Genomic DNA, 72,089 nt, shown 5'->3' on the forward strand with positions numbered 1-72,089 from the left:
TTATTCATCGCAATATTTGAATTATTATTTTAGTAAAGTTCTATTTCAAGCATTTCATAAAAACTAAAATATTAATATTGGTAAAGATATAGGAAAGCTATTACTCTCAAGAATTACTAGTAAATTTTTAGATTAATATAACCTTTTTGGAAAACATTTTGATAATATACATCCAGGATGTTGAAAATGTCCATTTTTCTCTCTTTGGGCATAAATTTAAATCACAAGCTATGTCCTTAAAAAATCTAAACTAAGGAAACAATTATATGTGAAAATATATTTAACAATAAGCACTCTGCTGAATTTAAAAATAATTATCTACACTTCCCAAGTTAAAATAATGCAATTTTTATGGTACTTCTACTTAATGGGCATTATGTAATCATTAGAAATGACTGTTACAAAGACTACACAGCAACATGAACAATTAATCTAATCTGACTGTTAATTTCAAAGTGAAGATTAAAAAAGACAATTCTGCAAAATTGTGTATTGACAAAGGATCAAACCTACTAAATTTGTGTCCTAGAAAATTTATCACCCTATGCTTCAGTATTCATATCTATAAAATGAATGTAATAATTCATGTATCATAGATTTTTCACTAGAACTGAATGAGAAAATAACTACAGTACACACATTAGCTTAGTGCTCAATAAATATTACTTACTAGTATTATTATATAATATGCAAATGAATTTTAAATAGACAACCATGGAGATACAAATGACAGCGGAAGGAGCTAAACTAATAAATACAAATATGTTCCTTGTATGAAGAACACATGGACAATACCAAAGGGGGCAGGTTTGAGAGTGGGAGGCAGGGATGGATGAGGGGAGATGGGGGGAAATGGAAACAACTGTTTACTTGAACAACAATAAAAAAGTTATTTAAAATAAATCAATATAAATATGTTCTTTGATGATATCATTACAACTTTTTCCTTTTCAGCATTTTCTAGTTTTTTCATGGTGTGGATTACTGTGTTACCTTCATAATCTAAAAAGTAATCATACTGAATAATGCGGTCTGTTTTGTAACTGCACATTCTCTGTTTAGGACAGATCTGCTCAATCTGGAACTACTCTCCATGTCTGGGGCTTTCCTTCGGTGTCCTGTTAAATGCCTAACTTAGGGAGAGATAAAACTGTTTCCTATATTCTGCTTACACTTGAACTTTAGTTTCCTATAAAAGTGATTCTCTTAGATAAAAATTCTCTTTTGCTGGAATATGTCAGGCTTCTAGAAAAAAGCTCAAACTTCTGGAAAAACGATTCTCCCACAGTCTAGCCACTGACAGAAAGACTCCATCAGGTACTGCACTGGGCCCTGATCCGCGGGGGGACTGAGCTCCTGTTTCAGCCAAAGGCCTGGGAGCCATGAAACAGATCGCCGACGCGTGTGTGACTGATGACATTGCCCTAGATCTAGGAAGTGTGACTTTATTCAAATGTATCCCTGGACTGCTGACAACACCCAGATCCATGCCATTCCAAATGAGGGCTGGAAGAAGCAATTTTCAGGTGAACTGAAGAAGAAAATCATATGTTTGCACCAAGGGAGGTAGCAAATTTATGAAAACAATATGGGTGAAATGACAAGTTTTGGGGATGATTTTGGTACATCTGCATGTGAACTCTCACTCAGCAGAAACTGTCAGGACAAAGTAAGAACAGAAAAATAAAAATTCAATTCTTACTCATAACGCTGAAACTGTTGTAAATAGTTAGAAATTTGGAATAAAGGGTGTATGTACAATTTCCCCTCAGGAAAAAATCATTTTGTTTTTATTTGAGTTCAAAATTAACACTGAAGAAAGTGTTGCTAATCATGTGTGATTGCAGCTTTGAAAAAAACACCTATAAAATTCTTAACTTGATAAAAATATACTTTGTGTTGACAATGAAAATACGCAAGGAATTTCATCCAACAAATGAGTTGCTTTTAATTTTTACAAAAGTAAAATAATAGTAAAATAAAAGTAAACAAAAAAGGTAAAAAGAATAAAAGTGAAATAACAATATACTCTAGTATATATGCAGTCTGTCTCTTTGGGTCCTTATTATACTGATAAATGGACATTCAAAACGTTAGGTTTAGAACAAAAATAAAGCTACCCTAACTACAATTCTAGTCAGTGCTGTTTTTCTTGTCCCCTGCCACCGTCTCCTCCTTCCCTAAAATACCATTCCACAGATGTGCCACATATATTAAATCTTTTCATGATATTACATACAGCATTTCTTTGGGTGAATTTTTGCAATTGTGGCTACACTTTATAGCAAAAACTTACTCTACACATACATGCCACCCAGCAAACCTGAATGTACAGGAGAGTATTTGGTCCTGTAATCTTACAGAAGTTGTGGTTCGGCCAACATCCTAGTATGCAGTGTGGATGAAGTGGTAGGAAGCAGATTCTGTCATAATCTGCTGTACCACGTTAAGAGCAATTTAGCAATAACTTAAAATCCAGTACTAAAAATTTGTCCTACTGGGCTTTGCGTTTCAACATCTATTCATTCGCACAAAAGTTCACCCGTTGTATGAGGATGGGTATAGGAGGTTCAAAGCAGATACACTCAACACAGTAAGCCATATGTATTACCTGGGAAGCACAGAAGTTATCATTGTACAAATTGTTCTGCGAAACACTACACAGTCATTGAGAATAACAGGTTGATGGGTCTGACACTGGAAAATATTTAAGAAAGGATTTAACTTCAGAGCAGCAAACTGGGTGGTAAAGTATGAACATTATGATGCAGTTGTGTAAAATAACTACAGTATACATATGTTTGCATGCAAGTTTAAACGCATAAGAGATGTCAAGAAGAGTGCACACTAGGTTAAAAATGCAGGCATCGCCCCTGGGAAGTGGGCCCAGATAGCGTGTGTGTGCATGTGTGTGCGTGTGTGGCAACTTTTTATTCTCTATTTTTTCTATTTTTTGTTTGTTCAGTGGGGATGTGCTCATTTAATTATTAATATAATTGAAAGCAAAATTTTATGTCTCAAGGGAGAGATAATTTATATACAGAGGAAACTACTAAAAAGCAGCACATAAAGAATAACAGTATCGAAGGGATTGTGGACAATTACCCTGCATGAACATTCAGTAATGAATTTTCAGAGAAGAAAGAAACAATTTACAGTGGAAAAATACTTTCTAAGATCAAAACTCTGAAGAAATTGGAAATAATTTAAAACTAAATAAAAACAATAAAAATTCCTCATGTCTAGCATAGTGCCTGGCACACAGTAGCTATTCAATAATTATTTGTTAATTGCCAATAAATATCAGGAGATTTATGATGTTATTTGTTTGTCAAATAAACTGGTTTTCCTAAGTTACTTTAAAGATCCCATTAAAGTACAGAAATCTTCATTTAAGTCCTGGCTGGGAGTCTCAGTTAGTTGCATCATCGACCCATACACCAGGAAGGCTGTGGGTTCGATTCCCAGGCAGGGCGGTATGGAAGGCAGCCAATCAACATTTCCCTCCTCCATCCCTTGCTTTCTCTCTCTCACCTTCCTCTCTTTCTAAAAATCAATACACATATCCTTGGGTGAAGATTTTTAAAAATCTTTATTTAACAGATATCCTTAAGAGATTTTCTGGGACTTTTCAGTTTTCACAAAAATCTATCCCATGGTTTGTAGAAGTGGTAATAAGGTGTTTCATTTTTTTTATATTTAATTTAGAAAATATGACCATTATATGTATGCCTCCTAATGGCAACATGACTAATTTCACTAACGAGACATCCATTTCATGCCTACAAACTTGGAACACAATCCCTACAACTGCCACTACAACGGGACCCGGGAATCGCTATTTCGGAATTGAGTCTGGTTTTAATAAGGCAAACAACCACAGTAAGTCAGTAGAAAACTGGAAAACCTATTTGTCTACAATAAAGTGTTAAGAGAAAGGAAGAATTCCCAGAAGAAAAGTATTTCTTTGGAAACAGACAGGATAGGTTTTATTTTTTTATAATGGCCACAAATATAATGGAGGAAGGATTTTATGAGTCTACGAAAGTAAAGCAAAATGTTAAACAAGTAATTGCAAAATTTATGAGTTGTAACTGATATTTTCCAAATGTAAATAAGTTGTTGTAACTGCAAGAAAAGAAATACATGTACTTTGCTTTTTGAAAAATAATAAATCACAGAAAACCATATAAATGCAAGTAAAAATTACACATAAAGTGAATAATCCCACTAGTCACAGATAATCACTGCTAACATTTTGTTTATATCCTTCCAATCATTTTTCCCAAAGTACCTACAGATACTTTACATGACTGAATTCACAGTATTTTATAATCTGCTCTTTAACTTTAAAATACAGCATTATGTTTTATAAATATATCAAAATAAGTCATAATATCGTCTTCTATTGGTGAATGTTTAAATTCTCTCCAACTCTTCACTACTGAAATATGTTATAATGAAATGCCTAGAAAATACATGTTTTCATAATTGCTATAAATTCCCAGTTAAGATTCTAAAACATAAAATAGACATTACTGCTCTCGGGAGGAAACTGCTGAAATTTCCTATAGAAAGAAACTATAGGAAATAGCAACAAAGCAAAGCAGAAAGTGTCTGCAGAATATTCCATTTCAACATTCCAGAGGGAGATGGTATTTCTCCAGAAAAGAGGTGTAGAGAGATGCAAGGAGAGGCACATGTAATCCCCGCCTTATTGCAAAACACTCTTGCAATCAACACAGCTTTGGAGAAGGTGTATCTAGAGGCAGTAAGGATTTTAAGGAAGAAGGTAGAAAAGATAGGCAAGTCTCTATAGTTATAAAGAAACAGTTGATTAATTTAATTGTTAAACTTCTTTGAAGTATAATTGGTAAAATAATGCACAGATTCCATTTATAAATCTTGATGCATTTCAGTGTACTCATACACCTATGATACCATCACCAAGGTACTTACTAAACATATCCATCACCTCAAAAAATTTCTTGTGTGTGGGCTTTTTTTGTGTGTTTTGGTTTGGTTTTGTGGTAAGAAAACAACATAAAATCTATCCTCGACATACACTAAAGTGATTAGACTGCACTGTAAATTATAGACACCATGCTGTACAGCAGACCCATGGGAAGTATCCACCTTGCATGCACTGAAACTGTACACTCCTCAAGCAGCACCGCCCCCTCCCTCCTGCCTCTGACAGCCAGCATTCTGTTCTCTGCCTCTGCGTGTCTGACGGTTTTAGACAACATACGCAGGTGGAATCAGGCAGTAAGTGGAATCTCCTGGGATTGGTTTGTTTCACTTAGCATAACGCCCTCCCGGTTCACCCATGTTGTTACATACTGGGCAGGAATTCTTTCTTTTTCAGGCTGAATAATATTCCTCTGTGTGTATGTATCACATTTTCTTTATCTGTTCATCTGTTTACAGGCACGTGAGCTGTTTCTCTATCTTGGCCACTGTGAATAACACTGTGATGAACATGGAGGCACAGATACCCCTCTCAGACCCCGAGTTCAACCCTTTTGGGTACACACTCAGAAGTGGGGTTGCTGGACCGTCTGGTGGTTTTATTTTTAATTTTATAAAACAGAACAAAAAATAAAGAGTTTCAAGGGTAACTAAAATAAGAATGCTCTTGAACGTGTAAACAAGACATCCTCTCAGAAGAAAAACCACATCACAGAAGAGGGAAGTAAAGTTGAAAAAGGAAAAATAAAAATTTCAAAGCAATGAATTCATGGAAAATTGATTTGTAGCATATGAAGGATTATCTTTGCTTTCCTTGGTGAGAAAAAAAGATTGAAACCAAAACTATGTAATCATATTCTGTGATTAAAGAAATCAGTCAATGTCAAATGTGCCTGGGCGAAGGCATCCTGTGAAGTGTTAATAGTAAAGGTATCGCATTTTGTTTCTGTAGGAGGACCCATCCGCACACAGCGCTTCTTTCTCCAAGAATTAGGACTAAGGACACACAAAATAACTTGTGTCAGGATGAAATTCATAAGATTTAGAAAGCCATGAACACTTGTTTACACGTATAAACACCCCCAGCCACTTTCCAAACTTATCAAAATAAAACATCCTGTACTCTATCTGTAAACCTCATCAAAGAAAATACCCTCACAAGAAATCATTGATACCATCAGGCAGAGAAAATATACAAAGAATTTAGCGTAGAAAACCTTTACGTGTCTGACCTATAACATCTTTCACTGCATGTTTCTTCCACGATTCTTAGAAGAATAAAAACTTCCCGAACAACAGTTCAGAACACATATCTGAATTGTCTATAGAGTTGCAACTCTACCCATCATTTAGAAACAAAAAAGAGGTGGATACAAAAGCTCTGACAAGCAGTAACAGGACATAAATTGAAGCTTACTCTACACAGAGGGCTCCTGAAGTGTATTCCAGCGATTTTGAAGAAACAATGTTTCAATTGTCCTTGTGCCCAGAACTAATCTTATTGAAGGAGAAGTTTTCCCATGTCAGACAGCTCTTCACAAAAGTAAAACATTTTTCCTTTCGAGTACCTCCAAAGCAAGGTGGTAAGATTTAGGCTGGGCTGCCAGAGTGACTACAATAGACCTCAAAGAGAAAGCATCTCTTACAGTTTTCTTTCATCCAAATTCTTTATTATCCCAAATACTTTGTAAAGATTTTTTTGCAAACAATTTCAGCAATAAATAAATTTCTACTTTGCCAAATAAGCTTGAACAGTTATATTAAAACTATGCAGAAAAAAAAACAAGTAGCCCTGGCTGGTGTGGCTCAGTGGATTGAGTGCGGGCCTGTGAACCACAGGGCGGCTGGTTAAATTCCCAGTCAGAGCACATGCCTGGGTTGCAGGCCAGGTCCCTAGTAGGGGGCGTACGTGAGGCATTGATGTTTCTCCCCCTTGCTTTTTCCCTCTTTTTTTCTCTAAATAAATAAATAAATAATTTTTTAAAAACCTTTAAAAAATAAAGACATCTTCCCTTTAAAGAAAAGAAAGAAAAGAACCAGGTAGCTGGTAAGAGTCTGAACCCAGGGCAAAATGTCAGTATTTTTTAACATTATCAGTTTCATCCTCTTGTTACTTCATTTGTTACTATCATATTTCTCAGTGAAGAAAGTCCTTGTTATTTTTTTCTTTCTTTTTATTTTTTTCCTTATTACACAAAGAAAAGGTTTCCATGAAATAGAGACACCCACAGAAAGGAATTAAAACCATATACAAGCAGACTGATGCCATGCTTACTTCGCCATCTTTTACTTGGACTACAGAACATTTTTAGAAATCTGTGGTGGGGTAGAGAGGCACTCTTGCTGTTGTAGAGTAAAGCAGATCTGATTATATTATGTTCAGAAAAATAGAAATGGCTCCATTTTAAGTCCTTTAAATAAACTTACTTCCAAAAAATTGATTATGAACCAATTTTCCATTAGGCAATTAGTATCAAAAAGAAAGGGACCTGCAAAGACATGAATTTAGTTCATCAGTTAAATCTCTTTCTCAAGAATGTTTTCATCTCACCAAATCATTTAAACTTTGTACAAGATATTCTGGAAAAAGAAATAACATTTAGCAAATTTAAAGTCACCTCCGGTATAAGAATCTTCAAGTAAATTATCTGCATGTTAGTTTTATCATTACTAATTATTTCATTCCTTTCAACAATGTGTTTGTTTCCTATAGCTACTATAACCAACGACCACAAAATTAGTGGCTTAAAACAGTCTAAGTTTATTACCTTTGGCAGTGATTTCAATCCTTTTCATCTCACAGCACACATAAACTACTAAAATTCTGCAGCCCACCAAAAACTGTTTTATACTTTTTGTTGATCTCACCAAAAAATAGGTATAATTTTGATTCATTCACACCAGATGGCTATTGTTGTGTTAGCCATTGTCATTTTTTGACAATCCTAAGGGAAATTAAGTCAGTGCCCCTGACTAAATAGCCAGGTATTGCATGTTTTAACAATTCTTGCAGAACACAGGTGTGTCTTGGCACACAGACTGAAAATTGCTGTCTTATGGTTCTGGAGGCCGCAGATTTTAAACGGATTTCACAGAGCTAAAATCCAGGCTGCCTGCATTCCCTGGCTGGTGGTCTACTTCCTCTGTCTCAGAGCCAGCAGCATCTACTTGAGGTGGGTGTGAGGGCTCTGACAGATAACGCCTGGGCAGCAGACAGTGGGACCAGAGCTCAGAGGAGAACTTTGTAAGTCCTGTTTTGGTCTCCATTCACCTCCACTCACTCCCATACACGTGGGGCTTTGGAATGACCTTTGCCCAATATTGCTATCAAGCATCCCAGTGTTATCAGAACACCAGGAGAGAACACACACTCTTGCAGGGTTGAGGCTCTGATGAAAACAGATGTGGGCTATAGTGTTGCCATCTCCTATTGATTCTTCCATTCCCTAGCCCAAAATGCTAAACTCCAAACCTAAGCAACTCCTACCTACCCCTTATCTTGAGGGTTCACCTAGGGAAAGGAGCATTTAAAGTTAGGGAACAACAGTTCTGCGGTGCCTGCAGCTCTTCACCGTGTAGCTCACCGCTTCCCTATACCCAAACACACCCGGAGAGTCACAGGTCAGCACCTGCCCCTGGCTCTTCCTACCACACAGGGTGGCTAATAATCAGGGGAACACAGCAGCTTCCAGGCCATAAAACTGGAAAAAGAAGAGCAATATAAACACAATGAAGAATAAAAACTGAATACATACTGTGTCACTGAAAACATGGGCCAAGAATTTACAATTAATACAATAAATATCCTCAAAGACAAAATAAAAGAGGGCAGTAACCTGAAAGAGGAACAATAATACAAAGTCCCAAGTAAAGGTCAAACAGAGTTAAACTATCATAAAATAACTGCTTTCTTTTAGAAATATAAGAAGTACTCATTTAAAGTAAACTTTAACAAATCAAGAATAAAAACTGCAATCAACTGAATAAGTACTAAAAATGAGAAAGGAATGGGAACAAAAATACTCAGTACATACAAAGATATGCAAGCAAGGGGAGAAAAAGAAACAAATAACAAAAAGAAGAAAATAGAGAAAAAGCAAGAGAGTAGATTTAGTAGTAAGTAATTATAGTAATAACTAACTAAATTAAGTGTTAATAGAATAAACATTCTACAAAAGGCAACAGTTTTCAGATTGGAATAGAAATTTTAAAAACGGGCTATATACTATTGACAAGGTATGTTTTAAAAGACCAAAAAGTGTCTAAAATAAAGAAATGGGAAGGTTATATCAGAGGACCACTAACTAAAATATAGCTCATATGAATATATTAATATCAGACAAATAAGAATTTTAAGCAAGACATATCACCTAAATAAATAGAAAGACATCTCTTTATGACAGAAATGTCATAAGTTTAATTGAACTCAGTCATAGTAAGTTTATTTTTATACATTACATTACTAACTTCTAATATTCTCTTCAGAATTTGGTGTGTGATGAGGTACCACTTTACACCAGTCAGGATGGCTATAATAGACCAAGCAACAAACAACAAATGTTGGAGAGGGTGTGGGGAAAAGGGGACCTTAGTTCACTGTTGGTGGGATTGTAGACTGGTACAACCATTATGGAAAACAGTATGGAATTTTCTCAGAAAAATAAAAATTGACCTGCCTTTTGACCCAGCAATTCCACTGCTAGGATTATACCCCAAGAATCCTAAAACATCAATTTCAAAGAACCTATGCACCACAATGTTCATAGCAGCACAATTTACAATAGCCAAGAGTTGGAAACAACCTAGGTGCCCATCAGTAAATGAATGGATCCAAAAATTGTGGTACATATACACCATGGAATTTTATGCAGCAGAGAGAAAGAAGGAGCTACTACCTTTTGCAACAACATGGATGGAACTGGAAAGCATTATGCTGAGTGAAATAGGCCAGGCATTGAAGGACAAATACCATATGATCTCACCTTTGACAGGAAGCTAAAGAATAAAACAAACAAGCAAACAGAATAAAAACAAAGACGCTGAAATAGAGAACAAGTGGGCAGCGACCAGAGGGGGAGAGGGAAGGGAACTTAAGGGGAAAAAGGGGGAGGGATTTTGAGGAACAAGTATGAAAGACACAGAGATGAGGACTGGGGGGGGGAATGGGAGGGAGGGGGGAGACCGGGCGGGGGGGGGGGGAAGGGAAAAAAAAATGTACTTGAAAAGTAACTAAATAAAATTTAAAAAAAAAAATTCCTTGAAAAAAAAAAAAGAATTTGGGGTGTGTGTGTGTGTGTGTGTGTGTGTGTGTATCCATATGAGAAATTAAGGTGTTGAATGGAGTTCTTCTTCATATTTTTTCATTTCTTTATGCTTTGTTTTTGTCAACTGGCAAGCTTCATAAAAGATATAAATAGGAGGGCTTGCTTGGCATTGCAATGAATGTTACATGTTCTGTCTCACAGTGAGGGAAATACTGCTGTTCAGACCTGGAATGTGAGACTGAGTGGAGCTTCGTACTCTGTTCTTGACTAATGACTGCTACATTATTAATCCATGATTCTAAAGGATCTACAAGCATACCCTTCTGGTTTTCCTTAGAGATATTTAGCTGTTTAAGCCACACATCAGGCCATGTACAGTTTTGAAAAGTCAGTCAAACAGTAAAATGTAGTGGTTTTAATAACAATACACATATTTCCTGAGTTACCAATAAGTGGAATTATCAACATAGCAGGATATCTCATTGCCTTCATTAATGATCTTGAAAGGAGAAGGCAGAACTACTTACCTGGCCTGAAGAATTATTTCAAAGAATTTTATAGTATTAATTTTTAAAATGAATTAAAAATCTTCAAAATCTTTCTTTTGAAAAATATGTATTAAACCAGTGGTTTTTAAATTGGCACACTCACCAGAATCCCTAGATAGGCTGACGCAAACAGATTTCTGGCCCCTCCCAGAGTTTTGAGTCAGCAGGTCTGGAGTCCAGTGTGATAACTTGCATTTCTTACAAATTCCCAGGTGATGCTAATGCTGCTGGTCCCAGAACATGAGTGGTGGCTCTTTCAGAGTCACCTGAAAGAGCTACCACTTTCCACAAATGAGTAGGCCCACTTGGGAATTTTCTAGTCCCCAGTATCTGAGTAATTTTGTTTTTCTTTTTCTACTCTAAAACACTGAATTAGTTTAATGTGAATGAGATTTCTTCCACATGAAAAGCTAACAAACACTTAATTGGATATTTTCCATAAAACCATTCTTGGGACTGATTTAGTTTCCAAAAACCCTCCATGTGTCTCGAAATCATGCCTGCTCAGGGACCTGTGGCGCTTAACTACAATGGTGCTCCACAAGCCTCCTTCAACTTTCTGGAAAGTCCCAGAAGGTGAATTTTATTATGGTGTTTGCTCTTTCGAATCTGTTCACATCGCTGCATTTTATGTTGCTCCTTATTTCCATGAGCACTGAGTCCCATTAAACCAGGAAAACACTGCAAGTGAAACTACCCAAAGAAACCAAAAGTATCCATGAGACACTGACACTTGTGTTCTGCTTCTTTATCTGATGTTTACTGTGTCTAACTTACAAGAGGGAATGGATGTAAACAAAAATCTTACTAAAAGCAACAGTAAGTTGGGAAGGAAACCAAGAGGGACATAAGACAAGGGACATCTTGACTTAGCTTGGCATTCGGCACAGCAGCACAGAGGAAGAGGTGACGAGACACGTGCTGTACAAAGAATGTGTGCAAGAACAGGTCAGAGACAACAATCAACAAGTCTCCCAGATCGCTAGGGGAAAATAACTGTAACAGTACTGACCAGGATGGATTAAATACGTCCCAAAGATCTGCTGTACAACACTGTACCTGGAGTCAACAATATTATACACTTAACAACCTGTCAGGAGGGTACCTCTCATGTTAAGTGTTCCTACAGAAATGAAATAAAATTTAAATGTGTGTGTGTGTGTGTGTGTGTGTGTGTGTGTGCAGGTAAAGATGAAGCAGCAACGTGAAACATCACAAATCCTATTTCACAGACAGGGTCTTCCAGGGGCAGAGCACTTGTTTCACTCACACAAAGGCTGTGTTCTGCCGGTCTGACAGGGCAGAGAGTGCGGAAGAAAGAGAAGATGCCACATGACTTAGATTGCTTTGGGGAGAATCTGTAGAAAGGATGTGTGTGCATCGTAGGGCAGACCTTCTGCACGTGCATACACTGTGACCGTGTTGCTTAAATTCAAGTTGTGTTACTTCTTAGCACCTCTTATTAAATGATGCAAACCCTCAGATATTGTTACCACAGTTTCCCCAATTTCACACATGTTTTTTCAGGTACTTGATCACATATTTAAAATGCACTTTGTATGACTTGCTTGAAATAAACTAAATTAAGGTCAAATTGTTTGTATGTGAAATGTTTGAGATGAGAAAATATTTCCAAAATAAGCAAGTATAAGAAATATAATCATTTCACTTGTTAGTACAAGTTATTTATATGAAGACAATACAATGTACCACTTGCAAAAGAATGAGAGATAAAGTTTTTTTCCCTTAACATTGCTAAAAATGTTAATTAGAAAATTTGGTATTCTGACAATATTAAAACCAAGAAAACTCTTGGTTTGGTTAAATTAATAGAGCAACTACCAGTAATATGCTTTAGAAACTCTATTATGTACATCTCAAATATAGGTAAAATTCACAAGGAAAAATATTTGTAATCGATTTACTAAAATGGTAATTTAACACAAAATGGAAACACTCCTCTTTCTGTGACTGTACTTGAACAATGTCTAAAAATTTTCTATGAGCTCTCAACAACAGCCAGATTTGATCTGATTATGCCACCATGTCTTCAAGACCTTAGTGACAGAAAATACAACTTCTTCACTTACCATCTTTTTGTCTCTCATAGAAAACCCATGTTCCCCTTTAGAGTGTGAAAATGTCCAAACAGAAGCACAGAGAACACATTCATGAGCCCTCACCTACCCAGCGGTCATACACATTAACATATGGCCACTCTCAGTTCAGCTGCTGATACACACATTTTAGTCAGAATATTTTAAAGAAAATCCCATACATCACAACATTTTAACCAACACAATTATTTTAAAGTAATCATCACACTTTAAAAATCAATTAATTTCTTATTATCATGAAAATTTGTTGTTTATTTGATTTATTTGAATAAAGATCTCTTGATGTCTACATATTGTGTTAAGCTGTATGTCTTCCATCTCATTCATTTCGTAACATTTCTCCTCATTTTATTTATCCCATCAGTATGTACTATCAATTCCACTTCATGCATTTGACTGATTACTTCTTTATGGTGTATATGTTAACCTTCCTCTATCTCCTGTATTTCCTATAAACTGGCAGGTAGATCTTGAAGGACTTAAGATAATCAAGCTCAATTATTTTAACGAATACATTCACATGTAGTGTTTTGTACTTCCTGTTACTGTTCACCATCGAGACCCCAGAGTTATCCCATATTTAATGATATTAAGACATTAGGGGACACAGATGATGTTAACCCGATCCTCATTATAAAATTTCCAATCATGCTTTCTCTCAATGATTTTAGGATCCACAGGATTGTTGCCTAGACTCATTATTTTATCCAGAGTTGCAAAGTGTGACTTCAGAATTCCATCAGTCTTTTATGCACATACTTATTAGCGGACTTCTTACAAAGAAAAACTTTCCTTTCTCTGAGTAGTTATGGTGTTCCATTTTAAGATCTTTTTTTACTCTTCTAATTTGAGGAATATTTTCCTATTTAGAGGAGTCAAAAATACTTTCTTGTCCTATTTTTGGATATGTAGCCATGATCTACTTGAGTGCCTGGGGAATGTTAAATAATGTCAATAATGAGCTAGATCATCCCAATGCATAAATTATCCTCGGGCTTACATCCCTTACGTTAGAAGCTTCATTAATTGCTTTAGCAACATTAACTTTTAAAGGCCACTGGGGTCCCATCAAGTTACAGTTATCTTATGTTTCCATCGAAGTTGCTTTTCCCCAAGGAGTAGTTTGTGTGCTAAGAGAACTTGGGTGACAAAAGAGAGAAAACATCCCATTTAGCTGCAAATTAGATCAGAAAGCATAAGTTTTGCAAGAATAACCACACAACCCATTTATTTAAAGAGCCATAAAATTTGACTGAAGTACACTTAACAGGCACGCCGAACTCTTTTCAAAACTGTGGCCATTTTTTTGGCAACCTGATGAAGCACACTGCTTCATGGGGCCCAGGTTGGCTCCCAATGGATGGGTTAGTTGATATCATGAGGAACACAGGAAACAACTCTGGAAATTCTGCAGCTTGACTCGTGGCTGTCTTGTAAAATGCATGTCATTAAACTTGGAACAGTGGAGAAAGTGCATATTTCAGTAAAATAACTGCTTGCGAAACATCTGACTTTCAGAGTAAAGAAATGAACACTTTTAAACAATAACAAAGATCTGAAGGCATGACAGTAAGTAAAATACATTCAGTGTAATGGAATATACCTTTAGCTCCCACAAAGCTAAACCTCTGGCGGATCCATGCTATTTCTTCTGAATATGTCTATATACATATTCCTTCTCTAAAAAATATACTCTTTCCAAACTCACAGAATTTTTAACATCCTGCCATCTCAAATGCAATTCTTTCTTTTTTTTAATTCATTAATAGCTCCTCAAAAGAATAATTTAGCAGCTTAAAAGAGAGACAGAGAGAAGGGGGGAGAGAAAAAACCATGAGCAGGTACATTAGAAAAACAGAATTGGAGCAAGACAGAGAGTAAGAGAAACAAGAGGAATACCTTTAAGGAATCAATGATTTTTTTTTTTATCCAAAAGCAAGGAGGAGGGTGAGCAGAATGGAAAAGCTGAAGTCCCTGGGCCTGCACAGCGTGACAGAAAGAGAAGTTGACTCTGCAGACCCCGCAAGATTACACAAAGAGATGCTACAGATACAGTACCTCCAGGAAACAAGCACTTGTTTGAAACTTTGTTCACAGAGCAACTGGACCCTAAGATTTTCTCTCCCAACCAGAACAGCCCATTGCTTATTTCCTTCACCCCACAAAAGTCCGAGGTATATTCTCAGGAGAAAATAAACCTAACAGGATCCATGGAATGTTGTGGAGCTCATTCTAAAGTAAAAATACAGTGCTTTTCTGCTGTTTTTCTGAGCATCACGGTGTACACAATCCTGGCCCTAAGCAAAAAGCAAATGATACTCCTTAGTGATGGGATAAGTAGAAGGAGGGAGTACATTGTACCTGTTTAATGGTCAATGTGCTGGTTGACTGCCTCCATTTGTTTTGACCACTTGGCAGTAAAATGTGGGACTCTTTCTATCACACTCTTTTTTGATAAAGAATCCAAAAACACATTTTCCCTGCATTAACCCATTTTATTTTCTCCATCATCATTCTGGGCCTCCTATTTTAAGGGAGACTTTCCCAGGATGGCATAAAGCTTTTACAGCTGTATTGTGCAATGCAAATAAAAGTAAATTGTAAAATCTAAATAGCAATAAAATATATTCATTATTAAACAACTACAAATGTGTCCGATTTCAACTGAGAAAGTGAATGTTCCTTCGCACAGTGACCAGGAATTTCACAAGGGGCACTCAGGCAGACCGGCTTTGCCTCCTGTGTTGTTGGCCTCCTGTACCAGGAATTACAGAAGCCAAACTGTTTCCCATCAGCATGCAATCAGGATGCCCATCTTCAGTTTACATTATGCAAATGCATGTCAAAGGGAGTGAGAACAGGTTTTACAGAAGTACATAGGACTCTGAAGAGGGGAACATCAAGATATTAAACCAATATTTGCAAAATGTCACTGCTAGCAGAAAATCATGGGAATTTCAGCTCAAATATAAAGACATGTGAAAATGGATTATTTGCAGACATCAACAGTCTGGTTCTTATTATGGGCCTGAGCAAGACACAGTGGAATATTTGCCTCTGGCATCAGGGGACAACCATTGCTGTGGTCTGAATGTTTGTGTCCCACAAAATTCCTATGTTGAAATCTTAATGGCCTAATGTAACAGTTTGAGAAGCTGAGGCCTTTTGGAAGGTGTTGGATCAAGAGTATGGAAGCCTTATGAACAGGATTAATGCTCATATAAAAGAAACTCCACAAAGCTCCCCAGTCTTTTTTGCCATGTGAGGATACAATGAGAAGCCTAATACCCAGAAGAAGGCCCTCACCTGACCATGCAGACACTCTGACCTTGGACTCCAAGCCTCTGTAACTGTAAGAAATAAATTTGTTTCTTAGAAGCTACCCAGACTGTGGTGTTTTGTTATAGCAGCCCAAACAATCAGACAGTCATCATAAATGCTGACATCACCATCTCTCTCCCAACCCAGGTCTAATCTTCAAGAAGACATGACCTTGTACAGGAAACAACATTTTCTGACAAACTAATATCTTGAAATGCTTCTATTGACATACATCCTTCTAATGGGTTAGATTTTGGTTATTTTGACTCAAAGCAAAATGGAGTTGACACTACATCACACTAATAATGTTACCAAAATGACAATCATTACCAATCCTGCATGCAGACTCCCTCCTGGGTATGAGTTGTTTTGTTCGTGTTTGTTTGGCTGTGCTTTCTTTTTAGGAAATGGAGAGTTATCTATAAATAGAAGTGTTTGTTTCTCTACATTTGTTATTGAAATTGAAGTTTTAAAAACAAATGGAAACTATTATTTTAGAGGTCTGTTCTTGTTGGATGTAAATAAACAACGTCCCCAAACCATCACTTGCATATTTCCCTTGACAGTCCTGTCTCCTTCTCACCCACACAGCCTGACCCACATCACAGGAGCCGGTCTAACTTTCAAAGCAGAGTCTCATTATAAAGCAATGCCTAATCCTAAACTTCGTTTTTGGGGGATGATTCTGACAACTACTTCAGACCTGGTAGAGTGCGTGTTTGTGTGGGGGTGTCCTCCATTACGTCATTTTACTATTTCAAAAATCTAAACTCCCAGGTTTGAATAATTCTAGGTTATTGTCACCTTGTCTTATCTTCTCTGACTGTAAGCAGTTCCCCCTCCATCTATATGGTTATCTTGAATGTATTTATAGAGTGACAATGTGTTTCCCCCTGAGCTTCCTTCTTTATACCTGATGATTGCCTTGCTGGAGGGAGGCAGGTGGAAAGGAATCATGCATTCTTCACCCTTTAAAAACTAAAGCAACTCAGATTTAAGATGTCACACTGTTTTATGGGAAAGTATAAAAAGAACTGTTTTACGGTGTCATTACAATGACACGGTACAAGGGCCAGATCTAAAAAATACCTCCGCCTTGGGACACCAAATAGTTGAAGGCAGAAACTACCAAACCATCTCAGGCTAAACTGTATATCCATCAGTAGAGAACAGAAGTATTTTCTCTAATGAAGCATCCTGTCTTCTTATGCATTTATTGAATATTGAAATAACAACTGTGGAAATTAATACTGAGGGGAGATTCATGTGTCATTCAATAATCTAGTTAAGGATACATGTTCCAGACTGAGTGAAGTTTAATCTCAACAGATAGAGATAAAAACATTATTAGAAGACTTAATCTCTACCCTAAGTGTTTAGCTTCCGCAAAATGCACGAAATTAATACAATATGTTTAGTTCTGTTTCATTTAATGATTATTCTCTTGGACTAAATAATCAAAAATACAGAGAAAAAGCTCTTAATTCCCAATAGTGTTTACCTAAAAAAACTGGGGGGTGGGGGGGGTGGGAAATGGTTGTTTTTTAACACAGTCTTAATTTACATATCCAACTAGATTCTTAGAAACATCTTTTATACATGTGTCTTTATATCCTTTATTCCGTGCACCACCATGTGGTGAACATATTCTTCCACTTCCACAGTCCTTATTCACATACATAACTAGCATTCTAAAAACAAAAGGAGACATGTGAGACTACATCAAACTAAAAAGCTTCTCCACAACAAAAACAATCAACAGACTGAAGAGGCAACCTAGGGAATGGAAGAAAATATTTGCAAACTGTGTATCTGGTAAGGGATTAATATTCAATATATAAGAGATCCCTACAACAGCCAAAACAACATAAATAAATAAATAACCAAATGTTTCAAATAGACAAAGGGTTTGAATAGACAGTTCTCCAAAGAAGACATACACGTGGACAACAGGTATACGAGAAGCTATGCAATATCTTTTTTTCATCATCAGGGAAATGCAAATCAAAACCACAATGAGACATCACCTCATACCTGTTAAGATAGCTATTATAAAAACAAAAACAAAAATCATAATTGCTGGCAAAGATGTGCAGAAATAAGAACCCTTGTGCACTGTTGGTGAGAATAGGAAATTACGCAGTCACTGTGGAAAACAGTATTAAGGGTACTCAAAAAATCAAAAGTAGAACAACCATATGATCTGGTAATACTCTGAAAGAATTGAAATCAGGAATCTTGAAGAAGTATCTTCACTCATACGTTCGTGGCAGCAATAGTCTCAAGATTTGGAAACAACCTAAATATCAATGGATAAATAAATAAAGTATGCTAAATATATATAATATTATTCAGCCTTAAAAAAGAAGGAAATCCTGCAGTATGTGACAATCTAGATGAACCTGGAAGACACTATAATAAGTGAAATAAGACAGCCATGGAAGGATAAATACTGCATGATTCCTCTTATATGAGGTATTGAAAATAGTCAAACTCAGAGAGTAGAGACCTTGCAGACGCCTATGCCATCTCAGACCTTCCCACGCCCAGCCATGTTCAACCCCACCATGTTCTTTGACATTGCTGCCAACCACAAGCCATGTCTCCTTAGAGCTGTTTGCAGACAAAGTTCCAAAGACAGCTAGAAACATTCATGCTCTGAGCACTGGGGAGAGAGGATTTGGTTATAAAGGTTCCTGCTTTCACAGAATTATTCTGGGACTTACGTGCCAGGGTGGTGACTTCACACACCACAGTGCCACAGGCGCCAAGTCCATCTCCAGGGAGATATTTGATGATGATAATTCCATCCTGAACCACACAGGTCCTGGCATCTTGTCCATGGCAAAGGCTGGACCCAACACAAACAGTTCCCAGTTTTTCATCCGCACTGCCAAGACCAAGTGGCTGGACGGCAACTGTGTAGTGTTCGGCCAGGTAAAGACAGCATGGGTGTTGTGACAGCCATGGAGTGCTATGGGTCCGGGAATGGCAAGACCAGCAAGAAGATCACCATTACTGACTGAGGAAAACTCTAATAAATTTGACTTGGGTTTTATCTTAACCACCAGACCATTCCTTCTGTGGCTCAGGAGAGCACCCCTTCACCCCCAGCTGCTTGGAATGCTGTATAATCTTTGTGCTTTCACTGTAGTTATGGGGTTCTATATTTTCCTCACCCCTTCCAATTCTAGCTGCATTACAGAGTTAAGTTTATGGCTGTAAATGAAAACTAAACAATAACAACAAAAAAACCAGAGAGTAGAATGGTGGATGGCAGATGCTAGAGGGAAAGGGAAATGGGGAGTTTCTGCTGTTCAATGGGTATAAAATGTTCAGTTAGGTGAGAAGAAAAATTCAATAGATCTCTTTTATAACATTATGCCTGTAGTTAATAATATCATATGTTTAATTTAATACATTTAAATTTTTGTTAAGTGGACAGATTTCATGTTGTATTCTTGCCATCATAAAAATTTTTAATATTAAAAAAGTTTCTGAGAATGCTAATTGCATATATGAAAAAGGAGAGCCTTACTTCAGCAAAAAAATATCCTCCCCACACTGTGGTGAGTAGAATAAGACTTTTCCCTTGTGGAACAATGTGCGTAATTGATAAATTATCTATGTATACTTAATAAAAATATTTTTACTGTCAATAATCACAAAATGTGACTTTTTATACTCTAAACTGCAGCACTTATACAAATACTTCAATGGTTTTTACTGCACTTAGAACAAAATTCATCTTTCTAGCATGGTCTGTATTTTCTGCATTATATGGGTTCAGCTTATCTCTCCAGGTTCCTCTGCTAGACTCCAGCCAAAATATAAAATGAATGGTTTTAGGAAAACTTGTAGAGGTATGTCTTATTCTTTTACTGAGTGTATAAATTCACAAGACTTTCACATTTTGCCATGTAGAGTATTGTTTTGCCCAAATTTTTAAGGGAAAAATAATGATGAGCATTATCTATATAAATGTTTTTAATTCTTTTATTTATGCTTATGCATTAAAAGTATAACCCTAGAAAACCATGGTATTTGTATGCAAAATAATACCCTGGAATATGATCATCAGTTTTGTGTCTAAATATAAATAAATAAATAATTTGATTTAAAAATTAAAACAAAAGATTTTTTTTCCTAAAAGTTTGGGCCAAAAACGTGGCTGTGCATTATATACAGCAAGATGCGGTATTTTTTAAACTCTACGTTCTGACCAGTAGTCAGACTCCATTCATATAAGCCAGTGACCACATATTCTTTTCCACAAAATAAAGGTACAGACACTCTCTCGCTCTCCCCTTCCTTCTTCCTTATCTTTCTTCTTCCTCTTCTTTGAGCGGCAGAAAAATCTTAAGTTTGTAAACAGAAACAGCCCCTTTCATGAGCACATAAGAGGTACCTTTCCACATACACTTCATACCATGTATGACATTTTTTACATTGTCTATCCCGCAATAGCAGCTTTTTCTAACCCCAGATATTTGGATCACGCTCCTAACACTGGGGACTAGATAAGGGTGTGCAGCAGGTTGCACAAATCAATCTTTAATACTAACGGCACAAAGAGGGGTGTTTCCTTATGGAGTTGATAGAGACCAAGAATTATCCCAAGGCATATCAAGTCTGTAATCAAAACTTTTATCTTCAGGAATCTTCAATTCAGTCTTCTAAACTTCAGATGGCATTCTACTTCAGCAAACTCCCTCAATGAAGCAAAAGAATGTTTTTATATTTATCTAAGAAGATATACCCCAGCTTACAAGCCCTATTCAAGATTATACCTTTCTGATTCTGAAGTAGACACTTCAGTAGAATTCCTTTAATGATAAATGCTTAATTACACAGCTAACACCCTAATCAATTTCCATAACAATATTTAAATTAAGAAAAGTAAACAAAATTAATTTTTCCCACCAACCCACACCCTGTCCGCTCTAACCATTTTTATCCCTGTGATGCATGTATTTAGGACTGCACTTTTTGCATTTTCCTGCAATATTTTGTACATATTTTCAGCTTGTTTTTTTCGTATTATATTTTGCAAATCAGTCTGAAACAGAATGTCATATTTTGTAACTTCCTAGTGATAGCAGTGTGGTTGTTCCTTAATTTCGCATGTCCTACTGTTGGCCGTAAAGGTTAACATCATAAAAAAGAGTGGCGATGTCATAAAGCATCCATGTTTATAATTTAATAAATGCTACCAAATGTTCCCTCAGTAGTGGCTATATATCAATTAATTACTAACCCCACTACGACTCAAAACATATGGCACCTGCCTTTACACATACTTAATATTAGTAATTTTTTAAATTATTCTATTTTGTGGGAACAAAATTCAATTATTTTATGATTAAATATATTACCAATTTCTATGCATCCGTTTGTTGTGCTTTGGTGTTTCATCTTTGTGAACTGTCCTTTCCTATCCTCTGTGTTTACTGGGTTACTGAAATTCCTCTTAAATATTTGAAATATTTCATTTTAGAAATCCTAGACTTCTACCTGTCAACATAATGAAAACACTTCCCCCATTATCACTTATACTTAACTCTGTTGGACTGCTTGTTCATATATTGTTTATCTTAATAGAATCAAATTTCAAGTGGTTCTTATATAGAAACAGGCTGTCAAATTCTATTTAAACATCTGTTAGATCTTTTACTAGAACCACATTAAAAGTATATATTAATTTACAGAGATAATATACTTTTAAAAGATTAATCTGCCAGTCTAAATGGCATATCCTTACCTTATTTGGCATGTTTACATGCCAAATGCAGAACACAATGTAGAAATGTGTATTGAACTTTCAAATATGCATAATTTTTTTACATGTCCTTCAGGAGTTTTTGAAAATCACAACAATGTTTATGAGACTGTACAATACCACAATAATGTAATATACGAGGAAAGCCAAGTGCAGAATGGCTACATGTTTTTCTTCAAGAAGCAATGATTCTCATTTCTAGTAAAAACAGACATGACCTGAGCACAGGGGATCAGGCTGGTCATTAGTTTCCCAATTTTTCCCCAAAATGACCTATGGGTGTATTCTTTTCTGACCATTCATAAAGCCTAAAGAGACAGCTAAAGAAAAACTTCACTTTCTGGTTCTTACCATGTGAAAGATGTTGTAGTGTATTGTAACGCAGCCAAAATAGGAAACAATGCCTATTTTTAAAAGTTGTTTCAAAAATGAAGCAGTAATGAGAATCTTCTTGTTAAAGTCTCACCTCATGAAACGAATATAATCAAAATGATAAAAGTACTATTATAAAAACCCTCTCAGGCTATTTTATAAACATAGATTTTTCCCTTAATTTTGTGCATTTTTAAACAAGATAAGTCTCAAAAAGTAAAAGCAACTGTCTCAGACTAAATTACATTATTGTATATATTGCATCAAAGGGGGTATTTGAATCACAATTATCCTAAAAAATACCAGACTGCACCACAGTTAGGGTATCCTGAACTAAAATATTTTGATGCACTTTTGTTTTGGAATATCATGCAAAAAAAAACAAATCGCTAAGACACAATTGTAAGTTGAAAAGTAAAATGTGCTTTCGCATTAAACTAAAGACAATTGTTAATTTAAAAATAAAAAGAAAGGAAAAGTAGGAAAGGTATATAATATTACTTTCTAAGTTTACACTACTCCACAACTTCAAGGTATCTTATTCTCCTTATGAAGGACATCAAGCGCAATAATAAGTTCACTCTATTAAAAAAAAAAGAAAGAAAATCCTGTTGTATGTGATGACACAGATGAGCCTGGAGGACACTGTGCTAAGTGAGATAAGCCAGTCACAGAGGACAAATACTGCCCGATTCCACTTACATGAGATAGCTAAAATACGATGGCATACTCACAGAAACAGAGTATAACCCTGGGGCCAGGGGCTGTGGAGAAGAGGAAAGGGGAGGTTGCTATGGGACAGGTATGGAGTTGCAGGGACACAGGACGTATGAGTTCGGGAGATGTGCTCCTGTAAAGCATTGTGCCATACTTAACAATGCTGTATTGTGCACTTAAAATTTTGTTAGGTGTCCTTACTTCAATTTTTAAAGATATAATTACTGTAAATTAAAGGAATAATAATAACCTATTTATCACCCATTAGATCAGCACAAAGCTTAAGTGGCAATAACACTCATAGCTAAGAAGTCATCCTCTGACTTTGTTCATGTAAATATGACTTGATAAAAATTAGGGAACACAATGTAGAAGTGTGTATTGAACTTTTAAATATGCATAATTTTTAACTAACAACACTGCTTTCAGGACTCTGTCATATTGTAATTAAAATGGACATATCTAAGATAAATGTATAAAAATAGGTTTTTTAGAAAAGAGTCTTGAAATTCATTAATTGGATTGTGTTAGCAGTATTTTCATTTCTTTATCAAGCTCTGTGTCCAGTGACAAGAACAAAGTATGATATCAACTTCTCAAGAAACAGATAAACTGGGGGCCAGTATAAACACCTCGAGACAAAGTCTGGGTACCATTAGAAAGGAAAGACACAGTTGCATAAACAAGCAACAAAGTTGCACAATGGCACCAATAGGCCCTTTCAAAATATTCAGAGCAGGGAGAAAGCAGCTGAGCCTGAGTCTGACAAGATCTTTTCAGTGGAGAGTTACGAAATGCTTCCTCTAATTTTTATTATGCATCTCCTATGTACCTACATAATTAACATTTAACATACTTAAACTTAATGTTCAAAAAACTCTATTCGGATATTATTATTACACCTTCCACTCAAAATATTACAGATTTAAAAACATAAGTTTAGAGATTTGGCCTAAGGTCTCAAGTTTTGTAAAGGGCAGACCTGAGCTTTAAAAGCTGCTAGTGCAGGTTGAGAGGGCTGCGGTAATTTTCCTTTCAGTGCGAGTGCAGAGCACCAGCACCGCTCCTGGACGCCAGGCATTGACTCTGCCCCCTTCCACCTACAGGTTCCTGAAAGACAAACTCACACAAAAACACCGCTGGGCAACAGGGCATTTATCACAGACCTAGACAGAGAGGTGAATGAGAATAGTCACTGAAAATACTCTAAGAGCCATCTTCTCTCCTCTTTCCTCATCTGAGCCCTGTTTCATCTGCTTCACCTGGCTTCCTGTAGGCTTTCCTCTCTGAAAACCATATTTTTTCCCATCATTCTTGCAAAATGGCATCCCTCTTCCTGGGAGACCTGGGTGTGGGTGGATCTCAGCCCTGGAAGCTCCTTCTCTGCCTCCAAGGATCCTTGCTGAAGCCGCTTTGAACACGGGAACAGCTCTCCTACAAGGAATTCTCCTAGCTGGCAAGAAAATAAAATGGTCTCAAGGTTGCTTTCATTCTGTGCTCACCAATGAGTAAGTTTACAAGAAACATTGTGACCTTAAAAAAAAAAAAAAGAGGGGAAAAATCTTGAATGTGAAGAAACAGGGGTATAGCAATTATTGAAAACCAATCTATTCTTCCAGAACAATAAAGATATAAAAATAAAACATCTCGAAACACCTTATGAGACAGAAAAGAAACCTGCCTCAAAGGGGCTATTAAAACTGGTCCCTTATTTCACCTAGCATAAGCTTTACTACTGAAGTATTTCAGTCAGTGTTTCAGCTTTTTCCCACTAGGTTACTTCAAGCATCATTTATAGAAACCTTATTAAGTGCAAGCCATTCTAATGCTTAAGTGAAACAACTAAATACATGCAAGTTACAGTCCACAGTTTAGTAATAACTCAGCTCACCAGAGATAATTCCAAAATGAATGGTAAGGGTAGAAAACACTCAATAAATATTAGTTATTACTTTTATTATCAGATGAGATCTGGCACGTTCAGGGTGGTATGGCCGTAGACTTATTATCATTATTAGCATCTCTCTTACTGTTCTTAGCCTACATATTTCAAATTTAATAACATAGCAGTGACTGATATCCAAGGTTATAGGTTAATAATACATAAGTAATATATGAGTATTACAATCATTCTATAACTGAAAAGCAATACAGTTCTGGGTATTTTAGAGGCACTGCATAAACATTTGGTAAATAGATGTTTACAGTCTTGATATACTTTCTAAGGTCAAACAACTGACATTTGATTTTTGTCTCAAATTATGAATTAATTTTAAATTAACAGGAATTAAGCATGTTATGTGTGCCTTAGAGATATTTCTGACTTTTCCTACTCTTTTATTCATCCTATCACTCATTCACACACTGTCTCATTACAAGTCATTTTGGAAATTTGTTTTTCAGTATCAAGTACACCAAACTCCACCCTGGCTGGTGTGGTTCAGTGGATTGAGTGTCAGTCTGTAAATCAAAGGGTCGCCAGTTCAATTCCCAGTCAGGCACATGCCTGGGTTGCAGGCCAAGTTCCCAGTAGGGGGTACACTAGAGGCAACCACACATTGATGTCTCCCTGTCTTTCTCACTCCTTTCCCCTCTGTCTAAAAACAATAATAATAAAGTCTTTTAAAAATGCTTTCTTTAAAAAAAAAACTGCACCAAACTGTTTTCCTTGTTATGGATATACTTTATTTCCCAGGAAACATGAAGTCCTCCAAGAAACACTTTTTGAACCCCCAGTCTGATTTAGATGAGTTTTTTGTTGTTGTTGCTCTAATGGTATGTACTGAGTACAATGGTGTTGACATTTTCCAAACCATGGATTATGACTAATTGGTGGGTTATGAAATCTATTTTGTGGATTATAACCAGAATTTAATTTGTAATTGAAATAAAACAGAATACTGTAGAAAATGTTAGAGAATACCACATGTGTAAGAGTAAGTGTACTTGTGTGAAATTTTTGTTTCAATTGAATATGACTATATATTTATATATAGTATATAAATATACATATTTGTATATATGTATATTTAATTAAACACATATACATACTTAAATATGTATGTAAATATACATTTTTATATATGTATATATGACTGAGGCTTTAAGGTAAAATACATGTCTTGCTATATGTCATGATCAAAATAAAAGTTTAAAACACTGATGCACATATAGTAAGTTTTACTCCTCCCTACTGGTAAGGCTTCTTAAAGAAGCAGACCTCTGGTTCCTATAACTAACAATGAATGACATCTGCCCTTAATTGATTTCTGACTTTGTGTATTATGATATATGTTTTCATTTACAACATAGATTATTAGCACATAACCCAAAACTAGCCACACCCTCCCAACCCCACTTTCCCCAAAAGAGGAAGAACAGTGCTACAAATCGTCAGGTGCAAAGACATTTTACTACAGTCCTACAATATGAAGCTCTCACCATTCTGGGAAAATGGGGGATCACAATTTAGGGTCTGCACAGAGGTTGCCTCTTTTGTACTCTCCCTTCACTTGAGAGGAAGACAAATTTTTCTTTTGTATGTTTGAAGAACAGAACGAAGGCCTAGAGAATACAATAATAGGAAGAGTGAAAAGAAGAGGTGTAGATAAAAACTAGATGGTCTAAAGTCTGATTTCATTCTGGTTACAATGGGAAGGTCTCACATGGTTTTAAGCAGGAGAGTCATGTAAGGTAAGAATGTCTTTAGAAAACTATCTGCTGGTTGGAAACTAAGTTGCAGGAGAGCAAGATTGGAGAGTACTAGCCAATCAGTATAGCAGTCCAGGTGACTGATGATGTGGCTTAGATGAGAGTCATTTATTACACAGAAGATGATAAAAGGTTATCATATCCCAAACATATTTTGAAGACTATGATATCTAAGCTTAGCGTTGAATAATCATGGGTGATTCATAAATGTCTGTACCAAGTAACAAGTGAGTGGTGGTGCTATTTGCTGAGACAGGGAGACATAAGAATTGAGAGTGTCAGTTTGGAGGGGATAGGCAATATAGTTCACTGTGAACCATATAAAATCTGGCATATCCAAATGGAGACTGAGTAACCTACAGGTGAGTTTGGATGAGATAATCTACAAAAAGAGAATAGATGGAGAGGAACACTCATGACAGATGATAGGTCCTCCCATTTCAGACTGGGTAGGTAAGAGTAGGAAATTAGGAAGGAGCAGCAGGTGAGACAGGAAGAAAACTACTGAGTGTGACATTATAGAAGTCATTCAGAACAGGGTTTCAAGAGCAAAGGTGAAGTCAGCTGTGTAGAACGTTGAACAGATTCATTACAATGAGAACTCAATATTAGCTACACATTTTGCCAAGACTTGCATTACTAATGACCTTGAAAGATGATTTCATTTTATTCATGGGGGCAGAAAGCTTGATAAAAGTGGACTAATCAATATATAATTAGAGTCCATTGGATCCGATTTTCACTTTTGAGTTTCTCTTTTGAATAGTTCTGTTTGTAAGAATTCGTATTTCATATTTTAGTCTTTCTTCAAGACATTCCAAAAATGAAACAAAACATTTACTCTTTTAATAAAATAAAACCCATTCTGTATAAATTACAACATGAATCTATTGGACACTTTTATATATCTAAGGTATATGGTGGGATCTGAATGATCTTCTGTCTCCTATCTCTTGAAACATTTCACTACTTCAGAATCCTAGAATTTATTTCATCACTGTTCATCAATTATTTCCATATATATTTTAAAGACTAAAATATTAAAAATGGAAGGATATTAAACTCACCTAAAAGGATAATGTAATAGTGAAATAAATCATCATTTTTCAATATTCTAATTGTTTCTTCAAGTACTGCATCATCATTCAAAACAGTTATTTCAAAAAGCCTGGAAAAACTATCCTTGTAGCCTGTTTTTACTTTTCATTGATCACAGTTGAGAATTCAGATTTTTTGCCTGCCCATAATGGCAAAGAAAATATACTAGACATTTCACAATTGTTAGGAAAATGAGAAGTTGAATACACAGAGAAAGCAACACTCTGGGTGTAATGATGATCATGAACTTGATCATTTAAGTGAAATATCAGACTATGAGCCTTCAGATCATATCCCATAGATGATCTTCTCAAACTCAAGAATCAGTGTCTGAACAACTGGTTCCTATAATCTTGGACAAAAAGGAAATCTTCTATGGACAAAAAGGAAAAACCGTATTCTCCTCCAGTCAGTCATTTAACAGGAAGGACATTTTCACACGAAATTTTTTGTGACAAGAACCTGGACCATCCCTTTTTGCTGCAAGACTATATGACACTTTTTATCTTTGAGATGCAGGTACCAAAAATTATTTGATAGGGAGATTTCTAAGTTTAAATCTTTTCCAATTTTAAATAGTTATTCTTTACTATTCCCATAGTCTCCTTTCTTTAAATTATTTGTACAAAATAACTAGTAAATATTTTAAGTAGATAATAGTCAGTTCATTAGATCTCAATGGTAAATGTTGACAACACTTTTTACTAATATACTAAGTTAAGAAAAAAATATTAGATGAGGAAATGAAGATTGTACGTATACATTTTAAGCAGTATTTTTAGAAAGATTCTGTGAGGAAGTAAAGAGAAATAGGCAGTAGCTGGAGGAAGATGGGAATTTAAGAAATACTGAAAAATGCTCTCACTTAACAAATAATGTTGGACAATGCTAAAACACAGCACTGGAAAAGGCCATGTTATGCCCTGACCCCACAAGGCCTCCTAACAATTATAATACAAATGGAGGCTGAAGTGGCCCTGGAGCAAAGGCCCTCAGAACTGGCTGCCAGGTCCCAAAGGCGCACCTATGGAAATTTTATGGCCCTCCAAACAAATGGAAGTTCCCTGGGGCATTTGTAATTTACACTGATATACTACCATCGCTCTCAGTACCAGAATGGGTCAAAATAAAACATATCCTGTAACACAGTTAATAGGGACAGGAACTATTCTGAATGCCACTCTCTCCTCTCCCTAGGAAGAAGTGGACCCTGCTATGAACAACACGCTATGGAAACCTGTCTCAGGACAACCTGTGAGATGAGGCAGGGTGAGTGGCTTTGCCACAATTAATTTGGAACTCAGAAATAAAGAGGTATGGCCAATTGTAATGATTCCTATCCTTAATAGTATCTTGTATATGGCAATGGTGGATTCCGTTGGGAAGACAAAGCAAACAACTCTGTGATTCTTACCGATTTGTTCTGTAAGGAAACTGAATGGTGCTCTGATCATACTGTGATAGGGCGTTGTGGTTAAGATTCGACCACCTCATGATTTACATGTCTTATGGGAATTCTGACATCGATGAACAAATGTAATGGGAGAATGACTTAAAGCACAGGTGGCAAACACAAGGCCCAAGGGCCGAATCTGACCCTCCACCTTGTTTTATCCTACCTTGTTTTATCCTACTTTGTTTCTAGCAGGCAGCAGCGCCAAGCTCTTGCTTAACTGTTAAGGAGTAGTTACATTTATACAGTCCTAAGTTACAGTCGGCCCTTTGAAGACACTCACGAAGCTGACATGGCCCCCGGTGGAAACGAGTTTGATGCCCCCGCCTTAAAGCCTCCTCAGGAGGAACTACCTATGGAAACTGTCTGCCCTGAGGAAGAACTGGACCTGACTAACCATCAGCTGAGTGTTAGTGCTAAGTACCTTCTGAACAAGCTTATCATGAAGTACGAACAGCAGTAGACCAAGGAGAGGGGGAAGAATAACCAAACTGCACAAAAATATAAAGAGGTATGTGATAGTATTATAAGACAAATTAGCTGTATTTTAAAATCTTCTATAGCCCACATTGGCTTCTCCAAATATTAGGCATACCTGTGATGGTACTATTACTATGTGTGTTCTATAAATACACCGAATGAAAATGCTCTAGAAAAAATGATCACTTTGCTATAACAGGGCCATGGCCTGAGACCAGTGAATGGACTGTGACATACCAAGAAATACATACTTAGTCTCTGTCCAGACTCAGAACTCCTAAAACCCTTGTAGTTTCTGAGCAGCTGAGGTGCTAGGGGCATCTTTTGTTTCAGTCTTGATCTTAAACTCTGATTCCTGACATAGAGCCCCTAAAACCCTTGTAGCTTCTTGGTTGATGGGGATGATAGGAGCATTTTACACAGAGTTCCAAAATCTCTTAGAATTATCTGGGATGGGGAGATGTTTGTTCTAAGGAGGAAATTCCTGCTGGGCTCCTGGATGGGAGCTGGTCACTGGAAAGACTAAGCAGGATTAGAAATTTGAAACTTTCAGTCCATCCCCATCCTCTGAGGAGGGAGGAGAGGCTGGAGATTCAGACAATAATCAATGCTGCCTATGTCATAAAGCCTCCACAGAAATCTCCAGACCACGATGTTCAGAGGGCTGCTGGGTTGGTGAATACGTCCAAGTGGCAGGATGGTGGTGCACCCCAAATCTAAGGGGAAAAGAGCCCCTGTACTTGGGACCCTTCCAAATCTGCTGTATGTGCCTCTTCATCCTGCTGCTTATCTGTATCGTTTCCCATATCCTTTATAATGAAACAATAAATAAGTGTTTCCCTGAGTTCTGTGAGCCACTATAGATTATACAGCATGAGGAGGGGATTATGGGAACTCCCAATTAATAGCCAGTGGGTCAGAAGTACAGGTAACAACCTGGGACCTGGGACTGGTGTCTAAATTTGGGGTGGTCTTGTGGAGCTGAGCCCTTCCCTTAACCTGTGAGTTCTGCATTAACTTCAGCTGGTTAGTGTCATAATTGAATTGTAGGGTTCCCAGTTGATGTCCAGAGAGTTGGAGAATTGGTTAGTGTGGGAAAAGCACACACACATCTGGTGTCAGAGTGCTATGAGTATAGGAAAATGTCTTTTCCTTGTAGGTAGACATTCCAAGAATTTCTAAGTACAAAAAAGAGGTGGAGCTTATCTGATTACATCTCCCTTACTATGAAGAAATTCACAGTAGGGGATTTATCAAAGGTCACACAGAAAATCAATGGTTGAGACAAGACTTGAAGGTATACCTGACTGCAGAGTTCAAACGCTTCACTAGTGTACCATAACTAAGGAAAGGTAACTGCTTATCTTACAGTAGTGTAGTTAACTGTGTGCTCAAGGTCTCTTTTGTATTTTTGTTATAGCATTCACCATATTATTTTGTGATTTGTTTGCTTATTGTGTATCTTTTTAAAACTACTTCTCTGTGCCCACTGTGGCAGCAAATGTGCCTGCCAGATGGGTTTATCCAAAATTTGGTGAATGAAATTCAGGAAGGAGGGAGGGAAGAAGCAGGGATGGGTAGCAGCAAGGGAAGTGAAGAAGGATAACAAGTATAGAAATATATATCTGGTCCTGATTTAATATATATGTGTATATATATATATATTCTCTATATATAATATACATATAAGTAAACAAGACACATTATATAGATAGATATAGATGTGTAGATACATAGATATAGACATAAAATTTTTCAGCTCCAGATCTTGACATTCTGCCTAAAAAGTTCTTCCCTCTATTTGATGAACCTCTGTTTTTATGCCTTTCGGTTCCATGCATGTTCTGAGTGTAATTTCTTCCCTTTTCTTCCTTCTGATCTCAACGGTCATGTGCTGTCATTGACAGGCCTTGGGTTCTCCTGCTGTTGCTGTACTTAACACATAAGCCAGCTGTTAACTGAGGCTCCATGTTCACACACACATGCACACACACAGGTCTATTTTATATTAAAATGCAAATTATAACAAAACAAACTCAGTACATGACACAGGAATAGTCATTACTAAAAATGGAAGAACCTACGTAAAGCTCGATAGGGGGTATATAGGTAAATCCATAACACAATTTGTAGTTTCTGTCTATCCACAGTTGGAAGCTTAAGGAGGCTTTTTTGGGGTGAAAATATTTTAGAGACATCACTGCAGTTTTGTATCTCCAGTGCACAGATAAAAAAGAATAAGCATATTTGGAATCAAAATTTCACACTGGCAAGAAACATAAAACAGGATCTTCAGATTTCATAAATATGAAAATAATTTTACAACTTCCTGCTTGTAGCTTGAATCCTAGATATAGCTTGGATTTATGAATTTTCTCTATATAATCTTTGCTTCCCAAATAACAACTTCAAAGTGTTTACTTTGGTTTTCTTTCTTATTATGGTTATTTTTTCAGATGAAGCAACAAACTTAATCATTCCAAGGGACACCTTATGTGTTCCTTCATACTCCAACACAGAACTCAACACAACTCAACACACTTACAAACCATTGCCAGTCCTGGTCCTGTGGCACAGCCAAACATAGCGGTTATTATGAATATTAAAGTTGTAGTTTTCAAGCTACTACTGTTTGCTTTGAACCTAATTCTTATGTGGGGTAATAGAACAAATTTGTGTAACTATACAGCCAGTGAGTCCAGGAAAAGCCCTTGAAACCTGAGCTTTTATATGCAGTGTGTGTTCCACCATCCTATTGAGATGGAAACACAGAGTTAATACTATTGCAAATGTGGGGAGAAACTGAGGTTTATTGTTGCCTAAAGCTTTGGAAATTAAGTTCAGAGCAATCTCAAAGGAAGACCCTTCCCGGAATGACCTGCTCTCTTTTGTACTCTTGTCTGTTGCGATTTCAAGATGCTGTTTTGTTACAGTTAAGAGCCAGTCCAAATTTGATCAACAGAAGTTTCTCAAGAGAATGTGGGTGTGCTTTTTTTTTATCTTTGGAGCTGTTCAGTTTATCTTTAACTTTAAACTGCCTCAGAGTAATTAGTTTGATTTGATGCTGTAACAGAAAGTAATCCTCAAAACACTTAATAGAGTAACCCTGATAAGAATAAAAGAAAGATAATGAGAAATTGCTCATATTTTTCTCATGCTTAAAAAGAATACAAAATGATAAGTTTTAGTTAATCATAAAATTGTTAATTGTATATAGAATACATAGAGGAATATGGAAAAAGACAAAGATAAAAAACCCAATGACAATAATGCTCTAGTACAGCATGGTTTTATATGCTCTACAAATGTAATAATATGGCTTACAGAATTTTAAATGAAATTTCTCTGTGCTGATTCTTGCTATACCAACAATTGTGCAAACTATACTTTGTACATGTGTTTAATAAGAGGTAGAGATATTAATTTATAAATTACTATAATGAAGTTCATGGTTTTTCACATTAATAGAATTGTTTCTATGTATGAAACAAAATTTCTTTTTGTTGCCCTTTTAAATAAATTATTCAGCTAAATGTTGGTGGTATTGGAGAAGTCAGTATCTTACAGGAAAAGAATCACCCTGCCCCCTGCAATTCTGAGGGTTGCCAACCTCATCCTGGAGGGTTGACCAGTCTTTAAGGATGGAAACCACCTTATTCAGCATTTTTCTAATGCTCTTGTGGGAGTTCCAGGAGGTGTGTGATGTGGTAAAGTCCCTGGTGAGTTGAGGGCAGAGGGAAATTACTAGACTTTCCTCATACCCTGTCCATCACAACAGTGTTTAAGTCTTTTGTTTGTTTATAGTCTGAATCAGGTATTATTTAAAGGAAGTTTACATGGAACAACAGAGTTTGAAAAATGCTAATGTAGTACAAAACATTCAGTTTAACATGCTGAAACTAGAACATGAGGTGATACATATCCTCATTTACAGGCCAGTGTAGCAGAATCAGGACCGGATATTTATTTCTATACTTGTTATCCATCTTCACTTCCCTTGCTGCTACCCATCCCTGCTTCTTTCTTCCCTCCCTTCTTCCTGAATTTCATTCACCAAATTTTGGATAAACACATCTGGCAGGCACATTTGCTGCCACAGTGGGCACAGAGAAGTTGTTTTAAAAAGATACACAATAAGCAAACAAATCACAAAATAATATGGTGAATGCTATAACAAAAATACAAAAGAGACCTTGAGCAAACAGTTAACTATACTACTTTAAGATAAGCAGTTACCTTTCCTTAGTTATGGTACACTAGTGAAGCGTTTGAACTCTGCAGTCAGGTATAAATGCATCTCATATATATATAATATATATTAAATATATTTATATCATATATATTAGATGTATATAGTTACATATAAAGCATATATAACTATATAAATATATTTATATCAAACATTATGATATTAAATGATATATTTACATCACATATAGTATTATATCACATATTTAATATATTGTTAAATATATTTATAACATATATTATGTTACATATAGTTATATAAAAACATATATATATAACTATATATAAATAAAATATTTATTTATATATTTTAAAAAATAAGACACATTTGGTTATAGCAGGAAAAATATGCATAAACTTGAGACAAACAGACTTGGTTCAAATTCTGACTCTCTAATTCCTATATTGAGACTAATTTTTGAATTGTGACCATATGCAAATCAAAAACTACTTTGTCACCTTGGCCAGGTAGCTCAGTTGGTTACACCATCATCCTGATACACTAAGGTTTCAAATTCAATCAGGGCACATAAGAGAATCAGCCAATGAATATATAAAGAAACAGAACAACAGATGGATGTTTCTCTCTCTCTCTTTGCCTTCTCTCGACCTCTCTGTCTCTAAAATTTAAAGAAAAAATACTTTTGCAATGGGTATTTTTGGTCTTCTGGTGATATCTTATTTGCAGCATGACGGAATAAGACAGGTGAAAACAGATTCCAAATATTTTGCAGCTTCACAAAATGCTTGCCCACCAATCCTAATCAAATGATCTTTATTCTTTAAATCTACTGGGAACATGACTGTTTCTAGTAGTGTAAATGAGTTTAAAGCAATATAAAGGTATCAGCTCCATCAAATGCCTCCCCCCACTTTACACACAAATCTGGTAATTTACCTTGCTTGATACAGTATTCAGTACTAATTTTCTCCCCTAGATACTTCAGAAATCTGTGAAAATAAGTGTGAACATTATATTATAATAAATCCATTTAACTTTAGCTTTAATTTACTATCCCTATCTCAATACTAAGATATATAGTGCAAATGCAGCATGATATGTGAATGTAGCTACTCACTGAAAAGAAAAAACTCTTAAAACAAGCTATCTTTTTTTGTAAAAAGGAAAAATTGAGTCTTGGAAGCTTTGTTAACTTTTTAAAATTCTATTGTTTTGCTTCACCAACGTAAGTGTAATTACAAAGTGCTGATTCCAACATTAATGTTGATCTAACCACTTACTAAAAGATAGTTGACATGCAATGTTATAGTAGTTTGAGGTGTACAATATTCTATTTTATATAGCTTATGATGTGATCACCATGATCGTCTAGTCGCCATCTGTCACCATGCAGAGTTGTTGATTTTTAGATGCATTTTTAACGGCAAGTGTAGTGATCTAAACCATCGTTAGTGACTCTGCCCTTCTTATTATTTTCTGAAGCATTCACATTACAAGTGACTCAGTCAGTCCTTATGATGCCATCTGCCCTATAGCTGAGAACAAGTATTTTAGGCTTGAATCCATTTTCAATTAGGGAAAGTGAGGCAACAGGCAAGGCTGAGGAAAGTTTTGTGTGAAAAACACTTAGAATCTCTTAATGATCATTAGTTGTTTACACAGTTGTTGATCTCAGTGTGGGATGGCCACAGGGAGCACAAAAATGTTTGTTTTCTAATAGTTATTAATAATGTACATTTATGACTCAGCTTTCTATAAACCTGCCAGAGTACAGATTAGAAAATAACACTGTCCTCTGTTACCAAGCACCTAATTAAATGGACATGGTTCTATGTCTACCACTTGGTGGACAAGCATTGTTGAGACAGAAAGCCCTGGCCTTTCCCTAATTTTAATTTATACATTTTCTTACCCATCAGGACACTTTCACTTATCCTCCCCGCAACTGGTATTTCTTGCCTCCTATTTCATCAAGAAAAATGAAAGTAAACATACATGAATATACTCAATTTTCTACCAACAGATCTACATGCCTACCTATGCCTGAACCCATTTCCCTCTCCTTCCTCTCACAAGGCAGTAGTGCCCCTGTACTCACAGAAAATCTAACACCTTTCACCTCCTGGCCCATTCCAAACCATCCCTCGTGTGCTTATTCCCTTTCTATCTCTCTAAATTGGACTACTTATTTCAGCAAACAAACTCACTTAAGTTTTTATTATCTAATAATAAACACAACTAGATTAAAATAATATTTTATATATAACCACATACTCCTATAGCTTATGCCTCATTTCTCTGTTCCCCATTATAGCAAGACATCTCAATAGTTATCTCTATCAAGTCCCTAATTCCTATCCTTCAACCCACCCCAGTTCTCAAAGAACACCATGCTAGTTGAGCTCACCGGTGACTTCTATGTTGTAAACCCAGTGGACATGTCTCCCTCCTCATTGCAGTTGATATCTCAGCAGAATTTAAATGAGTACATTGATCTCTTATTTTTTTTTAATTTTCCCTTGAATTTTGTGATACCACTTACCTGATTGTTCTCTTATAAGTTATGCCTTCTTAGTATCCAGTCCACCTTTTTCTATCTCATCTTGAATGTTGGAATTACTCAGGGATCTTTTCTTCTTTCCCTAGTTTAACTCATTCATTCCCATGAATTTAACACCATCCACTATATGGTGAGTCTCACAGCCCTAACTGCACCTCATGTATATGTTCCTCTGAGGTCCAGAGCTGTATATCCAGGGGTACATCTGATATCTCAACATGGAAGTCTCCCAGCTCTCTCAAACTCAACACCTGTTCTTTCATCAGTTAGTTTGGGGGTTATATCTGAATGACAATAATACCAAATAAAAGTTGCTTTAAAATGACAGAATATTATCTCTTTCTCATATCAATAAAGTATAGAGTTGATAGAAACAGAGGCATGGATACATGGAACAGACTGACAACTGTCAGAAGGGGGAGTTGGGGGACTGGATGAGAAAAGGTAAGGGATTAAGCAAAAAATATGTATGTACATTATACAGAGATACAGAAAACACTGTGGAAATAGCCAGAGGGAAAGAGGAGTTGGGTAAGTGAAGGTGGAAAGAGACTTTGCTTGGGGCAATGGGCACATGATAGAGCATGCAGATGATGTTTTATTGAGTTGTACACTTGAAACCTTAATGGTTTTGCAAACTAATGTTACCCCAATAAATTAAAAATAAAATAGAAAATGGAATGAAATGAAATGAAATAAAAGTATAGAGTCAAGCAGTTCAAGCTGATGTCCCAATACCCTTTAGCTTAATGCTCCAACACACTCAACAGATGATTTCCACCTCATGGTCCAATATGACTGCTACAAGTTCCAGCCATTCTACCCGTATGTTAGCAAGTACAAAACGATAAAGGAAATCTTCCTCTTAAGAACACTTAACACAAATTTTCACATATCACCTCCATATCTCATTGTCGAAAAAATAGTAATCTGGTCAGATATAGCCTCTAAAAATTTGAAAAATGTAATCTCTATTTCAGGTGGCCATATTTCAAGCTCAGATTAGAGGTTTCTACTCCTGTGACCACTAGATTTTGGGGAACCATTAGCACCTCTACAACACTTCCCAGATCTGTTTCCCTCTGACCCTCCCTGGGCAAGGAAACACCACCACCATCCAATCATGTGCTCAAGCCAGGAACCTCTTCAGGAAGCCTAACTTTTCTGTAAGTAGAGTTAATTCTGTTGTCAGAACATATTTTGAATCCCTGTATTTGAATCTCCATCTTCATGGCCACCACCTTACTTTATGGCCACCATTTGAGCTTGCCTGAACTACTGTAATACACTCCTAAGTCATATAACATCTACTCTTGCCCCCTCCAATCTATTTTCTATACCTTCCCAGAAATAATCTTAAAAATTGCCCTTCCCTCTTTAAGACAGCCTAATTGCTTCCTGCTGTGCAAGGATATAAACTCCTTACTATGGACAACAGGATCTGTATAATCTAGTCACTCACTGTCCTCTAACATCTCATGTTACTCATCCTCACTACAGTACATGCTGTACTATAACACAGTGGTCATCTTCAATCATCTTGAATGTTCTACAAAGTTTATAGCAGGCCCTTTATATATGCTGTTTTTCTCTATCTGAAATGTCCTTCCATTGACTCACCCACAGATTTCATCCTTTTCATTCTTTATCTTTTATCTCAAATACAGCCTAAGTAAAGTTTTTCCAGCTCACCTCATTTAATTCAGCCTTATTTTGCAAATCCACTCCCTACTGCAGCCATTTGCTTCCTTTACAGCATTTAGCAGCTCTCACGATTATTTACTTGTCTCCCCAACTAGAATGTAAGCTCCATAAAAGTGGTGATAGCACGGTGCATGACATACAATAGATGCTCGGATTATTTTGTTACGTGGATTAATGACTGAAAGATCTGAAATACGTGGAGGCATATCCCCAGTCTGCCAAACTGGGATGATATGAGAGGCACTAATCAAAAAATCCCACCCTTACTGAAGCCTAACCTTGGTCCTGGAGTTGTACACCTCTACCATCAGACTAACCTTGAGGGTATGACATGGCCAAGTTTCTCTGATATGGGAAGAACAGCAAAGTAGAAAGCAGTCAGCCTACTACTATATTCCTGAAGCACAGCAAGTAAGAATTTACCAGTGTAGTCTTCTGTATTCACCTTTAATGCCCATGTGAAACCAAAGCACATTAGAAGTGCAAAACGTGATCTTTTCATGGTTGCTGAATCCCTTTTCTGACCAATGATTCAATTTTTTTTAAAAAGGAACAGATGAAGTATTATAGAATGGTATGCTTGAAACTTATATAATTTTATTAACCAGTCTCCCCGATAAATTCAATAAAAAATTTTTAAGTGTGAAGGCAAAGTGGGGACAACTGTAGTAGCATAAACAATAAAAATAAACTAAAATAAACATAATTAAAAAATTATTTAAGTGTGAAAGCTACCATATGGTGTGTGGAGGAGGCACTTGCCCACGGGGGCTCTTTGCAGCTGTCGGTGCTGCTCACTGCACCCTGCGTGGTCTGCTCATACAGCAGACAACCAGCTAAGGTTGAGAAGAACCAGAGGTAAGTATACTAAGGCAGTCAAAGTCCAGCTTCAGCCTGACAAGCTACGAGTGTTATTGGAAACCTTCTCATGCCTCAGTTGCCCAGCTGACCGCAGTGGTCCTCCAAAGAAGAAGAGTGAAACAATAGTTCAGACTCCTAAGTTACTCTGCAGCAGAAATGAGACAGAGAGTGGCTCAGAGCCAGACAAGAAGTCAGGAGGGAGTAAATAGAAAATGAAGGTGAATACAGGGCCTCGAGCAAAGCCAGAAACATAGCCAGGAAGGCATAAACGTAGAATGTGCCAAAGACAGGCAAGATTTGCAATGATAACAAGATTAAATCCACTGGCTGGTTCTCCAAAGCCCAGGAACACCTTGGACATGGACATAAAAGTCAATCAGTTATAAGAATTTATACAGGATGGGACAAAAGTAGGTTTACAGTTGTTTGTATGGAACATAATACAATAATTAATAAATAATAATACAAGAATAAGCTCTGTGTTTTGCATACTCACAACTGTACACCTACTTTTACCCCATCCTGTATATTAGACTTTTTTAAAGGATATAATCTTCTATAAATTTATCAACTCTCTTGCAATAATTGCTTACTATATACATTTCCATATATATAATTCTATTTTAAACACTGTTTATTTTCAAATACACATAAAAATCAGGCCATTGTAAGTACAATATTAAAAATAATGAATTCTGGTACACTTTTGTCTGTCTACATAAAAATTGGATATTTTGTATAAATAAATATAGTCCTATCTACTATTTGCAAAAATGCGGCATTTCTGCACTGGCACTGTTCTGTTTCGTGTCAAGGCCATCTGCTGCAATTATCCAACTGTCTATTTTTATTATTCAATTTCCCAATAACATGTGTCTGCTTTCCTTGTCCCATTAACTCCCTTTTATATGCTTCCTATAGAATAATCAGCTCTATTCACTATATTCCACTGCCAAAAAAAACATTTTAGGAAAAAAAGAATATGTGGATAAAGGGCAACTTCAAATCAAGGTCTTTGATAAACAACACCTATTCACCCTTCAAACAAGAGTGACCCAGGCAAAATAATTTTATCCTAAACTGTTATATAGTATCAGTAGAAAATCAGAAGTAATTGTATTTACCACTGCATCTAATTTGGTTAAATTAGATTGTATAATATAACACCCTCAACATTTAAAAAACAGATGAACAGAAAGACTTAACTTCAATGTGGAACTGTGGTTGTCACAGATTCTTGCAGATAAAACTCATGCTTCTTCCTCCTCAGAAAAGCTGTCTTTGTGTATGTAATCTTTGCACCAGCTAATGAGCAAACACATGAGCACTTTTCCAGGCTCTTTCTTATTTTCAGAGCAGGAAACAAAGTATTATATGCACCATCAGCCACTCTGCCAAACCAGAGATCCCAGACTCATTTCTAGTTTTAGAAAACAGTGCTAAGAAGTCTCATAACTGGATCTAGCCCCCAAATGACTTTTATTTGTGCTACATTTGGCAAATCCTCTGTGCTGTTAGAGCCCTATAAGCAGGGCATAGTCTTTCATCTGACCTACAAAATATGTCAGAAAAACACTAAGGATCCAATGACCACTTGTAAATAATTTCATCAAAGAACAAATGTTCCTGAAAACAAATCAATATCAAGAAAATGTGGGGGTTTTGTCCTTAAATATTTACATTAGTTAAAGGCTAATGTAACAGAAAACTACACTTGGCATTTACTTCTGGTTCAGATACTAACTAGTAGTTTTCCCTCAGGGAAGAGATTTAACCACCATTGATTTAAAATGTATTTATTAACCAATGACTATATAAATATACAACAGGCAGGGTCCTAGACCTTCTTGGTTGTTAGTACCCTCAACTGATTAAACTTTTAAATTTTACTAAATAAAATGTACATAGTTTAGGATATGTTACAAGATCTTCAGTGGAGGTAGAGTCTGCCTCATGCACTGATGGCAGGCGCAGAACGGTGAGAACACATTTCGTGTGCCCTTTCGGCCAAGCAACCACCATAAATAAAAGTAACATCTATTCAGCTACCTTTATTTTTCTAATAGGCAAAAAAGGAATAGTTTTATTCTCCACAGGAACAGAGAAAACATAGTGTTAGGTCCCCTCAGTACTTGTTTAAAAAACCTGGCAATTTTTGTTCAAAGTTTATTAAAAAGACGTCATAATACCCCTCTTTGGGACTAGCTACGCTCAAGCACAGGTCAGAACCTCATTTCTATTGATACAGAAATACTTTCCCAGGAGAAAATTCCTCTTGAATAAAGTGAATAGTTTACCATTGGTCCATGTCAGTGCTAATCAAAGCATAATAAGAATACATAAATAATATGTGGTTTTTGTAGGTGACAAACATATTCTCTCCCAAAGCCTGCTTATAACCTATCCCTTCAGCCAATTATCCTGGCTCACTCACCAAAGATGATATGATAAACAAAAGAAATCTTTATCCTCATTCCAAGAGACATAATTTTTAAACCACTTTATTGAGGTATAATTGTCATACAAAAAGCTGAAGATAAGTATACACCTATAAAACCATCATGAAACATAATTTTGAAAATAACTGTTTCCTAAATCCTGGGGCATTTCCTCATTTTTTATCTTTTAGTTAAAAGAAAATGCAAATCTTAGGTTATAAAATATAAGTATTTGCCTAAAAAGTACTAATACTTGTTCTACAAATGTATTTTCACATTCTTGAATTATCTGCATAATAAAATATGAGTACAGAAATAATGCTTTTCAAGTTCACAACTGGCAAATAAATTTCCAAAGCAAAATATAAATTCCTCCAAATTACAGGGTGATGCAAAAACTATTCAAAGAACACAGCCCCTCTGGGCATGCAATGCTTAAGGTATTTGAAACAAAGACTTTCTAAGTCACATACCAAGAGGACAAAAAAATAAGGAACAAGGCAGATTAGTAACAAGGTTACAATAAGCTAAAGCTATTCAGCATTGTATTTGTGAGCTGTATGTGTCTTGTTGCCCTGTGGGGAGAATTAGGTGTGAAGATACCACAGTGTGCTTTCTGTTCACGTTCCAGTTGATATAAATTGACACACATTTAGGTTGTTTCTCTAGTTTGGACCTTTTAGGTTGTGTGCTCTTAAAATTTGCATGCACGCACATGTGTGTGTTGACACACATAAGCATTTTGGTTGAATGTTGAACTACCAACAAAAATTTTAAATAGTTGGGTATGCTTATGTTCAAATTTAGAAAGCTAGAATAAGTGCTTTTCAAAGTGGTTTATCCCCATTTAGATCCCCATCTCCCTGTCAGAAGTGAAATTTAAGTTAATCCACATTCTCCTAAGTACTTAGTATTGTACACTTTATTTTAGCCATTTGGGGGAGTATGCAATGGTATATAGGATTGTGGTTTAAATTTACATTTCCCCCCAATGGCTAATAAAGCTGAGAACTTTTCTTTATGTTAATTGTCACTGAGATATCTTTTCATTAAAGTGATTATTCAATTCTCTTTACCATTTTTTCTTATTGTAATATCTGTCTTTTTATTGATTTGTAGTACCTTACATTCTGGGTATGCAAATTTTGAAGTTATATATGTTATAAATAACTCTCCCTACTCTGTGACTTGACTTCCCTATTTTTGATGATATCATTGGTTAAACAAAAGTTTCTTTTAATGTACTTCATCATTCATTTCCTTTTAGATTAGTGACTTTGTATAATTATAAATAAAGCTTTTTATATCCAAATTCAAAGAGGCATTTTCATATAATCTATTCCAGAGACATTACTGTTTTCGCTATCATCTTAAGATCCATGATCTATCTGAAATTGCTTTGGATTACGATGTAATATGAGTCAATTATTTTTTCCCATTTGGGCATCCAATTGACCCAGCACCTTCTTTTGAAAATAACTTTCTTTGTCACTGCAGAAGTAAACTTCATCTACAGCCCATATAGCATGGGTTCTTTTTGGGCTCTATTTCACCCCAATGATCCGACTGTCTATACCAGCACCAGTACTGCACCACATGATGTAAAGTAGCTTTACCATAATTGTCGTCATCTGATAGAATAATTCTTCCCACTCTGTTCTTCTTCAAGACTGGCTATATTCTACATAAACTTGTGAAATACACATGGTTCTTCAATCTGGCTATATTTTTAAATGAACTTGTGAAATTCTGGCAACTATTTTGAGGGTGGGTTAATTAAGTCTATAAATACTTGTAGGGGAATACTATTTTATAATATTGAATCTTCCCATTCCTTGCCATGCTATATTTCAGCTTTCTGTAATTACTCTCATAAATGTTTTATAATTTTATTTTAGATGTTATATTTTTGCTTTAGTAGACTTATTCTGGTGCTTGACGTATTTTTATTTTATTACCAATGGCATTTTTTACCATGATATTTAACATTTAAAATGCAACTTATATATGAATTGACATAATTTTTCATGAATCACAAATGTTCCATATTTTTTACTAATGATTTGTCTAACGTGAATGCTGAGTAGAAAAGATCATAGCTCTGAGTACAAAGATATTTGCCATAAAAATGCTTTGTTATTGGTCTCTGGTTATGAAGGAGGAATGGAATGAATAGACTCATCACAAGACAGCAGATAGATACTCAGGGAGCTCTGAGCCATTACATGGATTCAAAGGAGAAAAAGACTGCATAGTGGACCAGAAACTGAAATTCTGGTAAGCGTAAAGATATCAGTTCCATCACTAATTTCACAAAAAGAAATATTCTAAAATCCACATCCAGGAAAATTCCTACTCAGTGTAACTGAGTGTTTCCCCAAAAGGCAGTCCATGGCTCAGTGCTGGCAGAGAAGTAGCATTCTTGTCTCAAACTTAAAGTCTTTAGACAGATGACTCTCTCTTTGTCAGTGAACAGATTCTCAGCAAACTCCCAGATTTGATTTTTTGCTTTGTTCCACATTCACCTCCCAGTAACAGCAGCCAGAGGTAAACCGAGGGGAGCCCAAGACATAAACTGAGCAGCTGAATCTCTCAACACACATTTATAGCTTGTTTGATACTCCCACATTGCATGTTCTTCTAGTCATCAGAAATGAAGAATTCATTGGTTGTATCAATATCTAAGGTCACTCCACTTAGAACTTCAGCATCCTTGGATTTATCTGTAGAATAGGTCTCAGTTGGAACCCTAGTTCCTTTATCTTGGAAACCAGATCTCCTCTCTGGCAAGTGAGCCTGGTACTGTTCTTTTGAGAGACCAAAGAGCTGAAAAGGCATGATAAACTCTCCCTGTTGAGCTCCTTCTGCAATAAATTGATGCACTGAAGGCACCAGACATATCTACATTTCTGGTACACGGGATTTTTTCAAAGTAAGTTAGACAGACAAGATATCTACTAGCTTCCTTTTTGTGTACAGCCATGGCAATGGTTTCTTCCCTTTGGTCTGTGGCTGCTTCCATTAACAGTTCAGTTCTGGTGTGAGATCGACCTATAAGGGGCTTACATTAAAGAGGGCCTCTCCTCCCAACCTGCACTCTGGCTCTCTTCTTTAATCTAATCAGATTTGTATTTAATTCTGTTATAAGTGAGGGTTTTTTTTTAACTAATGTCATAAAGAGTGAGGAAATGTTAAACAAAGAAAATGGCTAGATCTACAGAATGCTATTTTTATATTTAATATAGGAAAAATATTACCTTATTATTATTCTGCATTAGATCTTGAATATTATGTCTGTTGGTAACAAGATATAGAATTAGAATGAAAATTAATTATTTGACACATTATTAAGCCTTATAAAATGAATGGAACTCATTTAAATAGTTTTTTATCATAAAAGTAAAAAAAAAAAAAAAAAACCACTTCATACTTTAATCAAGGAAACCAAACCTACTAAGAAGTCTTTCCTAAAGTCACAATCGGTAGGCCACAGTCACTTCTTCAAAGGGGCTTTCCCCCCACAATTGTGAATATCCTCATTTAGAAAGCTGGTAAATAAACCCCTAGCTGTTCCCTGACAATCAGCCAGCCAGTCAGGATCCTGGTTTTGTTGTTGTTTTTAGTTAGTAAATTACTGTATCCAAACTAAAAGATATTTTTATAATCTAACATCCTTTATATCACAACATATATGAGATACTTGTTTTAGTGTTCAAAAATGTTCCTTGTAGACTCATTACTCAGATGGAGTTTGAGGAATAAGAATGAAAATTTGGGAGATGGAAAAGATTTGGGTTAGGGTTAGAAGGGGGACTGGTTTACCTTCAGGTGGTTAAATTAAATAATATTTCACTTAGTCATTTCCACAGTAATCATTTGCTAGTGTTGGCTGGAGACTCTTATCCCTTTATCAATACCTCCAAAGTAAAGGCGCACTCCAATCTGTCAAGTCATATCACATTAATGCAAACAGTAAAATACAAAAGTCCAAATATGAATTGTGGTCCACATTTTAGTAGAAATCCTGCATTTCTCCTGCATTTCTCCACTTATTTGGAGGTACTATAACATATACATAAATGTGTATATATGTGAAGTTTTTGTATTTCTTACTATTCTAATACGTTCCAGTTAATTTATTTCACAACTTTCTTTAGAATGTTCTCACATTTTTAGAACTATTTTCAGGTTTGTAGTCTGATGAACTTCCTCATGGAGTATTATTCCCTAACATGTTTGAGTGTTTAACTGTGGTAAGAAAATTTAACATGAGATATACCCTCTTAACAATTATTTTAATCCTCACCTGAAGAAATGTTTTTATTGATTTTAGAGAGGAAGCAGGCAGGGAGAGAGACAGACAGACAGACCTGAATGTTAGAAACATCGATCAGTTGTCTCCCATACGTACTCTGATCAGAGATCAAACCCACAACCTAGGTATGTGCCTTGACCAGGACTTGAACCTGAAACCTTTTGGTGTGCAGGATGACGCTCCAACCAACTGAGCCACCTGGCCAGGACTTAACAATTTTTTTTAATTGTAACAATACTAGCATTCTTTTTTGTTATATATGTTTCTGTGTGACATTATAGTTCAACATCTGTATACAAAATGATCACCTCCAAAAGTCCTGTCACTATCCATCACCATACAACTGACCTCCTTCACCCCTTTCTCCCACCCACCCCAAACCCCCTTCCTCTTTGGTAATCACTGATCTGTTAGCTGTAACTATGAGTTCACTTTTACTTTAGATATTTGTTCATTTGCTTGGGTTTCTTAAATTGTTCTATATATGACTAAAATCATATAATATTTGTCTTCCTCTTTCTGACTTATTTCACTTAGCATTACACTCTCAAGGTCAATCCATATCGTCACAAATTGCAAGATTTCATTCATTTTATGGCTCTGTAATACTCCACTGTAAATATATTCCACATCTTCTTTATCCCTTTATCCACTAATGGATACAGGTTATTTCCACATCTTGGCTATTGTAAATAACACTGCAATGAAATACGGGTGCATATATCTTTCTGAATTAGTGGTTTTGAACTCTTCATATAAATACCCAGAAGTAGAATAGCTAAATCATATGGCAGTTCTAACCTTAATTTTTTGAGGAATCTGAATACTATTTTCCATAATGGTTGTACCAATTTATAATCCTACCAATAGTGTATGAAGGTTCCCTTTCCATACAGTCCTCTCCAACATTTATTTCTTGTCATTTTTAATTATAACCAAATGATTCTATCAGTTATGAGGTAATATTGTGGTTTTAATTTGCATTTCTCTAATATTCAGTGGTGGTAAACATTTTTTCATGCGCTTCTGGCCATCCGTATGTCCTCTTTGGAAAAATGTCTATTCAGATCCTTTGCCCATTTATTAATTGGGTTGTTTGGAGTTTTTGTAGTTGTTGAGCTACACAAATTCCCTATATTATTAACCCCTTATTGGACCCTATATATCAACCCCATATCATTGGTGAATATCTCCTTCCATTCAGTAGGCTGTCTCTTCATTTTGATGATGGTTTTCTTTGCTGTGCAGAAGACTCTTTTTATTTATTTTTTAATTTATCTTTACAAGGGAAGGGAAGGAGAGAAGGAGAGAAATATCAATGTATGGTTGCTTCTGGTGCATCCCCTGCTGGGAACTGGCCTGCAACCCAGGCATGTGGCCTGACAGGGAATCGAACCACAATCTTTTGGTTCGCAGGCCCGTGCTCAATCCACTGAGCTACACCAGCCAGGAGTAGAAGACTCTTTTTAGTTTGAGGTAGTCCCACTTTGTTTATCTTTGCTTTTATTTCCATTACCTTTGGAGTAAGATCCACAAAAATACTGCTAAGACCAATGTGAAGGACTTAAAATGTTTTCTTCTAGGATTTCTATGGTTTCGCATCCTGCAATCAAGCCTTTAATCCATTTGAGATAATTTTTGTATATGCTACAAAATAGTGGTCTACTTTCATTCTTTCACATGTGGCTGTCCAATTTTCCCAACACCATTTATTGAAGACACTGTCAAAGCTCCAGTGTATATTTTTGGCTCCTCTGATGTAAATTATTGCCCATATATTATGTGTGAGTTTATTTCTGGGCTCTAAATTCTGTTTCATCTCAACAAATTTTTAAGTGCACAATCCAGTATTAATCATAAGACACAATGTTGTACAACAATTCTCTCTAGAACTTATTCATCTTGCATAACTGAAACTCTATACCTCTTGAACAGTAATTCCTTATTCCCCCTCCCTCCAGTACAGGGTAACCACCATTGCACTCTCTGTTTCTGAGCTTGACTATCTGAGATACCTCAGATAAGTAGAAGCACGCAGTACTTGTCCTTATATGACTGACATTTCATTTAGGATAGTGTCCTCAAAGTTCATCCATGTTATCTCATATAGCAGAATTTTTTAAGTCTCCATCATATGTATGTACCACATTATGCTTATTCACTTATCTATCAGTGGATATTTTTAGGTTGTTTCCATTGGCTATTGTGAATAAGGCTGCAATGATCATGGGAGTTCATATATCTCACTGAGATCCTGACTCCAAACCTTTTGGATACATACCTACAGGTAGAAATGCTATTTTTAATTTTTTGAGGATCCTCTATACTGTTTTTCATAGTGGAGGCACAATTTTGCATTTTTCCAGTTTCTCCACATTTTTACCAATATTTGTTATCTTGTTTTGTTTTGTGTTTGTGTTTTGGGTGGGTTTTTAATAATGCCATCCCAACTAATGGGTTGAGGTGATATTTTGTTGTGGTTTTGATTTGAATTTCCCTGATAATTAGAAATGTTGAGGATATTTTCATGTACCTGTTGGCCATTTGTATGTCTTCTTTGGAGAAATGTCCATTCAAGACCTTAGTCTATTTTTTAAATGGGTCATGTGTTTGTTAATTTTTTGCTATTAAGTTCTAAATGTGCCTTATATATTTTGGAGATTAACCCCCCTAGCAAATAAATGGTTTGCAAGTAATTTCTACCATTCTATAGGTTGCCTTTTCTCTCTTTTGATTGTTTCCTTTGCTGTGCAGAAACTTCATTTGACGTAGTCCCATTTGTCTGTTCTTGCTTTTGCTTGTGCTTTTGATATCACATCCAAGAAACAATTGCCAAGATCAATGTCATGAGGCATTTCCTGTTTTATTCTATTTAGAGTCTCACATCTTATTGTTTACATCTTGAACACATTTTGAGTTGATTGTTGTATATGATGTAAGATAAAGGTTCAATTTCATTCTCCAATATGTGTATCCAGTTTTCCAAAAACCGTTTATTGAAGAGAGTATCCTTCCCCCAGCATGTATTCTTGGCACACTGTGCCGTATCAGTTGGCCATGTATGTGTGGATTTATCTGGGGCTCTCTATTCTGTTCCACTGTTCTGAATGCCTTTTTCTGTACCAGCATCACACTATATTAGTTACTGTAGCTTTCCAATAGGGAAGTAGATGCCTTCAGCTTTGTTCTTCTATCTCAAGATTGCTTAGGCTATTCTGGATCTTTTGTGGATCCATATGAATTTTACAACTTTGTTCTCTAATTTTGTAAAAATGCCATTGGGACTTCTACAGGAATTGCATTGACTCTGTAAATCACTTAAATAGTGTGGACATTTTAACAATACTAAGTCTTCCTATCCATGAACATGAAACTTGTTTCAATTTATTTATATCCACCTTCACTTTGTTCATCAACATTTTATACTTTTCAGTGTACAAGTACTTCACCTCTTTGGTTAAGTTTACTCTATAGCAGAGCTACGGCCCATTTTGAGTTAATTTTTGTGTACGATATGAAGTAGGAGTCCAAATTCATTCTTATGTATATGGATATCAATCATCCCAGCACAATCTGTGAAAACATTTTTATTTCCTCATTGATTTCTTTTTCATCCTCACCCGAGGACATGGTTATTTATTTTAGAGAGAAGGGAGAAAGAGAGGGAGAAAACAACAAAGCGAAAGAGAAACATAGATCCATTGCCTCTCGTACACACCACAACCAGGGACGGAACCAGCAATCTAGGCATGTGCCCTGACTGGGAATTGAACCCATGACCTTTCAGTTTATGGGACGATGCTCCTACCAACTGAGCTACACCAGCCAGAGCCTGCCCACTGAATTTTAATTTGTTATTAATTTCATTTGTTTCAGATTTAATAGAATTCTAAATACCAGGGAAACCTGTAAAACTGTGGGAGTGTGTTATGCCAAAAACACTGAAAATTTATGAAAAGCCAAATGATAACTTTGATAGGAATTAAATAAAACTTATGTTTTCTCAGTTTTTATTTTAGGCAACCAACTGTCTCAGACTCCAAACACTATTGGTAAGGCAGATTCAATATAGTAGTGAAATCAGTTTGCAAGTAACAGTTTATTTCATTCGGTTTCAAAAGCACTTTAAAGCAACCCCTTTTATCTGGACAGTCCACGCAGGAAAGATGGTGCGCCACCACTCAGCATAACAAATCCGTTGGCTATATCCACTTCTACATTATCTACCGACTTAAGTCCCTTGGAAGAGGAAATGTGCCACATTACAATTTCAAAAATAGCCAGAGATTGAAAATTAATGCACCACAGAGCATGTTGTTTTGGTCTTTTGTCTAAAGGGCAAATGCAGACAAATCAGAGTCTAAAGCTGTGTGCCATATATAGGGATTTGTTTCCTGCACAAAACTCCAAAGAAAACAGTGCATTCAAATGGTAATGAAGAGAGGGCCTGGGTGCAGATAATGGTATATTAAACTTGGATGAGCTAACTGTGCATTTTCATGTGAATCAGCCTCCTGCTAAGACTCATTAGGAATGCACATTAAAGATATAGACAAGTGTTCCTCCTTTTAATCAAGTGTCTTATTTCTAACAACACTATTAGTATCGTGAGCATTCTGGTAAGTGGAATTTTTGACTGAAATTGAGTTGTAGAGCCTGGGAATTTGAATCCATTTCAAAGCTATAAGAATATCTGCATGTGAGGGTAGAATGGGAAGAAGTGGGAAGAAAAAGAGAATGGCCTAGAAAAGGAATTCATCGATCACTTTCTTTTCTCCCCAAAACTAAATATACTGACTGACCTGTTGAGCTGAATTCTTACTTGGAATCCATACAAATTTCCACAAAATATCAGTCTACAGATGGTGCTAAGAACATTACAGTTGAGACCATAGCAACAATACTTAGGGAAAAGGAGAACCATTCTGTAAAAGAGCGATAGAACACACGGGGAGGCTCAGATGGAGAGACGTAATGTACAAGGCAATCTGTATCCAAAGAGCAGAAAAATACTCATATGATTATGGTTAGACATGTAGCAGGAAAGCGAAACATAATTTAGCTCATTAAGAAATTGAAATTCAAGTGGGTCAGCCTGAAATTCTAAAGTTTCTTGCAGAAGAAATGTTCGCTTTTTTTCTGTTCATGTTATATCACAATACTTAAAATTTGGTTGCATTTGATTCCAAAGTGTGTGACAGGGAGATTTTTAAAAAGACCACGACAAAAGATTTGTCTTACAATAATATGTCTAAATACTGAAGTCATTTCTGCAAGATTCTAGGATCACTACCCTACTCCCATCCCCAGCTACCTCTCTAGAGAAGGTGATAGACCCAGGAAAGGAGAGCATGCTGCTGGTAGACCATAAAGAGTGCATCAGAAAATACAAGTCCTGCTGGCATTTCCAAGGAAGGAAATCCTGGCATGGCTTCCTTCTCCAAGGGACCGAGAGTTAAAGATGCTGTTCCTATGTGGCCCCAAGTGGCTGAACCCTTGAGATCTCTGAAGGGTAGGCAGCACATGTTCATTTACTTTTTGTGCTGCTTACATTAGCCACTCAATGATATGAACACTAATAGTTCCTGGTGGAAGAAAGTGGCACTTATGGCCAAGGCCTTCATCTGGGACATGGGCGCCAACCCCTTAGGAAAGAGAGCAAAAAGGCATCCTCCTCAAACCATAGCAGAAGTGGTTAGAATCTACCCAGGTCATTCACTCTGAGCCCACACAAGAACTATCATGTCTTATAGTGCCAGCTAATTTGCCACAGTCGAGAAGAATATAATATGTCGAGGTATACAGTTAAAGAGTATACCACTTTGACTACGATTAGGAAATGCATACATAATCTTTTTACTTTTACACATGACTTTTTACTTTTTTAAAGATTTTATTTATTTATCTTTAGAGAGAAGGGGAGGAGAGAGGGAGAGAAACATCAATGTATGGTTGCCTCTCGTGCATCCTCTGCTGGGAACTGGCCTACAACCCAGGCATGTGCCCTGACTGGGAATCGAACCACAATCCTTTGGTTCGCAGGCCCGCGCTCAATCCACTGAGCTACACCAGCCAGGGCTATCACATGACTTTTTAAAAGAAGAGAAATTGGGTAAACAGAATGTTGCTAAGTTTTAATTAAAAGAACTTAAGAAGTTAAAAAATAAAATAAAAGAAGAGAAATTGAAGATACAAGTTTGTGAAAAATATAAAATCCCAGAAGAAATTTAGATGCAAGGATAATTGTGAGATAACAATGAAAATCTTGGGGGAAAAAAATGAGAAATTTGACCCAAGAGACAAACAATCTCAACAGACCTATAATTATAGAATGAACCATTAATTAAATGGTTACCTTTAAAATTACCTCACACCAGATTGTTATATAGCTGAATTCTCTACCTTATTTTATTTTGAGTTCTACATAAGTTTTCCTGTTTTTGAGATTTTATTTATTTATTTTTAGAAAGAGGGGAATGGCAGGAGAAAACGAGGGAGAGAAATACCAATCAGTTGCTTCTTACACGTACCCCATCCAGGAACCAAAACCCACAACCCAGGCATGTGCTCTGACTGGGAATCAAACCGGTGGCCTTTCACTCTGTGGGACAGTGCCCAACCGACTGAGCCACACCAATCAGGGTACTACCTAATTTTAAATAATATTTTACTATTTCTGTCCAGATCATAGGAAAATATGGAAAGAATCTCAACTTATCATATAAAACTAGCATTTATCTTGCTAATATTATTTTTTAAAACTCCAGTCTCGCACAAAGCATAAAAAATAAATTTCATCGGAAAGTTATAAAATTTTTTCTAGAAAAAAATTTTATAACATGGTGTATTAATTAGTGTTCTCAAGAAAAACAGAACAGAAAAAATATATATGTATACATATGTATGTATGAATGTATGTATTTATTTATACAAATATATAATATACAGATATATAGAGAGATATATATGAAGAGATTTATTATGGGAATTTATTATAGAGGCCAAGAAATCCCATGATCTGCCTTTTGCAAGCTAGAGAACCAGGAAAGCTTATGGTGTTAATTCAGTACAAGATAAAAGGCCTAAGAATCAATTGGGGCTGATGGTGTATGTCCCAGTCAGAGTTCACATGCCAAACAGAAAAAAAAATCCAAGGGCAGGAGAAAATGGATGTCTCAGCTCAAGCAGAGATGGAATTTGCCTTTTTTCTGCCTTTTGCCTTCTACCTTCTATTCAGTCCCTCAACAGACTGAATGAGGCTCACCCACAACGGTGAGGGTGATCTTCATTCAGTCGCCCATTTCAAATGCTAATGTGTTCTGGAGTTGCCCTCACAGAAACACCCAGAAAAAATGTTCTGCCAGTTATCTGGTCATCCCTTAGCTCTGTCAAGTGGGAAAGTAAAATCAACCATCACACACATCAAGGGGATCTTCTTAAAATAACACTATTATATGACATAAAATAATTATTTGCTAATATAGCTATAAACAAAAGCAAAGGTTAAGCAATAGACTAGGGAAAGCATTTAGAATGAACATCACAAACAAAATAATATTTTTCTAATATATACAAAGACTGTCTAATTAATAAGAATAAATTTTAAAAAGCAACAGAAAGTATAGCAATGGATACTAGCAGGCAAGCCACAAAGGACATAGAAATGGTCATTAAACACAAAAGAATTTTCAACTCATTAAGCATCTAAATTGCATCATGAATAAAGTACATTTTTTCACTCCTCAGATTAACTAAGTTCTAAAAATTTATGGTATCCTGTGACAGAAAGGATTTGGGAAAAAAGGGCATGTCCACCACTGTTTTGAAAGTGTGACTTATAAAAACCTTTTGCAAAACAATCATGCAATATCTATAAATTTAAAAGACACCTATTATTTGAACAAGCTATCACACTTTGGAAATTAATTTTAGCAACTTCAGGCTTTAAACTTTTTGTTGAAAAATAAAAGAATGAAAGACCGGGGGAAGAAAGAAATGAATATGTGAGCACAGAGAAAGGTTGTATGAATATTTTGCAAATTGTTAAAAGGCTTCATGTTTAGTGGTATGAACATCAGAGGGTAACTGAAAAAATAATATGAAATTTATTTTTAATCAATTCTATATGTTTCATTTGTAACTATAAATATGTACTTTCTGGTAAGTATGTTATATATTTTATATGTAAATGTTACATATATCTCTATAAATCTTGTGTAGAACATATTTGTCATGTATATCATATACATACAGAGTATGGCAAAAGTAGGTTCACAGTTGTTAGTATGCAAAACACACACTTTTGTGTTATCTATTAATTATTTTATTATTTTCCATGTGAACAACATGCATATATACACTCATACATAGATATTAGATATACTCGTATATATACATTAGATATGCTCTTAACTTTCTATCACTATTCAGGAGTTTACAGTTCTTGAATCACAGAAATAGTTATAAGAAACTATATTATTAAATGTTCCTTGGTCTCAGCTGAAGATCTGAGGAATATGGAAACACCTTAGTGCACCCTTTCTTGAGTTGCTGACAAGGCGACTTCTCACCCTGTCCCATCCTCGGTGAAGCTTAGTGGAGCCTGCCTATTCTAGCAATCTGCCTTTAATCCTGATATTAAAAAGTTTCCCCTAAAACTTTTGTGCACTGTTGGTTAGATTGACACAGACAGTATGGACATTCCTCAAAACTATGACCCAGCAATCCTACTTCTGGGTATTTATCTGAAGAAACCCAACATATTAATTTGAAAAGATATATGCACCTATGTTCATTCCAATATTATTTACAATAACCAAGATATGGAGGCAACCTACATGTCCATCCATAGTCAAAAATATAAAAAAGATGTGACATGTATCAACAATGGTATATTACTCGGCCATAAAAAAAGAGTAAAATCTTGGCCATTTGCAACAACACAGATGGAACTAGGGGTTACTATGCTAAGTGATGTAAGTCAGAAAGAGAAAGACAAATACCACATGATTTCACTTTTATATGTGCAATCTTAAAAACAATCAGCAAGTCCAAAACAAAACTAAAGGACAAAAGAGGTCATTTTTTTCACAAATAAGTTGCAAGGAAGCACTTTTCACCAAGATGGCAGAGTAGGTAAACGTTGTGCTCCTCCCTCAGTGCTATCAAAGTTACAAGCACAGAACAACCCCCTTTGAGAAGAGCCTGAAGATGAGCTAAACAGAAGGCCTATACAATTACAGATATTCAGGAAAAGTCACACTGGTACTGGTAGAAGGACTGGAGATGCAAAAGGAGCAGGCCCTACCTCACCGTGTGGCAGTTAAGAAACATGTGCTAGGCAGATATCCAGGCTTCGGAGGTCCCCTCTCCAGGAGCGAGGAGTCCTAGCGCCACTCTATGCCCCTCAGCTCAGGATACCAGTGCCAGGAAGCGAAATCCCTGTAACTTCTGGCTGTGAAAACTGGCAGGTATTTCAGCTGAACGAAACAGGCTGCTTGCTGGAATCCCAGGTTCCCCTTAAGAGGCCAGTGCACAGATTTATTCACTCACTGACAGGCTCACTTCCTCTGAGCTCCAGCATTGGGGCAGGAGCTTGAAAAGCACCAGGGGCATGCAGGGACCAACTGCACTGTCTGTCTGGCTTCAGCGAGAGGGTTGTAGGAACAGCTTTCTCCCAGACAGAAGTGCAGGCAGACTATTTTGTCCTTGACCTTCCCCCACCCAGCTTGCAAACCTATCAATAATTCCTTGAAGGATAAATGGTTTAAATGCTCCAATCAAAACACCAGTCTCCATCAATACACAAATGGCTAAAGAAAAATGGTACATGTATACAATGAAATATTACTCAGCAAGAAAACAGAATGAAATCTTGCCATTTGTGACAACATGGATAGAGGGACCTAGAGGGTGTTATGCTAAATAGCATAAGTCAGACAGGGAAAGACAAGTACCAAATAATTTACTTATGTGTGGAATCTAAAATACAAGATAAATGAACAAACAAAACAAAACGAAACTCATACATACAAAGAACTAATTGACGATTACCAGGTGGGAGGTGGGTTGGGTAGATGAGTTTAAAAGGTGCAAGAGATTAACCAGTACAGACTGCCAATTAAAAAAACAGCCATGGGGATGTAAAGTATAGCATAGGGAATAGAGTCAATATTATTGTAACAACTATGGTGTCAAGTAGTTATTACACTTATCAGGGTGATTACTTTGTAAGGTATACAAATGTCTAATCACTATGCTGTACACCTGAAACTAATATGATATGTCAACTGCAATTGAAACATAAATTTAAAATAATAGTGATATAGAAAATAAAAGTTTCCTCAAAATTACTCTCTCCAAGAGAAGATCAGATAGTTATTTCTACAATCCAAGGATAACTGTTGTAAAAGGACAGAGTTTGAAAAATAGTACATCTGCTGGCAATTTATATACTGGAAGGTAGAATAGTAAAACAACACAGGATTTACAGTCAGATCTGACTCTGGATCTCGTTGGGTCCCTTTATGAAGGCCACAACTTCCCTGTCAACTGCCAAACTTCAAAAATAATAGTAATTACCTTGCTGGTTGAACACATGCACTAGCCTTGTTGGTTGCATATATGCATTAGAAACAATGCAAGTTAAACTCCTAGTCTACCATCTTGTGGTTGTTGATTGATTCAATACATGGTAGTTACTATTACTTCTATTAAGGCAGTAACTGTTCATGTATAGCCAGAGTGACTGAGAATGTCTCCCCAACTAGGACTAAAAATTGACAATATTTTTCCTGGTTTTATGGTATTCATATTAACTATTTAAAGAAATGTTAGAAGAAAGATTAGACACGTCAATAATGGCTCTGGAGGGTAAACTGAGAATAGTGTGAGAGCTACCAACCTGATTCTAATTTAGTAAAAGGAAAGCTTTACATTTGCCTGAGGATGGAGGAGTAAGTGATGCTAAAACACAAGGGTTTTCTTTAATAGAATTATGGGACCAGATGGTGTCAGCTTGGCTGTTTCCCTTCCTGAGATTCCGACTCTATGGCTTGTACTCTGCTGGCAGCTAGTCAGGGAGACCGCTGAGGCAGAGAGTGGAGTGTATGGGCAAGAGAGATACAAGACAATGCTTCTAAATCAAAAGAAGATTACAGTCTCCGAGAATATCTGACAACAATTAAATAAAGTTGGTTATTAGCTGCCATATTGAATAACACAGTGCTCATGTGTTTGGATCTAATTAAATCCCATAGCAGCATATAAAAATCTTTTACAGAGTTTTGTTTATACTTTCTTTAGCACTTTTTAAATTCTATTTTATTGATTATGCTATTACGGTTGTCCTGATTTTTCCCCCTTTATCCCCTATTACCCAGCACCTCCCAATCGCTCAGGTAATCCCCACACCATTATTCATGTGCACGGGTCACACATGTAAGTTCTTTGGCGACTCCATTTCCTATACTGCACTTTACAGCCCCATGGCTATTCTGTAACTACCCATTTATACTTCTTAATCCCCTCACCTCTTCATCCATTCCCCCACAACCTCCCTCCATCTGGCAACCATCAAAACACTCTCTATATTCCTGATTCCGTCTCTGTTCTTGTTTGCTTACTTCGTGTTTTAGATTCAATTGTTCATAGATACGTACTTATTGCCATTTTATTTTTCATAGTTTTGATCTTTTTTTAATAAGTCCTTTTAACATTTCATTTAATAATGGTTTGGTGATATTGAACTCCTTTAGTTTTTTCTGTCTGCCCTTCAATTCTAAATGATAGCTTTGACAGAGCAATCTTGGCTGTAGGTCTCTGCTTTTCATGACTTTGAATATCTCTTGCCAATCCCTTCTAGCATACAAGGTTTCTTTTAAGAAATCAGCTAATAATGTAATGGGAACTCCCTTGTAGGTAACTGCTCCTTTCTTTTGCTGCTTTTAAGATTCTCTCTTTATTTTTAATCTTCGGCACTTTCAAAATTATGTGTCTTAGAGTGAGACTCTTTGCATCCATCTTTTTTGGGACTCTCTGTGCTTCCTTGACTTGCACATCTATTTCCTTCAGCAAATTAGGGAAGTTTTCTCTTACTATGTTTTTAAATAGATTTCCAATTTCTTGCTCTTTTTCTGTTGGGGGCTGGGATAAGCCTGACACAGGCTGATACAATCAGACCTGAGAGATACGCCTGAATAACAGGATGTTGCAGTCAGGAGCCATAGAAACTCCCCCTCCTGGACATGCGGGTGGCACACCAATCAGTGCCTTGATCACGCGCCCGCCATGCACCCCCCGGCCAATCGCAGGCTAGAGCACGCTTTGAAGCCACCTATCCACTGCGTTTCCTCTACTACCCTCCTCTATATAACTCCCTCCATTTTGAAATAAAATTTGCAGCTTGATCAGAATCCTTTGTCTTGCTGCCATTCTTCGCGCCTCCTGTCCCATCCCCCTTCATCCGTTACAGGTATATCGGCGGACCCCCGTTGACTGCCTCGCGGGCCGAGGCATTTTTCTTCTCCTTCTGGCACCCCCATGATGCAAATGTTGGAATGTTTAAAGTTGTCCTAGAGCCTGCTTTACTATCCTCATGTTTTGGATTCTTCTTTCTTCCTACCATTCTGATTGGTTGTGTTTTGCTTCCTTATGTTCCAAATCATTTAACTGATTCTCAGCTTCATCTACTCTGTTATTTCCCTATAAATTGTTCTTTATTTCAATTAGTGTATCTTTCATTTCTGACTGGATCTTTTTTATGCTGTTGAGGTACTTCCTAAGTTCCTTGAACATCCTTATAACTAGTGTTTTGAACTCTACCTCTGATTAATTGCTTATCTCCATTTGGTTTAGCTCTTTTCTGGAGTTTTGATTTGGTTTTTCATTTGAACCATATTTCTTTGTCTCTTCATTTTGGCAGACTTCCTGTGTCTGTTTCTATGTATTCGATAGAGCTGCTATGACTCCCTGTCTTGGTAATGTGGCCTAATATGGTAGGTGTCCAGTAAGATACAGTGGCACAGCTTACCCTATCACCCATGCTGGGTACTCCAGGTATACCCTTTGTGTAGGCTGAGTGCACCCTCCTCTGGTAGTTGACCTTAGTTGCTGTTGGCAGGTCAATCCCTGGGAGGGGTTTACTCAGGCCATCAGCTGAAAGGATTGGCTGTGACTACTTGCCACCAACCTCTGCCCTCCTTAGAGGATCAGCTGTATAGGGACAGGGCGGTGGTGCTCCAGTGTGGTCTGTAGCTGTTCACTAGGTACACTGGCCCTGGCGGTTTCCCCGGTGGTACAGGCCAAGGTCCGTCTCCACCTGTGTTTTGCCTAGGGTCACCCTGCCTGAGCTATAAAGCAATCTGAGATGACTGCTACTTTGCTGGGCTTGGAGATTCCCAGGCAAAGCCAAGCTGTGAATCTAGGCTGGCCACTGCTAGTGCCATGCCTGGGGCTCACTGAGGCCAGCTGTTGCTTGTTTGATAGGACTGAGGAACTTGTGAAGCATGAGCCAAGACCACCCATTCATATGGAAAAGCAGCTTGGGTGGGCCCATAAGCTGCATGGAGCAGAGTCTCTGGGCATCTCCAAGATGAATCAAACAGTGTTAGGCAGGTTGATGGAGTCTCAGATATGGCCCCAGCTTGCCAACTCTGTGGGAGAAGGGTTTAGACAGGGACAATGGTCTCTGCTCGCCTTGATGCCAGACACTTTGGTTCCTCCCTGTATAACACTGGTGCCTTTCAAGCTGCTACTCTGGTGCTGGAGCTCAGAGATATTGAGTCTGAGCAGGTGAGTCTGTGTGTGGAAGTTCTTTAAGAGGAAGTGCTGGGGGCTCTACAAGTTTCTTCTTCTGACTCAATCCCTGCTATTTTTTGCAGCCAGAAGTCGTGGCGACTTATCTTCCTGTCACTGGAACCCTGGTGTGGGTCTGGGACTCCTTGCTCCTGAGATATCCCTCCTGAATTTTTATCCACCACTTGTGGATATGGGACCAGCCCGTTCCACCTCTCCACCCCTCCTACCAGTGTGGATGGATGTGGTTTCTTTAATTTGGTAGTTGTCAGACTTCCATTCACCTCGATTTCTGACAGTTCTGAGTGATGGCTGTTCTATATTTTAGTTATAGTTTTATGTGGTTGTACAAAGAAGTGAGTGAGCCACATCTGCTTACACTGCCATCTTGCCCAGAAGTTGCATCTCCTTTCTACTTTCTACTCATCACAAGTAGGTATGAGACAGCCAATTTTGTGAATCTGCCCCTTCTGCCAGTCTTAATGTGGCTTCTTCATATACTTTGTGGTAGTATTTATGTCCAGCTCAATTTCAGGTGGTTCTATTATTGCCTGTAGTTTAGTTGTAATTTTTATGTGGTTGTGGGGGGATGCTAGTACCACATTGACTTATTTTGACTGGAACTCTACTTGGTGCCTCTTTTCTTTTTTTTTTTTTTTTTAATTTATTTTTTAAATTGGTGCCTCTTTTTCTTGTTGTTTTTCTATGCGTTAGGTTTTAATTTCATGAATATTCACCCCACATGCAATCTAGACTAGTGTACTGCATGCTCCCATCACATTCTGCATAGGACAACTGAACAAGTTCTATAGCTTATCACCTGGCCTCCTGCATGTGGTGATTAGGTCCATATAACCTTATATACTGCCCCCATCTTCATTTTTGTGTAGACCAGTCAACAAAGGTGAAAGGAATGTGTAGACATAATATCAGCTCCACCTTGGCCTCTTTGTTAAGAATGAGGATTGTTAAGAATAAGGGGGTTGAATAGGGCCAGCAAATTGTAATGCAGAGTGGTGCTGTGGGATTTCTCCACATTTCGTTCCCAGGCCACTGAAACTTTGGCTGAAAGGGAGAGCTCATGGAAGCAACCTATTTTGCATATCTGTCATTTGGGAATTTCAGAATTTGAACTTCAAGGAACTTTAAACCTAATTCATCAGGCTTCCTTTCTCAAAATTTCTCTTTAGAGATGACAAAATAGAGGCCCAAAGAGGGGAAACAACCTAAGATCACAAAAATAGTTTGTGTCAAAGCCAAGACTATAATAATAACAATCTTTTAGTTCCTAACCCAGAGTGTCTTCCATTACTCCTTAAGTATTATTGACACCCATTACTTGGGTGATTCACCTCCTGTTGCTTCTTTTCCACTATCTAAATTATGAGTGCTTGAATAGGGTGAATTTCATCATGCACATTCTGCAGAACCTACAATTTCCTGTTCTCCAAGCTCTTGTCTAATGGTTATTAGCTTGTGCCTGAATGTGAGTGGTTTGTCAATATCCAGGCCTGAAGAACTGTGTATCAGATTCCCATTATTTTTAATTACTAGTGAAACACCTTCATTAGAAGTAGCCTTTGAAATTGCATCCAGAAGCTTTGTTATTCTGTTTTAAATTGTGAAAAGTGGATATCACAAAAAGGGCTCTTTCAGTTTCGAAAGTATTCATACGATAATATGACCCTAAATGAATTTGAGTTTTAACCTGGTTCACACAGAATATTGAATTCATTTCAGAATTTTTAGAAGGGAGTATATGCTCAGTATTTTTATAATTAGTATGGGCTTTATAGATAATTTTATTGTATTATATAGGTTTGAGACTTTTAAGCAAAAGATTACCTGAGCTGGTGGTAAACTCCACAGGTAGGATGCTGTCAACCTGTAGTTGACTAAAGTTCAGCCAGGTCAGTGGTGCAGCAGTTACAAAGCACTGATTCCATCTGTCTGCTTGCAGACTCTTTGTATGTACGGAGAATGTCTGCTGGCCTAGAAGGTTTTTATAAAGATATGTATAATATAAAGTAAACAAATTAATACTTATTATTCATAGTAGAAGTTTGGTTTTAATTGTACAGGCAGATGTTTTATACCTATTTGATTTTTCCTTCTATTTTTGCCTGGTGGGTTGTAGGAGGTGGGAGGGAGCTAGAAAAATTCCCGAAATCAAACATAATTTCAAGGTAGTTGCTTCCTTTCCTGTGAATTTACTGTTAATCCTTTTAGTCAATAATCTCTTCAGTTGAATATACAGCACAATTCTCCTAGTTGAGGATACCAAATACAATTTCAAAGTGATTGAAAACCTGGTGATAAAAAAATTTCCAGTAATATTCTCATTATTTCCTTGGATGATTTTTTTAAAAATGAAGAAGCAATAACCATGTGGAGGCATTTAATATTAAGTATTTAGAGACTTTAAAAACTTGAGATTAATATTTATAAAACTTTTATGGGTGACATAGCTAAAATTTAATGACAATACCTCATTACATTAGTATTATGAGATTGACTGATATAATAGTAAAATATAAATTATGCATTTTCTCATTGATCCTTGACAAGTTTTTATATGGAAACATGACTGATGGGCTGGGTACTTGTAGACTTTGGAATCGTTCCAGTGAGTTTTAATAAAGGCTTTGGTACTTACTGACAGTGAGAATTTCCTGCAACTAATTGTTCTCTGAAACTCTTACCTAGTAAATGACAATGGTAATTCCTGTCTTGCCTTATTTTTTGGAATATATTAATGATATATGGTATAAGGACCCAGCATAATGGTTTGAGTGTAATGATGATAATAAAAAATAATACTAGTAACAAGGTAATCAGTATAAAGAATAATCTAAATACCATATGAAATAACTAATGTTGAACTTATAAAAATACATATCCCATATCCAAAATGACCAAGTATTTTATTTGCTGTCTCTCAGTAAAAACCAAGGTGTCAAGTGAGAGTTTCTTTATACTCTAGGAAATAAAATGAGGCAGGAGATGAAATTCAATTCAAACAAAAGGCCTAATGAGCATTACTCGAAACCTTTGTAAAAATTGTACAGTTAATAAGGTGGCTTAATTTCATTGCTAGAGGCGCTGATGCATATTTCATTCATCTTAAGCCTTTCCTCTTTCAGAGCCAGAATGAAAATATAATAATTGCATAGTTCATGATTAGCCAGCTGCCTAGCAACTCTCTGTCTTACAGAATATTTTCTGCTGTATCTTTTTGCCAGCAATGGATAGCAAGTAGTCAATATTAGTTGCAGATGGACAATGTATTTTTCTTTTGATGTAATTGCTATCCTTTTAATATAGCATCAGGGCTACTGGCAGTGTTCCCAATCTGTTGTTACAAAAACTGATGATAAGAAAGTCTCATCCATGATACACAGAATTAACCCTTTTCATGAAGATGCAGGCGGTTTCACCAAATTGACTTTTGTAACTGTTTCTCTCTTGCTTTAAGCCTGAAACCTTTGTTGAAGTAGGGCCAATGGAGGTTCATCAGAATCTGTCTGTGCCCAGTTCCTCATCTTCACAGCATATGCTTGTAAATACAGTGTGAGTCATAGGGTCTCACCCCCACCTTGTCCTCACCCCACCCCCAACAGAGCAACAGCAACTATCAGGCAGAAGAATATTCCAGAAAGATATTAAATCTACATTTAACAGCACAGCCCAGGGCTGGTAGTCATCACAGATTCCTGTACAGAAACATCCTGGGCATCCAGGGCGCACAGTCACTCCTTCTCATGACCGCCTGGCTAGAAAATTGCCCTGGACATCATGCCTGTCACTGAGGGCAAGGCAGACTTTTAAAGCAGATGACTGAGGAGGAAGAATTATATTAGTTTTGTTTCTTACTTTTCCATTCTTGACAGATTAGTCTTTCCTGAGTGCTGAGAGTTTAGCTAAACTACTCCATAATATCGCTGCCTTGGCCCTGGCGTCTGTGTCGTGTGGCCAAGCAGCCTGTGGGGGCCTTGACCTGACACGAATTCCTGCCTCCCCACCCACTACCGCCCTGGCCACCTAGTACATGCCCTAGATAACAGCCCAGAGTCACAAGTAACTGGAAGCTCCTGATATGATTGATTCTCCCCTGCCTCCCAGGGCCTTCCTTTTGTGCTCCCCTTAAATAAGACCCCACCTCTAGATTACCAAAACCCCATTCTTTTTGGTATGAATTGACCAATTTGGCCTTAGCCTGGGAACCCCAAAGCACTCCACACATGGGTCATGGACCATAACAGAGCGTGTGCCCCAGGCCTTGCAGCTCTCTTTGCTTGTATCCTACACCTTGATCTCTCCTTGCGGGCCCTCAAGACATGCCTTGTACTTCTTCTAGGACCTGTCTGTAATAAACTCCTCTATTTCAATTCCCCCGTGGTCTTTGCTGAACCATCTGGCTCACCATCTGATATCCCAGGGCTCTACTTAACAAATGCTAATGTAATAGTCACAACACTGATGAACCCTAAACGTCTGTGATAATTATCAATTGAGCCTCCTCCCCTGCCCCCGAAACCAGTGAGAGCCCAGCCAAAGAAACATTTAAGATTCCTTTCCTGCATCAGGACACCATATAGCCCAGATCGCCATTGCTGGGTAGCACAGCCCTAAATGTTCAGTGCTGTCTTATCTGGCAGTAGCTTCCAATAGTCTTTTCAAATCTCCCTACTATGCCCTTTCATTGCTGTTTCTCTTATGACTTGGGACATGTGTGCCTGCGCATGCCACCCGCCTCCTCCAACACACGTGAAAAGGCATTTGTCTGCACAATAACCACCTGTGTCTCCTAAAGTTTTCTGCCTCCCCCAAGTCTTTAGGCATTTCTCCAGTCTATGGGTTGGTGTTTGCATTTCTCAAGAATCCTCCCTTTATCACCCTTCAGGCAAGGATTAAGTTTGCTTTTGATGCCTGCAACACCTTTGCTCTGTTCTCTTAAAATATGTTGTAACAATTAACTAAGTAAGCTTTCATCTGGCTTACTCTGATCAAACCATCTTCAGTGTTTATGTTTCTAGATTGTATCTGATTTCATTGCAAACCCCAGATTTAGTGGGATCATTAAAAATATTCCTTGTCTTTTCCCTGTGGCTGTTTTTTTCCTTCCATATTTATAAAATGGATCTACATTGTACACAGAGGAGGCTTCTAAAGCTCTTTTATAAGGTAGAACTGGAATTCAGTAAAACCTTCCTTTTGGAAGCCCCCACAAATCACTCAAAATGTAAAATACATACATGTGGATAACCTCAAAAAATCCACAGCCAAACAGCTTTTCTTGTAGCACTGATCGAATCATCATTTTTTCAACTGAGTATCAGATGATGTTTTGGCTTATGTTTTGACATCATGCAATAGAAAAATATGTATATTTAACCTGGAATCACGCTTAGTGAGCTGAGATACAATATTGGAGGGAGATGGGTTGACTGAGACACAGCCAATTCTGTGGCTGCAGCCCCACTTGCACTGGAACATATGTTGTTCATGGAGAGCAATGTAGAGTAGGTTGTCAGTAGTTGCTCTTGGTTCTCTTCTTTTCCTCCAGCAGCTACACTTGAATTTGCGTAAATCAAATGTACAAATGACAGCATTCCACAGTTCTTTGCATAGCTCAAGGCTTACCCTCAGCATTTTCCATGGCCAACCATTTGTGGAATTAGGAGCCCCTGGCAGTGATGATGACCACCATTTATTATTTATTAAGTGTGCAAGGTACGATGTTAAATGTTTTATGTTATAATCCCATTTCATCTGCACAACTCTGTAAATTCTGCATTTTTAGTCCAATTTTCCAGATATAGATAGATATATGGACTTGTAAAAGCAAGAAATATTTAAAGTCATGAAAGGCAGGCACCTACAACCACGATTGCTCCACCCAGTAAAGCTATCATTTGGAACTGAAGGCCAGATAAACAGCTTCCCAGACAAGGAAAAACTAAAGGAGTTCATCATCACCACACCATTATTACATGGAATGTTAAAGGAATTTATTTAGGAAAGAGAAGATCAAAACTATGAACAATAAAGTGGCAAAAAATACATATTTATGAACAAATGAATCTGAAAAACACACTAAACAAACAAGAAGAACAGAGAGAGAATCATAAATATGGAGAAAGTTTGGATGGTTTCCAGATTTGAGGGAAGTGTAGGGGAATGAATGAAGAGGTAAGGAGATTAAGAAGTATAAATAGATGGTTACAGAATAGCCATGGGGATGTGAAGTACAGTATAGGAAATGGAATAGCCAAAGAACTTACATGTGTGACCTAGGACATGAACAATGGTGTAGGAATTGCCTGAGGGAGTAGGGGCTGCTGGATGGAGAAGGACTAAGAGGGGAAAGTGGGACAACCGTAATAGCATAATCAGTAACATATCATAAAAAAGAATCTTTCAATCTTCAAAAAAAAACTACCAAAAAATTCGGGTAAACAATAGACCGTATTCACTTCTTTCACCCCAACTAGTAAGTGTGTGTTTGTGTGTATGTGTGCATTGTGTGCCAACTGGCTTAGAATGTATAACATTCTGGAGAGACAAAAATCATCAAAGTAACATTAAAAATGGTTTTATTATATTCACAGTGAAATGACTGAATACTAAAAGTTCAATCTCTGCAAGTCATACAGCTAGTTCAACCTAGTATTTGAGCCATGCTGCTTCCTATTCTTTTAAGGAGAGTATTTTTTGTTTCTAACTTGTTTCCAGTATCTATTTTTTAGTTCTTCAGTTTTCTCAAGAACTAAGAAACTGGTAATATTACAAACTGCAAAATATTGTTGTACTATATTTTTTCTGCACATAGCAGCTTGTTTTCAGGGCTATTTTTTAAAAAAAACTAGGTGGTCTATACCACAGCCTTGGGGTCTTCAGACACATACAGAGTGTCTTGAAATTTACCTTCAAGACACATACAGAATGTCTTGAAATTTACCCATTTTCTAATATAATACAACTTTCCCTTGAAAATAGGATTTATTGTTCTGTTGGGGCTAATCTGAGGTGTTCTAGATATACCCTTAAGGTGTTTCTGTCAAAAAAGATCTTATTATTGAGCTGCCTATGTAGGTAAATTAACTTTTTATGTTATCTGTTTCTCAGAGGTTGAACAGGGAATTTATCTTATTTCCATGTACTGAGATATATCACTTATTCTGCTTTTTAATTTTATAAAACTCTAATTTCTGTTTTTATATTTCTTTTTTTTCTGATTTTTTTTAATTTATTTTTTTAAATTGATTATGCTGTTACAGTTGTTCTATTCCCCCCTTCATTTCCCCTCCACCCTGCCCCCCCAACCCCACCATTACCCCCCTTTAGTTTATGTCCACGTGTCTCAAGTCCTTTAGGTTCTATATTTCCCATGCTATTCTTGCCCCCCCCCATCTATTTTCTATCTACTGTCTATGCTACTTGTTTTCTGTACCTTCTCCCCCCATCTCCTCTTCCCACTCCCCTGTTGCTAACCCTCCTTGAGATCTTCAATTCTATGTTTCCGCTCCTGATCTAGCTATCCTTTTAGTTTGCTTTCGTTTTAGGTGTGGTTGTTAATAACTGTGAGTTTGTTGTCCTTTCACTATTCATGTTTCTTTAACTTCTTTTTCTTCGATAAGTCCCTTTAACATTTCATATAATAAGGGCTTGGTGATGATGAACTCCTTGAATTTGATCTTATCTGAGAAGCACCTTATCTGTCCTTCCATTCTAAATGAAAGTTTTGCTGGATAGAGCAATCTTGGTTGTAGGTCTTTAGATTTCATGACTTGGAATATTTCTTTCCAGCCCCTTCTTGCCTGTAAGGTCTCTTTTGAGAAATCTGCTGACAGTCTGATGGGGACTCCTTTGTAGGTGATTGTCCCCTTAGCTCTTGTTGCTTCTAGGATTCTCTCCTTCATTTTAATTTTGGCTAATGTAATTATGATATGCCTTGGTGTGTTTCTTCTTGAGTCCAACTTTTTTGGTACTCTCTGGGCTTCTTGGATTTCTTGGAAGTCTATTTCCTTTGCCAGATTGGGGAAATTTTCTTTTATTATTTGTTCAAATAGTTTTTCCACTGGTGGTTGTGTCTTTCCCCCCTTCTGGTACCCCTATAATTCGGATATTGGAGCGTTTAAAGATGTCCTGGAGGTTCCTAAGACTCTCCTCATTTCTTTGAATTCTTGCTCCTTGACTCTTTTCTGTTTGGCCATTATTTGGTTTCTTCTGGTCCACTCCATTGATTTGAGTCCCAGTTTCCTTTTCATCTCTATGGGTTTCCTGTGGAATTCCATTCATTTCCCTTAATTTAGCCTTCATATGTTTCTCTAATTTGTGGCTATAATCAACCAGATCTGTGAGGAAGCTGATGACCAGTGTTTTAAACTGTGCGTCTGAGAGTTTTGCTATTTCTTCGTCGCTTAGATTTATCTGTGGGGCTTTGAGGTCTTCCTGCGACATTTTTAGTCTGTTCTGGCCCTTTAAGTGGGAGGAGCGGCGCCTTGGAGTCCCAGGTCGCTGGGTTGTGACGCTGTATGTGGGGGCGTGGTCAGAGCGGGGAAATGGCGGCGCCCTCTCCCGCTGCGGCTGGTCCAACCGCCCACTCCCTCACACTCGCGCAATTAGGCAACCGCAGTCAACACGCTGCACCGCCTCCCAACTGTCTCTCGCTCACCAGGTGGGTTGCTCGGTCGCTCACTAGGTCCAATCCTGGGTTTGGAACCCGTGCGTCTGGATTCGCGCGTCTGGATTCCGACCGAGCCCTCCTTTTGTAACTCCTCACCAGACGCCGGTTTCGCCCCTTACTGGTGGGGCTGAAGAATTTGTTGTTAGCGGACTTCCGAAAAGTTCAGTTTTCCGTGTTCTGGTTGTGTTTTCTGATGCTAATATTTCTGATGCTAAACTTGGTTGTGTGAGGAGGCACGGCACATCCACCTAAACCTCCATCTTGGCGGAAGTCCTGTTTTTATATTTCTTTGTTTGACATCTTATGCTATAAAGTTTTCTCTTTGTTTTATTCATTCATTTATAATACTCTAAGATTTAGGGAATATATTTTTAATTATTTCAGTGTTGACTGTTGTAATGTTAAATTATGATGACACACATATTTACATATCTTTACCTTTTTTGCTTATTAATATTTATTTTAACTTTAGATAAAAAGAAGTTATATGGCCAAAATTACATCGTGTCTTCTATTTTTATCAATTTTATACGTAGACATGATACTCTAGGCAAAATGAATACTAGCAGCAGCCTACTTGCTACTGGAATAACCTGAACCAACAGAGTTAGTTTTAAGCACTACCTCTTAAAACACGCTTTTCAAGTTTTCCTAAATATTTTGTTTCTGTTAGGCTCAGGTTTAAAGTAGACACATTTTTAATTAAGTTGATTTCCAAAAACTAGATGCTTTTCTAAATATGGTTAATAAACAACCTCCAAGCCAACAGCAGAATTTTATAACAAAACATTGGCTGTAATGCAGTTGCTTAAAAACACATATTCACCTTTTAAAAAATATTCATCAGGGGCCATTTAGCACATTGCAATATTAATGTATTAAATAGCACAAATGAAAAAATGCTTGGAAGACATTTATAAAAGAATATTATCATAGTTAGCTTTGCAGACATGGGATACATATTACAGTAAACTTCACAAAGTTAGCAATTAAATATAGGACATTGAAATTGGCTCTAAATTCAGTTACACATGTGCATGTGTGTATACACACATACATGCACACATTTATGTATTAAATATATTTAGAGTAAGAATCTGTGTTGACATTTTAGAATACAGTCATACAATACTAGTAAATAGTTGCTCAAAAAACTACAATAGTTGTGTAATAAAGGGACAGACAACCTGTTCAAGAAAGTGAGTTTTAACCAAAGTCAGAGAGAATCCCCTGAATTTTGAAGGACAGTGTTACTGTCAAATCTTGAAATAAACCTTCTCACTTTCTTTTTAATAAGCACGCATGCCAATCACTTTCTCCGGAATAGACAGTGACTAAGTGTAGATAATATTTCTCTCTATAATATAGAAAGTTTGTTCATCTGTCCATCCGTGTGTGTGTGTGTGTGTTTGATCTTTGTATTTTCATTGAAAACATAGATCTGCAATGAAAAGGTGCCTCATAATTTCCTGATTTTTGCTCCTGATGTTTAACTCTTTGCCATGCTGCTGCTCTCTGTGAGCTCTGGTTCTCTGTGTTAGGCAGTGATAAAAAGTTGACATTTTGGATCAGAGTATATTTGTACTTTCTCCTATATTTTTCCATAACTCCACAGCTGTGCTTAGATCTTCCCTCAGCAGCAAGATGGTCTGCCCTCTGAACCTAGAATCTACTCTGCAAAAGACAGGATGCTCTTTTTTGTGGCCAGAAGTTCAGCTTTCAAGGAACTCATAGTAGAGGTAAAAATACACAAAATATCTCTAAGGCTGAGTTTAAATGGTACAAGTGCAACCCTATTCAGGAAGCCCAAAGTGGTGGGAAACACCAGGGCAGTAAAATAAAATCTTCTTGTGGTGTTTTTGATTAATCTTAAAAGACTGGGTAAGGTTGCATCTAAAGAGATGTATAATGGATATGTAAGGAAGTGGGAATGTTATTTGGGGATAGAAGTGCTTCATGGTTACTGCGCAGAGTCCAATTTGGGTAACACCAAGGAAATGTGAGGAGGAGTTATAGGAAAATAGACCAGAAAATTAAGGCAGGTCCAAATTGTTTTCCTGGAATTAGTCTTTCTCATCTGGGGTTCCACATGAGAATTAAGCCTTACATAAAATAAATTGAGTATTTTCTCAATCCTCCAAAAGTTACTACATAGCTATCGCCAACTGAGATGCATAGGAGAGAAGTTAATTCATTACAGACAATGGGTGCGTAGGGCACTTGGGTTTAATGCACTCTGGGAACCGTGAGTGAGAAAGGCTGTGGAAAACAGGAATTGAATTGTGACATGCTACAATTCATGATACAGCTGTGTTTTGGGAAAACTTAACTGACAACAGTGTTCAGAACAGTTTGAGGAATGTGAAACTAAAGATTATTGGGCTTTTGTAACATGAAAAATAATACAGAAAGTGAAAATGGTAATCAAAAAAAGGTGTTGGATGCACAAGATTTATTAATTCATTCACTTAAAGCAATAAATACTAGGCATTTTTGGATGCCATCTGTCATGGCAACTAAGATGAGTAAAAACAGACCTAGGCATTACTACATAATGGGAGCCAGACATTAAGCAAATAAGCACAAATCCACATAAATTCTTAACAGAGATCAATATAATCTCAGTGCAATAAACAGTGACATAGAGTCTACTATAGCAAGGTTTATGTAGTTAGAAGTATGATAGAGTGAGCCTCTTTTTTTATATGGTGAGTTGGAATTAATTTTATCATTAATGAAAGACTGGTATTTTAAATTGGGAACTAAAATTATATAGCAATCTTCTTTCTCCTCTTTCTGATCATGTGCTCTTTATTTTACTGATGGCAGGGTTACATTATATTCACTATAAATTATAATCTCATTGCCTATGATCATTAAAAGCCACCGTTTTATTCTCCTATTCCTATTCTTACTAAAGAATACTTTTGTGAATGATTCCTGCATGAGGATATAAACACAAATACAAACAGGATTTTCTCTCTTTGTACGTACCTGCATCCTCCATGCATTTTATCCGCTGTGTCTGCCTTCTGTTGTTCACTGTGAAACAGGCTCTCCTCAGGAATGCCTGAGTGAGTTTTCCAAAACTGACAAAGAAGCAAGACTACTACTAGAACTCAAATAAAAATAAATGAATAGAAACAAAAATGAAACATAATTTTTAAAAAGTTTAAATGATTATTATGAATCTGCTCTTGAAGATAGTGTCAGGAATGTACCTTTTCTAATACATTTATGTCCTATGTAAGCATTTCCATGAAAATTTAGTACCAAGATAAAACTCTCATTAGGAAGTTTTTGTGTTTTCTCAGTTTTAAAATTGAGACTTCTATCCTGACTTCAAAGTTGTTAAGGAACAATTTTGATGATAAAGCATAATTAGTTATACTTGCTTCCTTGAATTAGAGGTCGCAATTTCCTTCTTTTTTATTATATTGTATCCATGTCCCATTCAGTTGGCTACTTCTAATAGAGAACTTCTAAATTAACAAGTCAGGATTAACCAGAGATTTCTCATTATTAGTATCTAGTTACTTGAGTCTCCATGTGATAGAGACTGGCACTATGTGAGTTAAGCAAAGACTATAACCTTGCCTTGTCTTTACTGAGCAGACTAGAGCATGAACAAGCTTTATGGGAATAAAATCCACTATGAAGAACAATGAGCATTCCAATCTCACTCAT

General features: G+C 36.8%; 1 pseudogene; it reads left to right on the top strand.

The window, feature by feature from the left end:
- Window positions 1-18,773: 18,773 nt before the first annotated feature.
- Window positions 18,774-19,259, top strand: LOC119048946 (peptidyl-prolyl cis-trans isomerase A-like; annotated as a pseudogene).
- The last annotated feature ends 52,830 nt before the right edge of the window (window positions 19,260-72,089 follow it).

Source organism: Artibeus jamaicensis, unplaced genomic scaffold (genome assembly GCF_021234435.1).
Source record: "Artibeus jamaicensis isolate MK-2021 breed Jamaican fruit bat unplaced genomic scaffold, CSHL_Jam_final contig_464, whole genome shotgun sequence".
Lineage (NCBI taxonomy): Eukaryota > Metazoa > Chordata > Mammalia > Chiroptera > Phyllostomidae > Artibeus > Artibeus jamaicensis.